Source organism: Anguilla rostrata, chromosome 5 (genome assembly GCF_018555375.3).
Source record: "Anguilla rostrata isolate EN2019 chromosome 5, ASM1855537v3, whole genome shotgun sequence".
NCBI classification, from domain to species: domain Eukaryota; kingdom Metazoa; phylum Chordata; class Actinopteri; order Anguilliformes; family Anguillidae; genus Anguilla; species Anguilla rostrata.
In genome coordinates this window covers 32,523,027-32,595,115 of record NC_057937.1, presented here as the reverse complement: position 1 = coordinate 32,595,115, position 72,089 = coordinate 32,523,027, and the positions used below count along the sequence as shown (strand labels likewise).

The following is a 72,089-nucleotide window of genomic DNA, read 5'->3' as shown; positions in this document are numbered from 1 at the left end:
GTTAAATATTACACATTTAGGTACTGTACCGCATTGTGTGACAATATTTTTGCATTATTTTTTAAATTTGATAGCAATATTCCATCTTAAACCTTCATAAGGGGCTCGATATGCTTTATAATGGACAAAAAGCACTTTATTCAATTTTGGAGAGATTTTGGATATGTTTCTGGACCCCTAGATATTTTCGACCACTGTACTGACTGAAAGCTTGTAATTCCCACTTGGAAATGACGCAACAGTGAGTTTCTTGAGTCAAAACAGTTGATTTGTAGTGAAATATGTGAATATGTTGTGATTTACAGCAATGCATAATTTGGACATTTTGGATAGATTTGGAGACACTGGGTTACACTGCTTAGTTTTGGCTTGATACATCTATAGTAGTTCTACATATCCACCCTTAAATTTTATAAACTTGTGGTCAAGTTTTTGATCCAGCACATGTATAGTTTAACCTGCTGTATATATGCAATATCTCATTATTTCATTGCAGACTGAAAAAGTGCAGATTCATTTTTGTTTTTTTGTCTAGACAATTGCATTTGTGGCACTTTATTTCTTCCAAAATTATGAATATAAACTAATCTGCATTAGTATTGTAAATTGTACAAATGTCTTGCTTCATTTAAGCCATTTTTCAATTCTCTGTGGTGTTCACATCTGGAGTTATAAAGCTTTAAATAGGGTACCCCCTAAATGGGCAAGGATTGGCAAGATTTGGCTTGTGCCTTAAGAGGTTAAGTGAAATGATGAAAACCCTTAAAATTTCACTTAAGTATTGCGTTTTCCCTTAAGTAATCCCTTAAAATCTGTGAAGTGTTGCATAAAACACCTTAACAACGATTTCCCCTCAGTTTAATTTAAGGTTAGCAACACATTGCCTTAAGTCGAATAAAACTGAACAAATGGCAGCGTTTTTTGAGCCATTGGAGGATGTGCCTCGACAAATTTTTAGAGACAGGGACGACCCACTTAACCATATGAACGACGAAAAGTTGATGATGGAATATATATTTTCCCGTAATCAATTTATGAAATAGTAAGCCACCTAGAAGGATCATCCCACCCTTACCGTGTGTGCTACAGCTTTTAATTGCGCTACGTTTTTTCACAACTGGGAGCTTCCAATCCATGGTTGGCGACGTTTTTCATGTCCACAAGTCCACAGTGTGCAGGGTGGTCTACCGAGTGGCAAGAGCCCTTTGTCTGCGCCGCTTAAACAGAACCGTGCAATTTCCATCTCACGCCAAACAAGAAGTCATCAAGAGGGAAATTTTTAGGCAGCATGGCTTTCCACGGATCTGTGGCGTTATTGACGGCGCGCACATCAGGATTCAGGCACCCTGGGAACATGAAGACCTGTATGTAAACCGTAAAAACTACCATTCAATCAATGTGCAACTGGTGTGTGACCATCTGTGCCGTGTAACGAATTTGGTAGCATCATGGCCTGGAAGTACCCATGACCCCCGCATCCTGGCGGAGAGCAGGCTTGGACAAGAATTTGATGCCGATGTGCACAGTGGTGTGCTGCTTGGAGACAGTGGGTACCCCTGCCGACTGTGGCTCATGACGCCCTTTTTGAACTCCTCTACCCCTGCACAGGTAGGCCCATATTTTTGGCTAACAGGAAGCATTGCATGCATTATGTCTTCTTGATTTTTGATTGGTTACTTATTTTTGTCCGTGTTTTCTTTTTTTCTAGGAACGGTACAATAATGCCCAGACACACACATGATGCATCGTTGAGCGCACCATCGGGCAGCTTAAACGGAGGTTTCACTGTCTCCACAGTGAGCTACAGGTGGAACCAGCAAGGGCCTGCCAAATCATTGTTGCATGTGTCATCCTCTTCAACAAAAAATGTCAAAAAATTATCCTGACACCGAGGAAGAGCATGAGTTGGAGGCCGAAGATGACCTCGAAGAACAGCATGGCGATGGACATGGGCATGCCGTCAGAGATGCTTAGAGTTAATGCATTTTTCAATTAGGCTTGTTCACAAAGTTTTACCGCTTTGCTTTAAGAATAAAATAATCATAACCCAGTCAGACATATGATATAATTTCTTTTATCTCATCTCAAATAAATACAATTTCAATAAGTAAGTCAATTATACATTAATATGGCTTTTCTTCAGCAATTTGAGTTGGAGTAAGCTTCCCCTCATTTTGTAGTTCCAGCAACTTGTTGAGAATAATGTTGTATAGCTCCTGATTTTCATTTTTTCTATTTCCAGCAGCAGCTTCTGTTTCTGGAGCGGTAAAACTTCTTTTTGCAACTCCAACACGTCCTCCCAAATATTGGGCCTAACCTGAGATGGTCTGTGCTGTTTTCTGAAACACACTTCTGATAAATGTTATGCATCATTTGAGTAACCACAGACTTATCCTATTAGGCTAAGTATGCTAAATATTGGGTGTCGTAGCAGTTCAGACGAAACTTACGTTGTTGTTCCTAACTGTTTGTCAGTGTCTTCCCATGCGCTGCTCTCTTCCACATATTGCGTATGCCTACAGAGGAGAGTGCAGAGGCAACTTATTTTCAACATGCAGTGAATGGTTTCCTACGGCTCTAATCATGTAAGAAGTTAGTAACCTCTTCCACTAGATGGCAGTACCGCCTTAAGTTTAGAGCTATAAACTTTGTACTAGGCTACTACCGAAGGTCTCCAACGTAGTATCATCGTAGTAGACACCACAATTTTGCAATGTGTTTGCAGAGTTTACTAGACTATAGTAGTAAACTAACTAATCATCAAATAATCTTTTAAAGAATAGCCTACACTTTATTTAAATTAGAAACACTACATATTAGGCTACAAAAGCACTGCGCCATGGGCACAATTAAACCGTATCCTAGCCTATGACACTTACTCTCAGCTACACTTAAGCATCAGCTCAAATGGGCCACCACCTCCACTTTCCAGACCACCTGGGATACCAGCCAGAACCGGTGAGTCCTTGCCTATGATTGTGTCTATCATTTTAGCTGACGCTGATTGGTCAGCTGGGGGCGGTCCACCTCCTATACAAACAATGTAACTTGCAAAAGAGTGGGAGGTTACAAGGCATAGGCAACCGTGGAGCATTGCAATTCAGTTGCTAGCTAGTTAACGCTAGTTATGCTAGCATAGTTAGCTAAACTAACTCACTGGTTTTGCTGGACTCCCTCCTGTAGGCGCTTAGTTCTTTTTTGGCCGAAACGGAAATGTTTTCATATTTTTTCATGACCTCCTGAATGGTTCGTTTTACGGCAAGATTTCGTGAATTTATTGTGTTTGTTATTTTCTCCCACATCTGCATTTTCTTTGTCGCCGTTACTGCCGGATTGAATTTGCTTTTCAATATATTTTTTCTTTTCCCATACTCCTCTAACAATATACATTTTTTCGTCTTCTGTCCAATTTGGTTTCCTATTTCTATTTTCCCTGTTGTCCATTTTATTGTTGTTGTCAATTTCCATTATGATAATAAGGTATAGCTAGCGACAGTTAACTAAATTAACCTAATGTTTACAAGTAGCGATAACAAGATACCACAACCATGGTTACGATCAAATTTACAACCGTTTAACCGTGGGTACACTGCTGTAAAATACTTAACAGTTTCCCTTACCTAAGGAAAATGTTTAAGGGGTTTTGTGCAACTCCCTTATGTGTTTCCCTTAGCTAAGGAGAAATGAACCCTTAAGTGTTAAGGGAAAAACCTAAGGTGTTTTATGCAACCGGGCACAGATCCGAGATCAATAACACTACAATCAAACAATAGTTAGGAGTAGGATCAGATCCTTTATCAGCAACATTACAATCAACTAATGGTAAAGAGTACATGGATCAGATCCTAGATCAGTGGAAGGAGGAAGTGACAGATGCCCTACGGATGACATCACTGTGAGGTCACAAGTACCAGATTATGTGCAGAATAAATCAACTGTGTTTTTTGTGTCATGTCCCTTTTTTTAACAAGCAGCAGTCATATGGACTCTGCTGTTCTGGGGTCTGTTACAAACAAACAGTTTTTACTGGTTGCAAAAACAACAATAACAGTAAGAATTTAACATGTATCTATCTTATTTATCTTTTCTCTCTGGTCTTCTCCCACCATCTCTGTCCCTTGAATTTCTGATCCATTTCTTGATTGCTATCTCCACCTCAGTTTGTGTGGCTCGGGTGTTTTTTGCCACAGCATCTATGTGAGAACAAAAATATTAAATCATGCAATAATAATGGCGGAGATACATAAAGACAGTTTGATGTCATTTGGTTTGCCCTGAGTCCTCCAATCCCATCCCACAGTACAGCGCGCCCAGAGCTGTAACTAACGGTAGCTAATATTAGCTCGCTAACTTGTATTTTGCATACAAAATACCTGCCTTTGGACAAGCTCTGGTTTGGTACCAAGAGTCTTGGCCTTTTGACAACACAGCCACTTCTTTAATTGAGCTTGGAATTTTAAGGTTCTATCTGACTTTTTTTTCCGAAATTGAGTAAGGCACATATATTTGATCATTGGATGTTTATTTACATTTGTGTGGTGGTGTTTGTTCCAAAAAAAATGTTTTTTGGGTTTGATATTTTAAAATATAGAAAGTTCTATCTCCAAAAGCTCATAAGAACTTGGCGTTATAAGGTTCTATCTGCAATCCAATCACACACTTGAATCAATACAGACGGACCAATCAAAAGCCACCTCTTAGCCATATTCTGTAACAGCATGTTATGCTCCCTAGCAAACAGCATAATAGCATGCAAGCCATAACATAAGGAAAACTTTAAAACTAGTGATGTTTTAACTTCATTTTTTAATGCTGAGAATAGTATTGAAAGGTGAGTATGGATTAGGCAACACTACGAAGTTAGGATAATCGCTAATGATCGCTAATGTTAATGCTAGCTAGCTAGCTAACGTTAGCTAACGCTAGTTGGCTAGTGCTAAATAGTTAACGCTAGCTAGCTAACACAAGGAATGCCTACGGTCCATGTCCTCTTTGTTACTACCCTACCACTGGTATTACTTGCTAGCTAAGCAAATTAGCTAGCACTAATATGGTATTAGGCTATGATAATCACTAATGCTAGCAGGCTAATGGTGTACTCTTTTGGTACTTTACTTGCTAGCTAAGCACATTAGCTAGCTAACATTAGCTAGCTAGCATTGGTCCAGACCAGAGACTGTAAAAAATATGGACAAAGCTACTGTGACGTCACCCATTGCCTCTCCGTGGGTCTGTAAAACACGTTTTGAAGCTCAATGGCGGGCGCGGCCATGTTCTTGATTTGGAGCCAAAACCATAGAGTTAAGCGCTCTTGTGATTTTTACAATGTGATTGACAGTCCGGTGCGGAAAAGCCCATCAACCTGAACGAACGATTGCAGAACGAACTTGAGACTAGCTGACTGTCTGCCGTTATGTTTTAAAATATATGATCAAATGTTTACGGAGTTTAATTTCCATCCGTGACTGTAGGGCCTACTGTGTCATGTAATCACGTTATATGTATGACATTAATAATACAATTATGTTCAGTTATCTTCAATTTATGTTTCTCGGCAAAACGAATATGCTTAGCTAGCATATCAGCTTGCCAGTGAGCTAGGTAAGCTATCCGTGGTTAGCTCATGCATTAGCAATATGAACTACAGGGGAAGAACATCGACTGCACTGATGGTCAATCAATCAGAGATGTGTAGACTACTGGTGATTTGACCAGGCTAATTTTTATATCACTGTCTGGTAGACCTGCTGTTAACCAAGCAAGTTATCGTCGTAGGTTTTCGCCACAGTCAGCCATTAACTGCTACTACTCCATCGCCGTTTGTGGTGTTTACTTGCGAACGATCGGTCAGCTAGCGTCACCCAGCAAGTCACTTTTTACCAAATAAAAATTAACACTGACAGCGGTGATTAACAAATCTACCAAGTATTTTAATAACTGATTTACAGGTGTGTAAATATGACAACGCACTTTGAAGAGCAAGATTTCCACCTGTTGCATAAAGACAAAAATAATGTACATTGAATTTCTAATTATTATTATTTTCTTGCTAGCTTCTAGCTTTGTCACATTCGTGCAGCATAGCCCAGGTAGACATTTACGGAATGTACACGACTGACAAGCCGTCAAACACGTTTGACAGATGGAATATTTGCCGGTTAGGGTTAGCTAGCTAGTCAAATGGCTTGGTAGCCGAAGTTGCGAACTGTTTTAGCATAGGCTACTGGACTACCACATATAGCAAATAAGCGTTAGCTGATTACGCTTTCTGCCAACTAATTATTTGGTTAAGTGGGCTAAAGGAAATAGTAAAAATGACTCGGCTACCGCAAAACTTCAGAGGAGGATTATTTTATGGTCGTCTAGTGCAGCTGTAAATAGCACACGCTATAATGAAACCACTACAAAATGGGATGCCTGCATTTTCTGACTTCGCACAGGTGGACCGTGGTCGGAGCCGCAATGTCAAGGCCAAGAGACGCCACCTCCCACCCAGTGACCACAGATTGTACCCCTACTGTAGCTCAGTCCTCCGCAGTAATCCGGAAGTGATGCAAGCTGTACCTCATTGGTCCAGAACAAATATTGGCACTGTGCCCAAATGACGCAATAAATCATGAAATCGACCCATGGACAGTCATAAGACCAATAAAATACACCTATTATGAGTATTTGTTCTTGTGAGAAAAAATTATTGACTTTGTATTTTGATCGCATTTGTACCGTAGACTTACATGGAAACCGGATATGAAAACACCTATACTGGAGCCATCCGTAGTGGCGCTAGTGAGCAACCAGGAACTACAACACCAGGAAATGAGCTTCAAAAACGAAGTCTGGTTTTGGCCGCTTGGTCCAGACTGGCTAATTGTTGTGGTTAGTCGGCAAATATTTCTCCACAGCTAGCTACAATAATGTTAATAGTCAGCTAACTAATAATCAATCTAACCAAGGAACTAGTTTCAGTAAGGTGATTAGCTGGACTGCCAGCTAACTAATGCCATCAGATTCAGTGCTAATGCAGCTTGGCTTTTGTCATGTGTACATGCTGGTGCTAATAAAGAAAAATTAACTGTTAAAAATAAATGTACAAAATCGCTATTCAGCTCAGCTTTTAAGTATAAACTATACATAAGCACACTAGCAGGGTTGGGGTCAATTCCCATTAATTCTGGAATGAAGTCATGGAATGGAGAATTCATTCTGTATGGTTTCAATTACACTTTACTTCCTCCAAATATGTCCAACAGTGGTTAGCACATTTTCTTAATAAAAAAATGCATTATGTACATGAACTGAATATACAGTTGACTCCAAAAGTATTTGGACAGCGACATGTTTGTTTTGACTTTTTTTGGCTGGACCGCAACAGTGGGGCCAGCCCTACAAACGCAAATGTCTGTGACTGAGTGATGAAGTTACACCATTGGTCGGCCGAGTTATGAAGTTACACCATTGGTCGGCCGGATCACGTGTGTTAGGTCCAGCCATATACTAGGTTTTAACCTGGTCTTGTTTATGGTAAAGTAAGTCTTTGCCTATGAGCTGGAGTTGAGTGATTAAAGGGAATTGAATTATGGAAATTAACTGGATTGAATTTTGTGGAATTAACCCCAACCGTGTACACTAGGCTACAAGATATTGTATAAAATGTGCTATAAATAAAGTTGTTATTATTATAAACCAAATTGATTCAATGGGCTTAATTAAGATGGCCTTGTTCAATTTGAATCTAGGCTTATTCAATTTGTATTTTGTTACAGCAGCAAAAGTGATGGCGTGGCAGGAACAAGCAGGAATGAGACAGACTATCAGTGGCAAGACAGAGGGGAGCATCAGGGGTGTGGCAGATACAAGCAGAAGTGAGACAGAGGGGAGCATCAGGGGTGTGGCAGATACAAGCAGGGATGAGACAGAGCCAAAAAAGACGAGGAAGAAAGTGTCAAACCCATCTTCATGGGTAAATGTGAAATGCAAAAAACACCACCAGGCGGGGAAAGCCTACACCAGTGCGAAGAACATTGATGTACCAACCAAACACATACAAACTCTAAAGAACTGTACCACCTCGTGTAAGTTCAAATGCAACCAGAAAGTATCAGTCACAGAAAGAGAGACTTGTTTCGCTGAATATTATAATCTCGAACAGATCAGAAAGTATGATTATATTCCAATGATCACTGAATGTCAGGTTATAGAAAAAGGCCCAGAACATGCCTCATGCCACACCCATTCATTCAGATATTTCTTAAACATAAACAAGAAAGTACGAGTATGCAAGATGTTTTACTTAGGAACATTTTGTATAAGCCAGAAACCTGTGTACAACGTACACTTGAAAAAAAACATGTCCACTGGCATACCAAAAGCAGATGGTAGAGGAAACCTTACAAAAAAAGCATAGCTGAGGAACAAAAGGTCCAGGTCCGGGAACATATCAAATAGTTTCCAGTGGTAAAATCACATTACTGCCGTGCCAGTACCCAAAAGCAGTACTTGGATCCTGCTCTCAATGTAGGGTAAACGTCCCTATTAAGCCCACCAAATCCGCTTTTCAGACATTTTTAATTTATACTGCCCGAATTTAAGTGAGAACATTTTAGTTAAAATGAAAGTCTAATCTCTCATTTGAAGTGTCAACAATTCATTTATACCAATTTCTAATGTTTTTATTGTATAATTTGTCAAAATATGTCAAAAGTCTGGCATGGGCTTAATGGGTACCTAACGTACCCTTTAAGCCCATGGGTGTTCCAAATAAGCCCACTTCATGATTTGTTGATAAATAAAATATATATTTAAAAAATATTAACAATACAAACTTGTTCTATTCAAATCTGTAATCTCTTAGCTCTCAATAGCTATTTTCATTTTGTCTCCACTCCTATCCCATGGCCTGTAAATGTCATTTGAAATAGGTGTGACCAGCCTTTTCGCTGTGTTGTCAACGCAGAAAAAGCTAAACTTACAACATGTCTTCTGTGGAATGTAGCCAAAAAACTATTTACGAACAAAATCAAAACTATAGTGGAAATTATTCTTCAGTAGTTCATCTTTCAATATGTGTTATCATTTTGTCTGTATCTCTATCATATGGTGTGCTGTTGGCATTTGAAATTGGCCAAAATTTCTGGTCCAGTCAGCTGGTTGAAAGTGCAGGTGTTTTTATGAAGATTTCTGAAGACTGACTGACTGAAAGAAAAACAGTTTGCATGTTCAATACTAATGTTTTAAGGATAGTAAATGAGTCAATTTCAGGATTTACAATTGAACAATAACTTTAATTGATTTTCAAATGTTAATCACATTTAGGCTAGCAGATTGAAAACATTGTATGAACACATTTTAAAAACATTCAGTTCATTGTGGAGTACGTTGTGGTCGTCTTTGCTTGCTAGTCTAAGGCTAACAAGTCTTTTATGGCTTTCATTTTGTTTTTGCGCAAATTTTCAATGACCGCATGATTGCGCAAATAGAATGGTCCAGGTCCCTCCAGTTCTGCTTTGCAGAGGATGAACTTGCGCTCTACATCCTCAATCTTGTCCCTGGATGGGAGGAAGAATGTGTTGTTTGGCCCTCTGTCTAGGAACTTCATCACATACCGTTCACCCTCTGGTGGTACTGACTCGTTGAGTGATCGTGCGATGTAATATGCCGCCGGTTTTGTGAACATGACAGCATAGTACACGTCTCTCTCCACTGTGAAGGTTGTGGTACAGATTTCTGTATTGTCATTTGCATCTTTGCTCACTGCCTCATTTCCCACTGCCTCCAATGCATTTTCCTTCTCCAGAGGAGCCTTCTTGCTCTTGGTCTTGCCGTCCTTTGGTTGTTTATTTTTTGCTGCCTTCTTCTTTTCACTTTCCTCTAGACGCAACAAGGCTTGTTCAGATGTTAGAGACTCTCCATATTTTAGAGTGTTGATTATCTGTCTTTTGGCTGGATTGCTCTTCTTGGTTGGCATGCTGCGTTGCAGGAAGAAATCTTTGATGCCAATGCCTGATGAGGGTGAAGGGCTTGAAGTTGCAGAATATGCAGACGTTGATGGCTGGGGTTGTGAGATTTCATCATTTGCAGGCATTGCAACCTCAATATTGGTGATGTTGAGAATGTTGGACCCAGCAAGAGTTTCTACACTGAGGATAATCTGGGACATGGATTCTTCGCCCACAGATGTTGAGCATGGGCGTAGTTGTGCAGTTGGAGATACAACGGTGGCACGGGGTCCCACTGGAAAGTTTAGTGCTGTTTTCCTTGCTGGGTGAGGTTGTACAGGTGGGGACAGAGCGACCACATGGGGTCCCAGAGGAGTATCGTTACTTGTCATAGCTTCTTCCAGAGGCTGTGGTTGTGCTTGGCCATCTTTCATGGTGAATGGTGTGTAATCTTCTGTGATCACCCTGTATGGACAGTAAGGATAAATGCCAGTGCTTTTAAACCCACTCTTCAGATTCTCACCCTTTAGACCTATCTCCAACACCGCCTTCAGTTTGGATGGGAAGTCCTCTTTTCGGATCTTGTCCCTGGTCACACGGGAGTGCCACCGCAGCTTTGTTCTCCACTGCCTCTTCACCTCCCCGAAAACAGCTCTATCGAGTGGCTGAAGAATGTGGGTTAGGTGAGAGGGCAGTCTCAGCAGCACCACATTGTTCTGTTTCGCCTTTAAGGCAAGGCTGAGGGAGATGTGGGAAGTGTGTCCGTCAAATATTAGCATTCGTGGGAATGCTAAGTTAGACCACCTCTCAGAATCCCTGAGGAAGAGGTGTGAGAAGTAGTCCTCGAATACGACCCTCTCCATCCATCCATGGTCCGTCATGGCGTAGCGGGCACCCTCTGGGCCACCGTCACACCAAGATCCATAGAGGTGTTTCCCCTTGTATACCACATAGGGTGGGAGGGTCTGTCCTGCTGCATTCCCTGTTATGCAGACAGTGATCTGTTCCCTCCCGCTCCCGCCCGTGTTTTGGTACACATTCTTGCTGCCTCTCCTTGACAGGACTTTGCCTGCTGTCGGATCTGTGATGAAGCCCGTCTCATCTACATTATAGATATTTTCAGGCTTATCCATGATATCGGCTTTAACCATCTCCTTTTCGAGGAGTGCAAACCAGCCTCTGAGAATGGCTGGGTCAGATGTGGCTTTTGCCCTTGCCTCTGGGAACTGTTCCGACTTCCTTACAGTCAGTTCTGGATGGTCCCGCATGAAGCGTTCAAACCATTTTCGGCCGGGTCTTTGGTCCTTGAAGGGAGTTTGAAGTTCCTTTGCTATCACAAACTCTTTAACGAGATCGAGAAGATCCATCCGGGTAAAGCCCCAACCCCACTGGCTAAGGACCTGAAGGGGTGGAGAATGACAAGGCATTAGTCCTGGACGTGTGTGCACACACACGTATGCATGCACACACGCACGCACACACTTCGAATTCGAATTGTTCCCTCCCTGTACAGACGGCATGCTTCTACCATGCGTGGGCATGAACTGTAGTTTTTCCGTGTTTTTGTCATCTCAAACAAAACTCATCTGAAAAGTAAAGATTAAAAAATTATTACTAATGTTAGGATAGAATACAGGCCTATCCAGAATGAATTGACCTATGCAATATCACAGATATTTAAATATGGGTATTAATTATCTGAATTATGGAGCTGATTCATCAGGTGAGGTCAAAATTAAGGAGGAAAATGGTTCAAAGGTCAAAAGGGAGAAAATCCCCATTGAAACACAGTCAAGTGGGCTTAATGGGAGCAGGTGGGCTTAAAGGGAACATCAGTGAATTTATGGTTAAAAGACTAATATTTTATTCTACACACATGACATTAAAAAAACAACTATATGAAATAAATCTATATATGGTGCACTAACATAACATGCAATGTATAAATTGATCATGTAGAGAAGTCATTAGCTATACTCATTTACATCCACCTCAGTCAGTGTGATTTTTTTGCCAGCGTCCCCTTTAAGCCCACCAGGTATAAAATGTTAATTAAAAAATAAATAAAGATAAACATACACATGTATTGTATATTTAACACTACAATAATATAAACTGCATACAAAAATGTAAACTATACATGCTTATCATTCTTTATGTCATTGCAATGAACCATACTATGCAGCTACTGTATTGATGCAGCATGTGGTCTGTTTGCTAGCATGCTAAAACTCATATTTTGATTTCAAAATAAACAATATTTATAATTCAAGTAATATTCTAACATATGTCTTATTCAAAACACTAATCACTTAAATTTTGATAACAAATGAGTACTTACCAAAAACAGGAGTAGAAATATGGAAAAAATGTGATCTTCTGAGGGTCCCAAAATCACCTAAGTTTTTTTCCAACTTGTTCTGGGATCAGCAGGCACATGTCACACATGTGCTTTGATAACTCAATATCGACAAATCCGATTGGCTTACAATAAAAAGTGTCATTTATGTAACAAACAGCTTCATTGGAAGAACCATCACACAGACAAAAATGATTATGTAGTTTTTTTTTATTTGACTCAGAAGTTGCAAGTGGGCTTATATGGTACGTGGGCTTAATAGGGATGTTTACCCTAATGAAGATGTATGAGCTCTATAAACTTAGATGCACTGAGCATTGGGACACACCAGTCAAGCAGACGTACATATTTAATACAGAGTTTAATCTCTGCTTCCATGTCCGCAAATCAGATAGGTGCGATCAATGTAAAGCGTACGATGCGGCTACAAAACAGGGTTTGGTGGACTTCCGGTGTGAGCCTGCAATGGAGTAGACCGAAGTCTCGCAGCTCAGAAATATTTTCCTTTAATATCAACACATAACAGCCTTTTAATCGTGATTTGATTACCTACTTTGAAACCATACTCGGTATTGAATGAGACAGCACAACGTAGAGCCGGATTCCATGCGAGAGTGAACATTGAAATGTGAGGAAAAAACTCAACGGCAAAAAGTCACAAGATGGCGAAGGGGACACCACTTACTCTACAAACATTAAGATGTGAGCTACAGCTTTCTCGCCAAGCTTCCCTGGAAGATTTTAAAGCCGAAATTGCCATCCTCCGTCAAGATTTGAGCAGAGACATAGAAGCTCTTCGGACGGAAACAATATCCAACACTCAAAAGCTACGCCATGATTTGGAGAACAAAATAAGAAAACTTTGCCAAGATCACAGAGAAGTGACTGTGGAGCAGGCTACCATAGCACAGAGCCTCAACGACGCACTTGAGCAGATTGCACGTCTGGTCCGCCAGAATGAATCACAGTCACGCGAATTGAAGCGACTACAAGAGAAGTGTACAGACCTCGAATCCAGGAGTCGACGGCAAAATTTAAGAATCATCTGTGTCCCAGAGGGAGCTGAGGGAGCCAACCCCACTCGCTTTATGTCACAGTTCTTTCCGGAGGTTTTGGGTCCTGAGAACTTTAAATCTCCTGTGATCATTGATCCTGCCCATAGATCTCTGGCTCCCAAACCGAAGAAAGGTGAGCGCCCTCATCCCATCCCGGTACAGCTACACTACTATGCTGAAAAGGAGCAAATTTTGGGCATATTCAAGGGCAAAGGACGGCTCCTATCAAGACTCGCCCGTTCATATTTTTCCGGACCTCCCTCCCAAGGTTGGAAAACTTCGAGCTGCCTTCAATTCAGTGAAAGCCAAGTTGCGTGAGGCCAAGATCGAGTAAAGTCTATTCTACCCTGCTGTCCTCTCTGTGAACTTCAATGGTGTCAGGCACAAATTCAACACTCCAGAATCAGCTACTGAATTTTACCGCACAAAGATTGCCCCGCATCCATAGTTTGATAGTCGTGTGAGTAACATAATTTTATTTTGGTCTAATTTGAGATGGCTAGTTTAATGGTCGGACTACATGATAGCATTGCACATAACTAATATGGCTAACATTGGCTAAGCTAACGTCTTTATCCATCCCCGTTGACGTTCTCTCTGACGGACCATTTTAAGTTAAGACCAGACTTTTTTTTATCCATTTTTGGAAGCATTATATTACAAGACAAAGACTTTTTGTGTCAAGGTTTTATTTCAAACTCAGGGAACTGCCTTGTTTCTCATGATAAATGTTAACACGATGACTTCAGATAATCCCCGTTCCTGTGGACCATGGTGGCCTTAAGAGTGAAAAAATACGAGCCGTCTTCTTCTTTTACTTTTCGGTGGGCTCGGCGCCTGTTAGCGTGTTGTTGCCTCTCGCTGCTGGTTTTGAGTACTGCACAATGCTCTAGCTCAGGCCTCAAATATAAACCTTTATTACAGAACCTTTTGATATAGATAGGGGAACTAACATTGTGGGTCATTGAACACTGTGAACACAGGTCCTGAACTAGATAATGTTGTCCCTAGTTGTAAATATTTATAATTTTGGGCAACTTCGAGTCCCCTTGCCTGATATATAACACTAGATATAGTATTTACTTAGCTAAGTTTCTGGAATTTTTTTTCCATTTATTTATTTTTTATTTATTTATTTATTTTTTATTATTTTCTTATTATTATTATATTACTATTTTTTTTCTGATCTAAGGAAGCCCTCTATGTTACCTAGGGACAACGAGATAAACCTAAGCTTTTGCATTCCAGTCAAATTCCTTCCACTGTTATGATATATTATGGTTGAAAGGTTATGTTTATGCAGACATGTATACATGCACTTTAAATGTGTTTGATTCTTTTAGTGTTAAAAGGGAGCTTCAGCTAAACAGAAGTTCAGAAGTAGTTTAGCTGGTATAGTGACTACACAATGTTTGGATTTGTGCTAATGTGGGATTTTCTCACCTTTCAGTTGGGGAAAGGTAGTGGAGGGTGGGGGGGTATTGTTTTTGTTTTTCTTCTGTTTTGCTATCTGTACGTTATTCATCTCCTTACAAAGCTGCTTGTTAAAATTATATTTGATGGAAATACAATGAATAGGATAGTCACTGGACTAGGTAGCTATGACATCTTCCTATGCTAAAAGGGAAAGCCTAGTGCAATATATTAGCTGGAATACGAAGGGCCTTAATAACGCAGTGAAGCGGGGAAGAGTCTTGACTCATCTGAAAAAGCTCAATGCTGAAATTGCGTTTCTACAGGAGACTCACTTGATAAACCAAGATCACTTCCGGTTGCGAAAAGGTTGGGTTGGCTAAGTGTACCATTCAAATTTCCATTTAAAATCTCGGGAACTGCAATTTTAATAAATAGGAACACTCCTTTCATCCCATCCCATGTTGCTGTGATCCACATGGTAGATTTGTGGTAGTTACGGGGCATCAGTATAACACTCTGATTTAACTGTAATGATGAGCATTTCTTTTCAACATTTTTTGCATCCCTTCCTGATTTGAATACTCATAACCTAATTATGGGTGGGGACTTTAACTGTGTCCTTGACCCCAAACTAGATAGGTCATCTAAAAAATCCAATCATGGACAAAATCTGCTAAACTAATTAGATCTTTTCTTAATACCTATAAAATCACTGACTCCTGGCGATTCAAGTATCCATCATCCTGTAGTTATCATTTTTCTCCCTTATTCACCATTTATATAGTCAAATTGATTATTTTCTGATTGACTGTAAACTTCTCCCTTCAGTTAGGCGGTGCAACTACGAGGCCATAGTCATTTCAGACCATGCCCCACACTTAATGCAGCTGGCATTTTTAAACAAAAATATGCCCAGAACATGGTGCTTTAATAATTTGTTGTTGGCAAACAGATTCTTCACACATTTCATATCATCCCAGATTGAATTCTTTCTGACAACAAATAATACAGGAGAAGTATCAAAGAGCACTTTGTGGGAAGCTCTAAAAGCCTACCTACGTGGGCAAATAATTTCCTACAGTGCTGCTGCTAATAGATGGTGAGTAGAACGCATCTCTAGCATTACTGATCAGATCTTAGATTTAGACCGCCGTTATTTTGTAACTCCATCTCCTGATCTATACAAAGAAAGACTTGCACTTCAAACAGAATTCAACCTTCTATCGATAAATGAAACGGCACGGCCGTTATTACAAGCCCGTCACAGGTCCTATGAACATGGTGAGAAAGCTGGAAGGCTTTTGGCTTTACAAATCAGACAATCAGCTGCCTCAAGAATGATAACAGAAATTTGAACTGATTCTGGACAGACAACTATTGACCAACAGGATATAAATAAGCAATTTGAACAATTCTACACTCGTTTATATACCTCAGAGTCAGAGGGTGACACCATTTTAATTGATGACTTTTTCAGTGAATTGAATATCCCAATGATATCTGCAGAAGATAAAGCACAACTTGAAGAACCCCTGTCTCTTGAGGAATTGAATCATTCTATTAAAAGCATGCAAAGTTCTAAAGCTCCAGGACCCAACGGTTTTAGTTTGGAGTTTTATAAAGATTTTTCAGGGTTGATTTCCCCTCTACTGCTTGATGTTTTTAATGAATCATTTAATGCCAATACACTCCCCCCTACTTTTTACCAGGCCTGCATCTCTCTTCTACTTAAGCGGGATAAGGACCCACTCGACCCAGGCTCCTTTAGACTCCTCAGCCTTTTGAATGTAGACACAAAATTATTAGCTAAGATACTGGCTACCCGTCTAGAAAATGTCCTTCCCGCAATTATTTTGCAAGATCAAACTGGCTTCATTAAAGGAGTACCATGGTGATTTTCACACTTTCTCGGTTTTATGTGCTATTTGCACAAGAGGCATTGAAGAAACACAATGAGCAAAGTATTAAATATGTCCGTTCTGTATTTTTGGAAAAATATGCGTTTTAAATTCATCGTCCTATTTTCAACCGGTTGAGAAAGTTGTAATTTTGCTACGTCACTAATACAGTAACTACTCCCATTTCCACGCCCCGTAAAGAAATCTGACAGCACACACCTTCCTGCTGTTCAGACAATGCAAATATTTGACTAACGTTAGGTTCACTTAAATTAGAGTACCTTTAGATTATTTCTGGTTATATTCATTTAGCTAGCTAGCTAACGTTAGCTAGCTAGGAGGTTTGCTTTCATAAGACAATGTTATCGATAACGTTAGCTTGCTAGTTTGCTTTTATGAGGACGTTATAGTTGTGCTTTTATCTTAACTTGGCTAGCTAGATATCAAAAATTATAATTGGATATAAGTCAACGTCCTTACCTTAGCTATCTACCGATACTTGATATACTAGCCCTACTAAGCTAGCTAGCTTGTGAAAATTCAGTCTCCCAAAGAGGGGGTAGCTATGGAAACGGGACACGGTCTGTCAATCATAGCTAACGGACAGTTCTCATTACCACGCCCAGACGGTTCGGGTGAATTTTTATCGTGGGAAATTTAGGCTTAGAAAAATACGTTTTAAAGTGCATTGAAATGACTGAATAATTAAAAAATTATGCACATTTGTTTTGTTGTTGCCTGAAGACAACTGGGAAGTGTCACGTTCAACCACCATGGTACTCCTTTAAGAATAGACTTTTATTTTCAAACCATCGTAGACTTTTCAATATTATTTACTCTCCTAGTCCAAACCCCCGATGCCCAGAGGTGCTCATTTCATTAGATGCGGAGAAAGCATTCGACCAGGTCGAGTGGAATTTTCTTTTTTCTGCCTTGAGGAGGTTTGGGTTTGGCAGGAACTTCATTTCTTGGGTCAGTCTCCTTTATGTCTCGCCCTTGGCTTTCGTTCAGACCAATGCCTTTAGGTCAAAATATTTCCCTCTACAGCGGGGCACAAGACAAAGGTGTACCCTCTCTCCTCTACTATTTGCACTTCACATCAAGCCCCTGGCCATTGCCCTACACTCACTCGGCGACTATCAGGGGGGTATTTAGAGGAGAGAGGGAACACAAGGTCTCTTTATATGCGGACAACCTACTTTTGTATGTCAGGAACCCAACTGAATCAATTCCAAGTATCATGTCTGTGCTGAGGATGTTTGGTGGGATTTCTGGGTACAAGCTTAACTTATCTAATAGTGAACTGTTCCCCATCAATGAAGTTGCCCAGAGTCTACCATACTCCCAATTTCCATTCAAGCTGGCTGATAAGTCCTTCAGATACCTGGGCGTGGTCGTGACTAGGTCTATCCTTGACTTGTTTAAATTGAACTTCAAACCTGTATTCGAACATACCATCAATGATTTTGGTCGGGGGGTCCCATCTCCCTTTATCCCTGGAAGGGAGAGTTGATGCTATAAAAATGAACATTCTCCCCAAATTTTTATTTCTTTTTCAATGCATCCCCATTGTTTTTAATAAGTTGTTTTTTGGACAACTAGATAGTGAAATCACCTGCTTTATTTGGAATAAGAAACCCCCTAGAATTAGAAAGGACTTTCTACAAAGACCAAAACAGATCAGAAGCATGGGACTGCCTATTTTTCAGTATTATTATTGGGCCTGTAATATGCGAGCTCTTTCCTTCTGGAGTCAGACCTTTGAATCAAATGATCAACCTGCCTGGTTGCAAATTGAGCAGACCTCATGTCATCCTACCTCTCTTGGAGCACTGCTATTCTCATCCCTTCCTATACCATTGGAATTTGCTAAAGCTAATCCTGTTGTAAAACAGTCCCTTAAAATCTGGACTAAAATAAGACTGCATTTTGGATGGCATGGGAATTCTCTCCTCGCCCCTCTGTGTGCAAACCACCATTTCCATCCCTCTCTGTTAGATAGCTCCTTTCAACTATGGACTCGTAATGGCATTATAAAAATTAAAGATCTTTCCTTCTTTTGAATTACTACACAGTAAATTCAATCTGCCTCAAACCCATTTCTTTCAATTTCTACAAATTCGCAACTATATTAGATCTAATAAAACTACTCTTCCTAATGCACCTAATAGCACCCAGATGGAATCCTTGTCTTCTGCTGATCCTTCGTCTAGGGGGATAATATCTTATATCTATAACCATATGCCTGAACAATTAGATATATCCCCAGATTTTCTGAAATCTGCTTGGGAGGAGGACTTAGGCATTGGCTTAACACTAGAACCGCCAGGATTCGTTGTATACCTAAAACCGCCAACGGGTAAAATTTACCCGCACATCTATTTTGCATTGATATTGCTATCTATTCTATCATTGTCATAATGCATTTGTTTCACAAGGGGATGTCTAAAATCACAAAATAACTATATTTAAATGACCAAATAAACAACCACGCTAACGAATGATTTCACCTTGCAACATTAGATGCTTTGATATTATACTCAAAAATCTTGACCTAATCAAGCATTAAAACGTGTATATGAACAAAGTGGTGTGTGAATAAACAAAAATCACAAAGAAATACGAGTTAATCCATTCAACAAAGTTGTCTTTATTCATAAATGCCATTGATCTCAACAATACAACACTATCGATACAACATTCATGTAGGCCAGCAAACTGAATGAAATAGCTGAACATGGGCAAAACATAGGCATTAGGAAAATTAGGCTAAATAGCCTACAATACACTTTCCACATACTGGTTTCTGGCATTTCAGGCACTTGGTGAACGTTTTGTTCTGTTTGCACTGCGCTTTCACCATGCACGTCATTCTCTTCCACTCCTCCGACTGCAATGGGAATGGGTTATACGCCGAAAATAAATGCTTTCTATAGTGGGTAAATTTTACCCGCTGGCGCTTATAGGTATAAATGCCTCCAACTTTTTTCTGTTTTTATCTATAACCTTCTTACGTTAGGAGGTGCTTAATACCTCAATTTTAGGAAAAGTCAAGGACTGGGAGACATGAGTTTTTTATTGAGTTACATACACTTAAATAACAGAAACGGGTAAATTTTACCCCGTGGCGGTTCTAGTGTTAACGGAGGAGCAATGGATAGAGGTACAGGAGGGTGTGCACAAAGCATCTATATATACCAGGCATGGTCTTGTTCAGTTCAGGGTGTTGCATCGTCTTCATCTTTCAAAGGTCAAGCTTTCTAAAATGTATCCTAATATAGATCCGTTGTGTGACCGCTGCGGTGTATTTCCTGCCTCGTTGGGGCACCTTCTGGCTATGTCCAAAACTATCTGATTTTTGTAATTCTATTTTTTCAAACTCTGTCTGATATCCTAGGGCACATGATAGAACTTGACCCAGTATTGGCAGTATTTGGGGTGCCAGGAGAGGATAGACCTCTTAGAGGACTCAATTCCACTGTGGCAAGGTTCATAACCTTTCTGGCACGCAGATTAATTTTATTGAACTGGAAACAGGCACAGCCTCCCACTCACACTACGTTGATCAAAGATGTAATGCAACACCCTAACCCCTTTTTGCAAGCCCCCTAGTGGTCGGCACGCCGGTGTGCCCAGAATACTGAACTCAGACATTCAGTGTTACTGCAACCAAAGCACGAGTTAAAAACAGAAACGCGTTGTTTTAGTTTCATAAGTAGACGATACACTACAACTATGCCGAATACGGAGTTTCGCAGTGCCACCATTGTTGCTCTGGTTGTTCATTTAACCCCTTAATGCACAGGCCAAATCTGGCCAATCCTTGCCCATTTAGGGGGTACTCCAGATGTGAAGACCAGAGAAACTTGAAAAATGGCTTAAACGAAGCAAGACATTTGTACCATTTACAATACTAGCTTAGATTACTTTATATTCATAATTTTGGAAGAAATAAAGTGCCACAAATGCAATTGTCTAGGCAAAAAAATCTAAAATGATTTTTTTAGTTTGCAATGAAATACTGAGAGATTGCATATATACAGCAAGTTAAACTATACATGTCCTGGATCAAAAACTTCCTGACAAGTTCATAAAATCTAAGGGTGGATATGTAGAACTACTAAAGATTTATGAAGCAAAAACTAAGCGGTGTACCCAGCGTCTCCAAATCAACTGTTTTTACTCAAGAAACTCAATGTTGCATCATTTTCAAGTGGGAATTACAAGCTTTCCATCAGTTTTGGTCTAAAATAGCTAGGGGTCCAGAAACATATCCAAAATCTCTCCAAAAAGGAATATAATACTTTTTGTCCATTGTAAAGCATATAAATGAACCCCTTATGAAGGTTCAAGAGGAAACATTGATATCAGATTTAAAAATAATGCAAAAATATTGTCACAAAATGCTGCACAGTACCTAAATGTGTAATAATTAACTCTTGTATGTATTTATATACTCTGTACTTTCGTATGTTTTCTTGTATGGGGATGGGACGACATGAAAACAATTTTCAACCGTCCACCATGTTTTGGCAATGTCCAAACACTCTCGTCATCAGTGTTGCAGGCATCACAAAAACTACTAGACTACCAACGAACGCTTATATTTCAGTTATATACGTTATTTTTTAAATTGAGTGTCTTTAAATAGGTTAGTGGTATTTTATAATGAGAATATTTCACACTGTAATGTAAGCATTTGTTTTTGTCAAGTAGTTTTTGTGAAGCTTGCAACAGTGATGACGTGAGAGTTGGAACATTGCCAAAATGTGGTGAACCATTGAAAATTGTTTTCATGTAGTCCCATTCCCCATTGAGAGTACAGAGTATAGAAATACATACAAGAGTGAATTATTACACATTTAGGTACTGTGCAGCATTGTGTGACAATATTTTTGCATTTTTAAATCTGATATCAATGTTTCCTCTTAAACCTTCATAAGGGGCTCATTTATATGCTTTACAATGGACAAAAAGCGTTATATTCCTTTTTGGAGAGATGTTGGATATGTTTCTGGACCCCTAGCTATTTTAGACCACTGTATTGATTGAAAGCTTGTAATTCACACTTGAAAATGATGCAACAGTGAGTTTCTTGAGTCAAAACAGTTGATTTGTAGTGAAATACGTGAATATTTTGTGATTTACAGCAATGCATAATTTAGACTTTTTGGGTAGATTTGTAGATGCTGGGTACACCGCTTAGTTTTTGCATCATAGATCTTTAGTAGTTCTACATATCCACCCTTAGATTTTATGAACTTGTGGTCAAGAAGTTTTTGATCCAGGACATACTTTAACTGTATACTTTAACCTGCTGCATATATGCATTCCCTCAGTATTTAATTGCGAATAAAAAAAGAGCAAATTCATTTTAGATTTTTTGCCTAGACAATTTAATTTGTGGCACTTTATTTCTTCCAAATTTATGAATATAGGACTGGCCAGTGCACTAAGGGGTTAATTCATCCATGCCAACCGAGTGTGAGGTTCATTCCTGATGCATTTGTATCTCTTAGGTTCAAGTATACAACTCAAAACATCAACATTGCATAAGTTGGGAACCATATTGCAGAACTGATTTACTGCTAACTGTAATAAAGGACAACTGTGTCATCCTGTTTTCTGGTTGCAATCTTCTCTTAATAAATTGACTCCATGTGTCATATGTGGTTATCTTCATTGAAATGGTAACCTGTGTTACATGTCTGGGTGGCGGTAAAGCAAAACACATCTTGCTATCACACAGATGGTAATCTGAGATGATGAATCCATTCCGGCTTTCACAGACTGCTGGCCCATTTGTTTGCAGGGTTGGCGAGGAGTCAATACTTTAATTTTGTAGAGTGTAGTTTTCAGTGATTTCCCTTTGGACTAAACACAGGAGGATGTGAAACTTCTGCTGCCACTCAAATAGATGCACAGAAGAGCCATAATTTTTATCTACGCAACAGCAAGATTCAAGAATTCTTTTCCCCTAAAATCCAACTGTTACACTGAGGCTATTTTTTCAATTAGGTTGTTTCTTTTTGTTGCCTGCAATACTCCTGAGGATTAGCAGTCTCAAACCTGTTAAATTTGTCACTGTTAGCCATTGGGAGGAGGAATCTGAAGCTTGTGTTAGATACAGATTGCTACCTGTTGCACTCCAGTCTTGGGACCAGAAAGAGGTAAGCCGTCAACAGGCTGAAGGATTTCTCAAGCGTTTCTATTCTCCACAGAAATGAGATTTTAGTGAAAGTCTGGCTAGTTCTGCAATCCAATATGTGGTACCCATAAAGCATAAGGTGGGTGTCGGAGTAAACCATGCTGCTTTATGGTAGAAGCATTAAAAACCAGCAGAGTGGGCAGTAGGTCCTCCTTTCATATTTTTTTTATTTATGCAGGGAGAAAGCAGAGAGCGTAACAGACAGAAAAGGGATAAGAGCTCAGAAGGTGCACTGATGGCAGAATAAACCCCTGACTGCAGGTGGAATCACATATGGCATGAAAGTCAGCCAGCTCATCTGGGCAACAGCACAGAGGGTCTTTTTCAAAGAATGTTTTTAATAGATTTTACCTTTTGGTTCTCAATATTTGCCTCCTTCGCTCTTTCTCTGATTTGGAATTGCCAGTTGTGCTGCATTGGTAGTAAGCCACGCTCTGACACACAGGGAGCACTGCTGCGAAAGCATGTGCACTCCACTAAAATGTGCCTACAAAAGCCACCAAGCATGCTACAGTACAGTACCTACATATACGTACATCTATCTATAGCAGAACTGCTCAATCCTAAATTTCAACATCAGTAAAATTATAAACTTCACAATTTTCCCTATCCATTTTTTTAAACTTTATTTTATAACAGGCACACTTCAGCTCGAACAATGGTCTTGTACTTTTTACAGCTTGTTTCCGGCAAGTCCCTTGTTTAGTAGATAGCAATGATTATACTGTTGTTCATACCCTTATTTTAAACAGAAGCTATTTAGTCCAATAGACCAGCTCTCATTTCTTTTGGATACAGTGGAGTCATAAAATGAGAATGAGGTGACAGACCATAAAATGTGATGAGAATGGGGTTAAGACAATGGCAAAAGACAATTTTGTTAGAAAATGGAGCGAAGCGTACTGCACACCCCAGGACCAATCTGTTCTATGAGCTCCATACTTGGAGAAGGAAGGCCCCTGTCACTCACACGTCTCTAAGGCACTCTGGCTCTTTGCAGCTCAGTGTTTGACTGTATAGGGCAAGAATACACACAGTCAGTGGTGTGGGTCACACCAATAGGACATAGAGAATGCTTACCATTTGAGGGGAAGAAGCTCCCACTGAGTCATCTGTGAGCAACAGGAGGCTGGACCAGGTGTGCATTTGAGGCTTTGACTGCCAGTGTGAAAATAAAGAAAAGGAGGGAAAATGTCAGAGGACTGAGAAGGTATGATTATGTTTTGTTGAAGTCTAATCGTGTAATTGGTTTGAGATAAACAAGTCAATTATTTTCGGAAGATTCTCTAATCTAATCAGAGTTGCCCATAACTGCCTTGTAATCTTATTTTACTGTGGGTTTGGGAATCACAATGCTGATACTTGCCAACTTAGTTCTGCATAATTTTCTAGCATAGAAATCTAATTGGTATAAAATTATAGCCCCCGGTTTTCTCCAGTGTGGGAAATCTTGGAAGTAACAAGAGGCTGAATAAATTTAGACTGACAATAATATTTTTATTGAGCTAAAACAGAAGCATATTTTATGAATTGTTTTATTATTAGCTGGTGATCCAAAATTAATTGCAATTGTAATTCTTGGAATCAGTTTAGCAATAAAAATACCCAGTTCCAGTTTTCTTGAGTGTGACTGATTGTCTTAGCATTGTCATTGACCTTCATGTATTTTGCACCCTCTTCAATGCAACATACTATCCACACAAGGAAAAATAATGTATTGCTAAAACACATCTTTGTTGTATCAGATGACCCATAACTAGGGCCACCAGTTTCTCCCCTTGTTTTCACAGATTGTACTTCAGTCCTCCCCCAGCTACAGGTCACAATAGCTTCTTTGTCAAGCCCCTTCTCAGACAATTTTTCCATTAGCATCACCTCAATAGTCTAAAATAATTGCCACTAATTAAGCAAAGATTGACAGTGATTTTGTCAAGCGACACTCACGTAAAGTAGAAGATGAAAGACTCATGCCAAGATGAATGCAGTTATATAGCATTTAACTTACACAAAAACATTAAATAAAAAATTAATTAATGAGTCAATTAATTAACAAATCGTGGTCGTCAATCAAGATTTAAAGGTCCAGGAAAATGAATTCAAATTGTGGTTATATTCCCCAGAAGTGACAATTGATTGCCTTAATTTTTCTTTCAGGTTTTCAACCCAGAAAATACCTATTAAATTATAATAAAAACTATTAGATTATCATGACCTGTTCAGCAGACAACGGCAGGGTGGGCATGTACCCTGCTATCATTAACATTCATTTCCATCTTATATAAACCATTTCTTGTTGCTAGATTACAGCCAGTTAGAGCAGATTGTCCCATGCAGTAACATTACACTACTGGACAAAACGAAAGAGAGCAACATAAACTAGGCTTTACCATTGTATAGTTAAACTTGAAGATCATTCAATGTGTAATAATGTTGTAACACTGAGCTTGTGCACACTAACCCATGATTCCACATGTCTAAGCTTGAAAGCTATTTAATTATTGCTAGCTAACGGTAGGCCTACTTACTGATCCCCCACGTGTCTGTTCTGTTATAAGTTCTGGGTAGAAATGGGTGCTGCAAATACCGTAAGGGTTGTTGTAATATTGCAGTACCTGTGAGCTCCAGAAATTAAACCCATTTCTTCTGGGTCTCTTAATTTTTGGGAAAATAAAACAGCATTTTTTTTCCCCTGTATCCAGAGAACAGGCAATGCTATGGCATTTTCAAGTTAACTTGCCTTGCCTGCACAAAACACTGGCAAGAGTCAAAAATACGTGAAATTCCTTCCTGACTCTCCCAATATTACATCAATGAATTTTTTTTTTTTAAATAAAATAAATAAATCTCTCAATTATATAATCTATTGTACAATTAGTCACTTTACTGTGTTCCTGGACAGCCTATGGAGACCCCTGGCATATATCCATTGAAATACAAGTTTAAATCCCTGCAGGTCATATGGTGGAGATAAACTGGTTGCTCCAACCATATCGAATGTCCTACACAGAATAAATGATAAAACACTCTAAAATTAATTAGCAAAATATTTTCATGTCGTACTTGTACTTCCTTTTTGGATATGCTTTCAAGAGACAACTGATTGTAATAGTTATAATTAACTTAATCTTTGGTAATCTGTTAGCTAGCTAGCTGGATTGTGAATTGAAAGTAGCTATCAATTAGCTAAACAGCTACCAAAGCAATTATAGAAAGGCAAGCAGGAGACAGAAAGAACACTTACACTGCTGTAGTTAAACACCAAGTACAGCCACCTGGCCATGCCCTTTGATGACTTGACTGTTGTCATTCTTGGATAATTGGTCACTCGTATCAAAGGTTTACAAGTTTGTGATTTCAATTGGTATGTGAAGTGTTATCACTCACCCACCTCTGCAGCGTTTACCTGTGTCCCTGGAGAGTCCAGCCCTTACAGCTGTGGGTGCTGTATTATCGTCATGGTGACAGTGAGAGTAGGATATGAATGTAAGTGTGCACATGTTTGTGTGTCTGTGTTCTGCATTTCTGTGCTAGAGGATGAAATGAGCAAAAAATAAATAAATCTCATACACAGTAAATTGCGGAGTAAAATTAACCACATGAAGGTCATCGCCAAACATTAGCAAAACATTAAAGCCGTTAACTTTAACATTGAATTAGACATGTAGTAAACTGCAAATAAAGCCCTGAGGAGAGCAGACATTATGAATATACACATGTATCTTCATGCCATTTCATGGTTTGATAGGCGTACTGCAGGTGTAAACATACTCTGAGACACTTCCACACTGGATGTGTGGTGTTTTTTCTGGCTCAGCTGTTTGACATGAAGAAACCAGAGTAATAATTTTAACCTGGTCTATTTCAAGCAGTTTACAAGCAACATTTGTAACAGATTTGTTACTTAAAAGTGAAATATGCCCTACCACTGGTACTAATACAAATGCACAACCGTGTCCCATTAGGTTCTTATAGACCACTAATTACAAGATTATGGAGGTTTTAGTTTGCTGTATGAGGCCATGTGAGAACAAAATGGTTCAGAATAACAAAGGGGGTTCAGCAGGGATGTGTTCCGAGTTGTTTATTAAAGTCTTTAATAGCGTTCATTAACAGCTGAACCTTAAAGGAAGCAACATAGATTAGAATACCTCACCCCTGGAAATTTTCCAATAGACTATTTTATTCCTCTTCTAACAGCCTATAAAGCCACCAGCCTGATGGCAACCAATGGTATAATGAAAATGTTATTAATTTGAGGTGCAAAATCTGTATTTTTTCTGCACTTGAGCATTTCAGGGAGCATTTTAGCATCTAAAAGTATGAATGTTGCAAATGTATTCTGTCCATGCATAACCCTGTCAAACTATTTCAGTTAAAAAATGATTGCATTTGCAGTCCATTATTTGCTGCCCACCACATATCCATATTTAAATTTATATGCTTCAACAACCAAATGAATGAGTACTGATGAATTTTCACCAGTGCTCCAATAAAATGAGTTATACCAGACTACCAATTCAGTTAAATATTATTGGGGCATATGCTATTTTATATTCTGACAGTGTCTCCAATATTATGATCTTTCTCACTGAGTTCATAATAAGGATTTATGCATTCATTATATTTTTTACTTGTTTATTTTAAAAAAGGAGAACCAACAGTGCCCTCCTTTTTTCCGTATTTATTCAGACAGGGGGGAAATAGAGAGGTTATAGATGGAGATGGGATCACAGTACGGAGAGTGTTATGGCTGGGAATCAAAGCCATGACTGCACAAAGGGGTATGGGGGGGGTCAATGTCTGAGTTGAGAGTCTGCCATCTTTTTGGCAGACATTCAACATTACTTAAATGGCGCTAATATTTAACCTACCTTCTTCTAAATTATGACACTGACAACACTCCAGTTAATGCCTGTTTCCACAGCTTTTCTTGATTAAATGCTGTGCCTTAGCTGCCACTTGCTAAGAGCACTTGACAAGGCACTGTATAACGTAAGCCTTTTGCATATATATTAAGAGGCAGTTTTAATCAGTGGAAATGTGTTATTACTACGCAATTATTTTCAAATCCAGTGTTAATGCTGACTGTTCATAATTTGAAAAGATTGCACACCGACTTTGACCCATCTCTTGAGAAGCTGAAAGATAGCCAAAGGCTTAGTAATTTGTCAGTAAATCGTCAGTTTCTCTTGACAGCAGGGAGGGAAATAGAGTTACACAGTAAATGCTAGGCTACCTGTTTCATAACCATTCTCATTCATTAAATCCTTAAATCCTCGGCTCCAATGTTAGGGCAAAGTTACTTTTAGTATCTTATACCTGCTGCAGTAGAAGGGTTAGTACCTATATATTGGGGTGGATTTTGTGCAGATGTGTGGAAAAGGGTTTTTATTTTTTAAGAAAAATACGCCATTATATTATAATTCTATAAAGTATAGGCCTATATTGCATTATTAAGCAGTAGTGCATTGTGTCACGGTACAGGGGTTAGGACCCAGGTGCAGAATGAAAAACACACGAAACTCAAAAGGATTGTTTCAAATAAGGACTTTACTACAAAACAAACAGAGAACAAACAAAACCACGAGGGGCAATTCCAAAAGAAAACTCAAATTCTTAAAACAGAAAAAAAACTAGACAAGGGAACTCAAAAGTCCTCAAAAAGAAAATACTAAAGACACAAGGAACAAACAGCTAGGGCAGAATACAGGCAGGCGGCACACAGGCAGGAAACATACACACGAAACGGAAGCAGGACAAAAGCGGGCAGGTACATATAGTCAGAAACAAACACATTCAGAAACACAAGGAACCAGCACCCGAGTCAGGGAGACAAAGGACTTAAATAGACTGAAAACCAACAAGACACAAGAGGGCACAATTAACAATCAAACCAGAACAGGGTGGGAACAACGAGACACAAGCAGAAACAATAATAAAATAAGTGAAAGCAATAATACAATTAACCAACAGGGGAACGAGCAGGACACAAAACAGAAGTGCCACCATCTGGCGGCCCAACAGGGAAAAACAGAGACAGAAACACAGAACCATGACACATTGTTTTAGTTCACAGCATGAGCCTGACATTAATGTGTTTAAGAGTCTATAAAATTAAGGAAAGCAACATTTTTTTTCAACTTCCATGGCTTGTCTCTCAGATCCTATGTGATTTTTTTCCTATGGAACAACAGTGGTCAGCTCTTTCAGCCAAATAAGCAATGAGCTCCATAAAGTTTGGGACATGAGGCACAAGACCATAGTCTTCCAAAGGCTAGCTGAGTTGACTCAAGGTCAGGGGCGTAGCTATGGGTGGGCCTGGCTGGGCCAAAGCCCATCCTAGGCTGCAACTTGCATCTCGTCTTTTAGCGATAACAGCAAAAAAAAAAAAAAAGACACGCAGACTTGTCACCGTCGTTACTTTGAGAGCGTAATTTCCCTGCTGATATGAATAATACCCCTCCCCCTACTTAGCCTAGTGAAAGCATTTCCATCTATTCAACATCTATTCAATCCAGCTCATCCAAATTCAGTGCGCGGAATCCACAAATACAGGACTAGGGAATTAAACCGAATAACTGAGTGGGAGGTAGGGACGGAGTGTAGCACAGTGGGTAAGGAACTGGGCTTGTAACCGAAAGGTCGTAGGTTCGATTCCCGGGTAGGACACTTGCGTTGTACCCTTGAGCAAGGTACTTAACTGAAATTGCTTCAGTATATATCCAGCTGTATAAATGGATACAAGGTAAGAATGCTATGTAAAAAGTTGTGTAAGTCGCTCTGGATAAGAGTGTCTGCTAAATGCCTGTAATGTAATGTAATGTGAAGTGAAAGGGATGAAATTGCCAACGAGCCCTGATTGATTCTCGAGGCTTTAAATGTTCTTTTATCTGATCCAAGAAAAAACAAACTTTCAGGTAACAATTTCCTAACAAAAGCATATATAGCCTATCAAATAGCAACATGTACTTTTATATATCGATTCAAATTTTCATTCATTTTCAGCAGCTGATTTATCAGACTAAATAGATAAACAACAGCAATGTAACACAGCAGGCCAACGCATAGCAGAACACTTTCACGCTTGTAATGTACTGTAAATGCTATTGAGCTATTTATGGAATGAATTGTGTGGCCCACCCACTTTTATTCAGGCCCACCTGTACTTTCATTTCTGGCTACGCCACTGTTCAAGGTGTTAACACTCAGGCTGTGTAAGTAATGTAGATCTTTCTTTTGGATACAAAACAGAAACCAGTTTAGCCTATAAGAGACTGATTGTGTAGCTATACGGTGCAGCCAACCATCATAAAAATCAACCATAAATTTACAAACATTTTTCCCAATCCATTCCATCATTTAGCCTACATTCTGATCAAGCTTGCGGTCGGCTGTCCGGTTGACATGGAAATGATGCAAAATTACCTGCGCTTCAGCTTTAGCACTTAGGTTTTTTTTAGTAGGCCGATTAAAAATGGCAAACAGCAACAAGGACAACGCAGGTCACAAGACAATCAAACGACAAGTCCTATACACACGTAAATCTTCGGAGCCAGAAAGAAGTTACGCCAGGCTCCACTGGAAAACACTGCCGACAGAAATGACAGAATGACTTTAGCCAGCAAATCACTAGCATTAGCCAAGACCCGTCACTTTGATCTGTTTCAGAAAGCGGCGCAAAAACAAAACAACGCTACATCATGTCGCACTGCCAAATGAAGTGAGGCGTCACCCCCAGAAAAATAAGAAAAGACTAATTTAGGGCTGTACAAGGAGGGAGACAGATAGATAGAGGACTAACTAGTACCAACATCTAACAAAATTTAGCATGTTAACGCAAGGATTCGAATTTATACATTTAGGAAGTGTGATCTTCCGGAATGTGATCCTGTCATCAGCTACATTTCTAGCAAATAATGATTTAGCGACATTTCTCGCCTCTCCTGTGAAAAGTTGGAGTGCGAGACATGTCTCTCAAGCCCACGTGCGTCGCTTCCTCGTCTCCGCTAGCATTCGATGGACCAGCTGGTAAAGGGGAAGACTGTGTTAATAATCATAGCCAACCTTAGGTGACCGGTTCAAAGGCGATTCCACGACTTGCATGTTTTCTTTCCGCTCTCTCTGCACCTTTCTGGAATGCTGCAGGCCGTAGGACGGTCTTTGTAGGACTCTCACAGTGAAAGCCAAGATTTGAGATTTCCCCAAGCCTGGAATACTCACGGTAAAGATCGCCACGGCAACGTCCGTGATCTTATGATCCTGACGTCACGTCAGTCTGAGCTGTGGACCCGAAATGGCGCCCGGTCCTTACACTGGAGATATGACTCCTTGAATAGCGTGTCTTTGCCATACACAGTTTTCAGAAAACTTGCTTTTATGATTTTCTCGGCTCATGGTAAAGTACTCAATCAGAGCTACAACATGAGATATGCTTTGATGAGATTTAGTACATCTCTCTGGAGGCTTTATTGCTTGAATATTGTGTTTTTGCAAAACGCACTTTTCTGAAAACTAGCTTTTCAGATTTTGTTGGGAAATTTGGAGTCTTGCTTGATTTCCCTATAGTACTGGCACCTTACTGCATGTGTCCCATTGTTCTTTTCATAAAGTGACAAGCTTGAAAACCGCTTGAAGGCATCTAAATTTTGATAGCCCTCGCCAACAAGTACTTCCTTCTGGCCAGGTAGCTATAACGCAATGCCTTCCCTGAGAATGTGTGGAGGCAAATGTCTGCCCTTTCTCTATTGTCTGCCCCCAAACTAGTTTGCATCTGAATCACGAAGGACGATTGGACCCGCTCTCTATCTTCAGGTTTCGGATAACGCTTGTTTTTCCGCTCAAGTTTGTCAAGTGGGACATGAGGATCAAGACCACGCTATTCCAAACGCTGGCTGAGCTGATTCGAGGTGTTACCACTCAGGCCGTGTAAGTAACGTAGACCTTTCTTTTGGATACGAAACAGAAACGAGTTTAGCCTATAAGAGACTGATTGTGTAGCTATACGGTGCAGCCAACCATCATAAAAATCAACCATAAATTTACAAACATTTTTCCCAATCCATTCCATCATTTAGCCTACATTCTGATCAAGCTTGCGGTCAGCTGTCCGGTTGACATGGAAATGATGAAAAATTACCTGCGCTTCAGCTTTAGCGCTTAGGTTTTTTTAGTAGGCCGATTAAAAATGGCAAACAGCAACAAGGACAACGCAGGTCACAAGACAATCAAACGACAAGTCCTATACACACGTAAATCTTCGGAGCCAGAAAGAAGTTACGCCAGGCTCCACTGGAAAACACTGTCGACAGAAATGACAGAATGACTTTAGCCAGCAAATCACTAGCATTAGCCAAGACCCGTCACTTTTATCTGTTTCAGAAAGCGGCGCAAAAACAAAACAACGCTACATCATGTCGCACTGCCAAATGAAGTGAGGCGTCAACCCCAGAAAAATAAGAAAAGACTAATTTAGGGCAGTACAAGGAGGGAGACAGATAGATAGAGGACTAACTAGTACCAACATCTAACAAATTTAGCATGTTAACGCAAGGATTCGAATTTATAAATCTAGGAAGTTTGATCTTCCGGAATGTGATCCTGTCATCAGCTACATTTCTAGCAAATAATGATTTAGCGACATTTCTCGCCTCTCCTGTGAAAAGGTGGAGTGCGAGACATGTCTCTCAAGCCCACGTGCGCCGCTTCCTCGTCTCCGCTAGCATTCGATGGACCAGCTGGTAAAGGGGAAGACTGTGTTAATAATCATAGCCAACCTTAGGTGACCGGTTCAAAGGCGATTCCACGACTTGCGTGTTTTCTTTCCGCTCTCTCTGCACCTTTCTGGAATGCTGCAGGCCGTAGGACGGTCTTTGTAGGACTCTCACAGTGAAAGCCAAGATTTGAGATTTCCCCAAGCCTGGAATACTCACGGTAAAGATCGCCACGGCAACGTTTGCAGAGTATAAGGAAAACATTCCCTGACCGGGAATCGAACCCGGGCCGCGGCGGTGAGAGCGCCGAATCCTAGCCACTAGACCACCAGGGACACGCGCCTGCTCTTGCCCATGCCACCGTGTCGGTGTGCAAAATATTGTGTCTGGAACTGACATAACAATTTCATGACAGCCGACGCTACGGCACTTTTGAAGAAGTAAAGCCAAACTCATCAGCGCACGTTATAGAAGGAGGACAGAGCCGCTGCGCCAGCCGGGAATCGAACCCGGGTCGCAAGAATGGGAATCTTGCATGATACCCCTACAACACTGGCGCCACCATGGTGGCGTCGCCCTGTTCTCTTCATGCGTACATGTTTCCGGTGTGCCTCACGCACGTCTCTCCTGTTGAGCAGCAAAGAGAAGGCATGGTAAAGAGGATGTACCAGAACTCGGATTGTACAAACGACTACAGGAAGTACCCTGTCCGTGTCATCAGTCTGTCCGTGATCTTATGATCCTGACGTCACGTCAGTCTGAGCTGTGGACCCGAAATGGCGCCCGGTCCTTACACTGGAGATATGACTCCTTGAATAGCGTGTCTTTGCCATACACAGTTTTCAGAAAACTTGCTTTTATGATTTTCTCGGCTCATGGTAAAGTACTCAATCAGAGCTACAAAATGAGATATGCTTTGATGAGATTTAGTACATCTCTCTGGAGGCTTTATTGCTTGAATATTGTGTTTTTGCAAAACGCACTTTTCTGAAAACTAGCTTTTCAGATTTTGTTGGGAAATTTGGAGTCTTGCTTGATTTCCCTATAGTACTGGCACCTTACTGCATGTGCCCCATTGTTCTTTTCATAAAGTGACAAGCTTGAAAACCGCTTGAAGGCATCTAAATTTTGGTAGCCCTCGCCAACAAGTACTTACTTCTGGCCAGGTAGCTATAACGCAATACCTTCCCTGAGAATGTGTGGAGGCAAATGTCTGCCCTTTCTCTATTGTCTGCCCCCAAACTAGTTTGCACCTGAATCATGAAGGACGATTGGACCCGCTCTCTATCCTCAGGTTTCGGATAACGCTTGTTTTTCCGCTCAAGTTTGTCAAGTGGGACACGAGGATCGAGACCACGCTATCCCAAACGCTGGCTGAGTTGATTCAAGGTGTTAACACTCAGGCTGTGTAAGTAATGTAGATCTTTCTTTTGGATACAAAACAGAAACCAGTTTAGCCTATAAGAGACTGATTGTGTAGCTATACGGTGCAGCCAACCATCATAAAAATCAACCATAAATTTACAAACATTTTTCCCAATCCATTCCATCATTTAGCCTACATTCTGATCAAGCTTGCGGTCAGCTGTCCGGTTGACATGGAAATGATGAAAAATTACCTGCGCTTCAGCTTTAGCGCTTAGGTTTTTTTTAGTAGGCCGATTAAAAATGGCAAACAGCAACAAGGACAACGCAGGTCACAAGACAATCAAACGACAAGTCCTATACACACGTAAATCTTCGGAGCCAGAAAGAAGTTACGCCAGGCTCCACTGGAAAACACTGTCGACAGAAATGACAGAATGACTTTAGCCAGCAAATCACTAGCATTAGCCAAGACCCGTCACTTTTATCTGTTTCAGAAAGCGGCGCAAAAACAAAACAACGCTACATCATGTCGCACTGCCAAATGAAGTGAGGCGTCAACCCCAGAAAAATAAGAAAAGACTAATTTAGGGCAGTACAAGGAGGGAGACAGATAGATAGAGGACTAACTAGTACCAACATCTAACAAAATTTAGCATGTTAACGCAAGGATTCGAATTTATAAATCTAGGAAGTTTGATCTTCCGGAATGTGATCCTGTCATCAGCTACATTTCTAGCAAATAATGATTTAGCGACATTTCTCGCCTCTCCTGTGAAAAGGTGGAGTGCGAGACATGTCTCTCAAGCCCACGTGCGCCGCTTCCTCGTCTCCGCTAGCATTCGATGGACCAGCTGGTAAAGGGGAAGACTGTGTTAATAATCATAGCCAACCTTAGGTGACCGGTTCAAAGGCGATTCCACGACTTGCGTGTTTTCTTTCCGCTCTCTCTGCACCTTTCTGGAATGCTGCAGGCCGTAGGACGAAAAAAGTCAGAAGCTACATAAAGTCAGACGCCGCTAGCAGCCGAGAACAACCGAAGACATAGGCTGTATACGCCAACCTGGCGCTGGACGCCCGTCGCAGAGCGAATCTCATCTCACAACTGGGCACAAGGAGGCTGATGTTCTATCCGTACTTTCGGAGCTCAGAAGTCCTGGACAAACTGACGTCAAAGGGATGACCTGATCGGATGTCGCCAGCCACATCCGTTTATCGACTAGAAGTAGCTTGATACACATTCGAACTTGTTAATTCAGTGCTAGTAGATTTTGCATTGAAGTGTTAATAAGTTTTAAGATTTGCTATGTTAGCTAATGGCTTATAAATTCTAAAATTTATCTTAGTTTTGTTGAAATTTGAGCGTTTATTCTAATTTGGACTTGCACCTTTTCTGAACTAATCAGTTTAAAACCTTGAAGGCTTAATATTTGCCACCATCAACTTACTTTGGCAGTGCCTAACAATCAACCTTGAAAGTGCAGCTGCCCTTTCTTGGAAACCTCTACCCAAACTCTTCCCGAATAGAAGGCAACGCCTCCATATCTGTCAATAGCTCGTTTTCTATTTCAAACTAGGCGATGAACGCTTGTTCCCAACGGGCATGTAGCTAGAACGGCGTAGTATCGTCAGTTGTAAGGGAAGAGTCAAAGAAACTATTATAATATGCAACATTCGGGTTTAAACCAAATACAAATTAAACATTTTTCACAAAACAGCTTCCATCTATCAATAGCTGCTTGTTCGAAGCTGCTCATGAAATCAACATAATTCGACAGGCTTCAATCATTCATAATAGCAAAAAAGCAAAGCAACAAGGACAATCAGCACAAAAATACACAAACTCTAGCAGAATAGGCCAGCCAAAAAGAGCCAGACACGAAAAGCAAGCAAACAAGCAAATCATGCACAAAGTCATGCATTAGTCAAACGTCAAAATATAAACGCGCAAAATAACAACATGCGACTAATAGCGACAATCGAAAAAAATAGGGTCAACCCAGCAATAAGATAGATAAAGGGCAATACAACACAAAAATTATACAAAGGAATTAAAAATTGCATTTAAATTAAGAATGAATCTTAGCGAATTTACTAGCGAATTACAACTTCGCTCTTCAAAAGTGGTAGGACAGTCGCCTCTTGTAACCTGCGTCGCTCTTCAGCCCAGCGGCTACGGTCCGTTACATTGCAACCTTGGTAGACAAAGCTCCAGCCTTAGTGGACTTTTTCCGATTCGCCCTTGCGATTTCTCGTTCCTCTTGGACCCGAAGTGAAGCCAGTTTAGAGATTTCCAACCTAGCACGGAAACGAACTTGCGGAACTTTCCGTAAAGAACCATCGACCTAGCGGTAGAACTCCCTGACCGAGCGAACCCGGCCACGGAGCCAAGCCGGAGACCACTAAAATGCCACCGACATTTCCAGAAACTTCGTGCAAAAACGTGCTGGAACAGACAATGAATCACGCCGAGTACGTCCAAGAAACAAACACCCTCCGCACGTTATGGAGGAGACAGGCTGCCACAGCAGTCAGCCGCGGCAAGAATGGGACTTCATGTACAGCCAACTGGCCCCACGTCGTGGCCGCAGTGTAGGCATGGTTACAGGTGTCTCAGAATTCATTGTGAGCACTAAGAAGAAACGGGCAATCAGTCCGGACTTGTCAACGTCACGCAGTGTCCAGTGTCGACTGTCATTCTGAGGAAAGGCCTGGACCAAATGACAATCTAAAGGATATTGCTCTGTATAGATGTTCTCGATCATAGTATTAGAAACTTTGTTTGATTTATGGTGTCTTAATGTGTAAATAATTGCTTTGTTGAATTTTGGATGTTTATATTTTTCTTTGAAAATACTTTCAAATTTTTTAATTAGTTGAAATTTGGAGGCTTTTTTTCCATAACAGCACTTCTTTTGGCCAAGTTTTAACAACTCCCTGAATTGGGGAAATAGCATTCTTGTTCCCCAATAGTTTCCCTTACCTGAGCCTACCTTCATCCTCAGGATTTGGAGAACTCCTTCCTTTTACTACCTGTCAGGACTAGATCAAGCTGGACTACTTGTTCAGGAACTAGCTGTATCCCTAGTTTTGGGAACAAACCATCTTCTAAGAGGGACGTTGTTTACCACAGAGCCAATCAATAATAACCTAGTTTGGCAATTACCAAACATAACCAAATTCAACGTTTAGCTGTTGTTCGGTTACACAAACTGAAACAACTGACTAAATTTAATTACCATCACAGTTAAATAGAAACAATAGAGCAGCTTACAGGCACCAAAATGAAACAAACGAAAACCTTTCCAAGTATTTATGGCCATAAAACAATGAAGCCGGTTACAGAAATACGAAAAATGCCTCAATTACGCAGAATGTAGCCATAAAAGAACATGCAAAGAGAGGCAAACAAAAACAACATACGCCATCAAGTAAGAAAAAGCAATCATAAAGCTAATACGAATGAAGAAGATTAAGCCACCAAATTAATAAGCTAATTTACGTCAAAATGATAAACAAACAACTAATCCGATCCATAGTAGCCAACCATAAAATTAGAAGATTAATTTGAGACAAGGGACAGATTAAGACTTATACAATTACAACATTTACATGTAAAGCAGTCGTAGTTAATCAGAGTTGACTTCGAGTCCTGCTGCATTCTGAAAGAAATGAATTTCCCACCCTTGGAAGAGCGGATTCAAGCAGTATACGCTCTCCGACCCAATAGCCGTGGCACTTAGGAACTCACACAGCACCAATTAGTCCAACGGTCGACGCATGCTTCGGCATTGCACAAAAATCTAGCGGACCGGCTTGAGACCCGACCAGATGAACCACTGGAACTCCGCAAATTCCAGTGCAACGTGCTGAAGAAAATGACCGCTCACGGCCGGTTGAAGAAAAAAACTCCAGCGACGCAGAAGCGGCGTCTGCAGACTGTGGAAATACGGGAACCTGCCAACTGGTCGCTGCCACTCGGTGAGCTAGCCAACCTCGTCCGTTCAAGAGAGCCAGAGAGCGCACGGAGTAGAAGATCAGAAGGATCTTCATGATTTCCTACAATGACCTCCGTGCGTCGCTATCTTATGACTGTCCGGCTCGGTTCTGTTGGCGTAAAAGGCATTAGTTAAATCGTTTTTTCATTCGGAAACTCTTCATAGTTCTGATGGATCTTTGATCATAACCATAGCTTCTTGACGAAATTTCGACCTTTGAATATCTTTGCAAAGTTTTTGAAAAAGCTTTCAGAATTGTTGGAATGTCTGCTTCATGTAAGTCTTGCACCTAAATGTCATTGATATAGTGACCTCTACTAGCTTCGGAAAATTTTTCAGCACATTTGAATAGTTCAGCTTCCGAAATTGAGGAATGTTCCCATGTCCTATTGTGCCCCCATTTTTCATAAATACAAGAACCTAAGTCTAATTTGAAGTCGCCACAATACTCATTGGCAAGATAACAATCTTCCCTCAATTGGCGAATGTCCTTTCAACTGCCCGGAATATGTAGATCCTTCCTTGACAATGAACGTTTCTAAGCGATTAAAGCTGATTCGCCAATGTCAAGGACAAAATAAACATTTCAACATGCCAATTTGCCAATGTACTCAGCTGATGTAACTATTGAAAACAGAATATTTAGCCTAAGTATTGAGTTAAAGGAGCAAATAAAAGCGACCAAAATCAAACAAGTCCAATCCACAAATTTACCATGAAAGAGTGCAGTAGATAGACGAATATGAAAAACTCACAATTTACTAGTTTAAGCAATAAAAATGACAGAAAGAAATGAAGTCACGCACACCAATCTAAAACGATCTTCCAAAGAAAGGCAGGCGCATGGAAGACAGAAATAGCTTGCAGCAAAACATGAAGAAGACTTTTATCTACAATAGCTGTAACAAAGATCGTTCATCATTGCTCAATATTGGTCACCTAAATGAAAATTTAGAGCGTAAGAGACATCGGAAACTGCCAACATTACAATGCATGTAAGCAAGTTCAATTTAAAATCTAGGACTACTCGGAAGGGACGCTCCTACATCTAGCCATATGATACACATTCGCTCCTGGAGTGGGTGCAGACGTCTCTAACCACTTGCGCTCCCGCCTGAAAAGACCAGCTGAGCGAAACTGGTAAATCTGCCAACTGGCCGTCAAGCGCCGATTGACTTTCCGCTCGCCCTTCGGATGCTCAGCCGTGGTCATGTGCTCCATAAAGCAAGACTGTTCCACCAGCGGAAAACAGTAAAATCAGAACGTTTCAAGTAAGAACTTCCCTGACGAATCGAACCCGCGCAGCGTGGAGCGAATCCTCACTGCACCGGAACGCGCTGCTCTTGCCATCACGTTGGCAAACTGCTGCTGTTACATTTACAGCCGCTAATGACTAGACAAACCAAACTCAGGATTTGTAAGAGGAAGACTGCTGTAACGACGAGTCGAGATGGGATCTTGCGTACCCTACTGCGCACCATGGTCTCCCTGTTCACTAAATTGCTTGCTCCTCGTCTCTGTACACAAGTGCATGGTAGTTACAGAACTTCGATGTAAAGCTACAATGACTCCTGTCTGTAATTTCTGTATATCTGGCGATGCAGTCTGAGTTGCTAAGCGCCCTTTCCTACACTGTTGACCCTTGAGCTTCTTCAATTTCGAAACTTGCTTATATCCTGCCATGTATCTATCAGTAAAAGAGATCTTTGAATTTAGTACTCTCCAGACTATTTTAATGTTTTTAAACGCATTAACACTTTCATTTTTGAAATTTGCTCTTGTTTCCAAGTGGACCTATCGTTCCTGTTTATAGTCAGTTAAACGTAAGCCAAGTTTTGAAGCCTCGCAACAAGTACTTCCTCATGCAAAGCATGCTTCCAGAAATGGAGCAAATTACCCTTTCTTACCCCCCAAACAGTTTCCTGATCGAAGATGCCGTCCTATCTCGTTCGATAACCTGTTTGCAAGTTTGCAGAATAGACACGCTAATCTAGCGCGGCGAGATGATGGTAACAATCAGCGCGTAAATGTAGATTTCTTGTACAACAAAAGATAGCCTAAAAGGATTGACAACGTCAACAAAAAATACCAAATTTCAACTTTTCCACCAAAAGTTCCCCTGGAAAACTGCGCAGATGCCTGAGGAAGTGAAAAATTACCTACCTCACTTTACGTTTGTGAAGAGGCAAAACAACACACAGTCACGCCAAAGAAGCTACGTAACCGACAAAGAAGTACAGGCCCACTGAATGCAAGATGAAGATGATTTACACAACTGACAACCACCATTTATCGTTCAGATCGAAAAAAACAGAGTTTCCGATGCCATGTAAGCCACCAGAAAATAAAAGCATTTGCCTCCGGAGAAAAGTGAGCAACATCCTAAGACATGCTTCGCAGATTCGAATAAATAGGAATGTAAGAAGACTGGAACTATTTTACAATAGGTCACTTTCCGCTTCCTGAGGGTGCGGATTCTTCGCCTCGCCTTCGCTGCATCTGGCCGTGGTATGGACTTATAATAGCCACCTAGTGAGTTCCCAGCCGATACTCGGTATCGCCGCTGCTTTGAATTAGACATCTCTGTAACCTCAGGAATCAGTGGATCCAACTGGATACAGGAACGTGCCCCACCTTGGATTGAAAATCTGTCCGAACACAGGCCGTGAGCATCGCCTTGCACAGACAGCCATCCATGCCGTATGAGGGAAAACGCTGGCTATACAATCACCGGTCAGTGATTGAAACCATCACAGCGCCTATGGGCGCCTTCGCAGCGTGACCGGCAAGATCTTCTTACTCAACATGGAGCAGGTAGGTTCATGAAGCACGCTCAGCAGTCCTTGAGGAAAGCTGTAATGATTAGAATCCGGTTACTGCAATGGAGCCCGTCCTTACAGCGATGACTTATCCTGCTGCAGTTAGTGCCTTATGGTCCGCTTATGGAGATATACTTGAATACGCTTTGACAGTTAGAATTCTTTTAGGATTTACTGTAATATATTGCAAAAATTTCTAATAATTTAATTTTGGAATTTGTGATTTTGACGCCTTCGAATGCCTTGTTTTGTTAGAAATTCATTGAACTAGACGAACTAGCTCCCATCTTCTAGGCAGTAAACGCATAGCTAAATTTGGCGCAACGCTTCTTTCGCCACATTTGAATTCCGAATGTAGTTGCCCTCCTTCGTTCGAAACTTTTGCTAATTTGCAATGGCAGATCACCATTCCAAACGCGCATTGTCATGTCAGAGGACGAATGTAGACTCTGGAACAGAAGTTTACCTAGAATGATTGGACTTCGTGCACCAACCAATATCGCCATAAACATGTGCCAATCTCACATTAACACCTACAGTTGACATCCACATGAACTAAATTACCCGCGTGCTTATTTAGAGCCTACTGCTAACAGAACCGAAAGCAGGTCACAGACAATCAAGACAAGTCCTATACACACGTAAATCTTCGGAGCCGAAAGAAGTTACGCCAGGCTCCACTGGAAAACACTGCGACAGAAATGACAGAATGACTTTAGCCAGCAAATCACTAGCATTAGCCAAGACCCGTCACTTTTATCTGTTTCAGAAAGCGGCGCAAAAACAAAACAACGCTACATCATGTCGCACTGCCAAATGAAGTGAGGCGTCAACCCCAGAAAAATAAGAAAAGACTAATTTAGGGCAGTACAAGGAGGGAGACAGATAGATAGAGGACTAACTAGTACCAACATCTAACAAAATTTAGCATGTTAACGCAAGGATTCGAATTTATAAATCTAGGAAGTTTGATCTTCCGGAATGTGATCCTGTCATCAGCTACATTTCTAGCAAATAATGATTTAGCGACATTTCTCGCCTCTCCTGTGAAAAGGTGGAGTGCGAGACATGTCTCTCAAGCCCACGTGCGCCGCTTCCTCGTCTCCGCTAGCATTCGATGGACCAGCTGGTAAAGGGGAAGACTGTGTTAATAATCATAGCCAACCTTAGGTGACCGGTTCAAAGGCGATTCCACGACTTGCGTGTTTTCTTTCCGCTCTCTCTGCACCTTTCTGGAATGCTGCAGGCCGTAGGACGGTCTTTGTAGGACTCTCACAGTGAAAGCCAAGATTTGAGATTTCCCCAAGCCTGGAATACTCACGGTAAAGATCGCCACGGCAACGTTTGCAGAGTATAAGGAAAACATTCCCTGACCGGGAATCGAACCCGGGCCGCGGCGGTGAGAGCGCCGAATCCTAGCCACTAGACCACCAGGGACACGCGCCTGCTCTTGCCCATGCCACCGTGTCGGTGTGCAAAATACTGTGTCTGGAACTGACATAACAATTTCATGACAGCCGACGCTACGGCACGTTTGAAGAAACAAAGCCAAACTCATCAGCGCACGTTATAGAAGGAGGACAGAGCCGCTGCGCCAGCCGGGAATCGAACCCGGGTCGCAAGAATGGGAATCTTGCATGATACCCCTACAACACTGGCGCCACCATGGTGGCGTCGCCCTGTTCTCTTCATGCGTACATGTTTCCGGTGTGCCTCACGCACGTCTCTCCTGTTGAGCAGCAAAGAGAAGGCATGGTAAAGAGGATGTACCAGAACTCGGATTGTACAAACGACTACAGGAAGTACCCTGTCCATGTGATCAGTCTGTCCGTGATCTTATGATCCTGACGTCACGTCAGTCTGAGCTGTGGACCCGAAATGGCGCCCAGTCCTTACACTGGAGATATGACTCCTTGAATAGCGTGTCTTTGCCATACACAGTTTTCAGAAAACTTGCTTTTATGATTTTCTCAGCTCATGGTAAAGTACTCAATCGGAGCTACAAAATGAGATATACTTTGATGAGATTTAGTACGTGTCTCTGGAGGCTTTATTGCTTGAATATTGTGTTTTTGCAAAACGCACTTTTCTGAAAACTAGCTTTTCAGATTTTGTTGGGAAATTTGGAGTCTTGCTTGATTTCCCTATAGTACTGGCACCTTACTGCATGTGTCCCATTGTTCTTTTCATAAAGTGACAAGCTTGAAAACCGCTTGAAGGCATCTAAATTTTGATAGCCCTCGCCAACAAGTACTTCCTTCTGGCCAGGTAGCTATAACGCAATGCCTTCCCTGAGAATGTGTGGAGGCAAATGTCTGCCCTTTCTCTATTGTCTGCCCCCAAACTAGTTTGCATCTGAATCACGAAGGACGATTGGACCCGCTCTCTATCTTCAGGTTTCGGATAACGCTTGTTTTTCCGCTCAAGTTTGTCAAGTGGGACATGAGGATCAAGACCACGCTATTCCAAACGCTGGCTGAGCTGATTCGAGGTGTTAACACTCAGGCCGTGTAAGTAATGTAGACCTTTCTTTTGGATACAAAACAGAAACGAGTTTAGCCTATAAGAGACTGATTGTGTAGCTATACGGTGCAGCCAACCATCATAAAAATCAACCATAAATTTACAAACATTTTTCCCAATCCATTCCATCATTTAGCCTACATTCTGATCAAGCTTGCGGTCAGCTGTCCGGTTGACATGGAAATGATGAAAAATTACCTGCGCTTCAGCTTTAGCGCTTAGGTTTTTTTTAGTAGGCCGATTAAAAATGGCAAACAGCAACAAGGACAACGCAGGTCACAAGACAATCAAACGACAAGTCCTATACACACGTAAATCTTCGGAGCCAGAAAGAAGTTACGCCAGGCTCCACTGGAAAACACTGTCGACAGAAATGACAGAATGACTTTAGCCAGCAAATCACTAGCATTAGCCAAGACCCGTCACTTTGATCTGTTTCAGAAAGCGGCGCAAAAACAAAACAACGCTACATCATGTCGCACTGCCAAATGAAGTGAGGCGTCACCCCCAGAAAAATAAGAAAAGACTAATTTAGGGCTGTACAAGGAGGGAGACAGATAGATAGAGGACTAACTAGTACCAACATCTAACAAAATTTAGCATGTTAACGCAAGGATTCGAATTTATACATTTAGGAAGTGTGATCTTCCGGAATGTGATCCTGTCATCAGCTACATTTCTACCAAATAAGATTTAGCAACATTTCTCGCCTCTCCTGTGAAAAGGTGGAGTGCGAGACATGTCTCTCAAGCCCACGTGCGTCACTTCCCCGTCTCCGCTAGCATTCGATGGACCAGCTGGTAAAGGGGAAGACTGTGTTAATTATCATAGCCAACCTTAGGTGACCGGTTCAAAGGCGATTCCACGACTTGCGGGTTTTCTTCCCGCTCTCTCTGCACCTTTCTGGAATGCTACAGGCCGTAGGACGGTCTTTGTAGGACTCTCACAGTGAAAGCCAAGATTTGAGATTTCCCCAAGCCTGGAGTACTCACGGTAAAGATAGCCACGGCAACGTTTGCAGAGTATAAGGAAAACATTCCCTGACCGGGAATCGAACCCGGGCCGCGGCGGTGAGAGCGCCGAATCCTAGCCACTAGACCACCAGGGACACGCGCCTGCTCTTGCCCATGCCACCGTGTCGGTGTGCAAAATATTGTGTCTGGAACTGACATAACAATTTCATGACAGCCGACGCTACGGCACTTTTGAAGAAGTAAAGCCAAACTCATCAGCGCACGTTATAGAAGGAGGACAGAGCCGCTGCGCCAGCCGGGAATCGAACCCGGGTCGCAAGAATGGGAATCTTGCATGATACCCCTACAACACTGGCGCCACCATGGTGGCGTCGCCCTCTTCTCTTCATGCGTACATGTTTCCGCTGTGCCTCACGCACGTCTCTCCTGTTGAGCAGCAAAGAGAAGGCATGGTAAAGAGGATGTACCAGAACTCGGATTGTACAAACGACTACAGGAAGTACCCTGTCCATGTGATCAGTCTGTCCGTGATCTTATGATCCTGACGTCACGTCAGTCTGAGCTGTGGACCCGAAATGGCGCCCAGTCCTTACACTGGAGATATGACTCCTTGAATAGCGTGTCTTTGCCATACACAGTTTTCAGAAAACTTGCTTTTATGATTTTCTCAGCTCATGGTAAAGTACTCAATCGGAGCTACAAAATGAGATATACTTTGATGAGATTTAGTACGTGTCTCTGGAGGCTTTATTGCTTGAATATTGTGTTTTTGCAAAACGCACTTTTCTGAAAACTAGCTTTTCAGATTTTGTTGGGAAATTTGGAGTCTTGCTTGATTTCCCTATAGTACTGGCACCTTACTGCATGTGTCCCATTGTTCTTTTCATAAAGTGACAAGCTTGAAAACCGCTTGAAGGCATCTAAATTTTGATAGCCCTCGCCAACAAGTACTTCCTTCTGGCCAGGTAGCTATAACGCAATGCCTTCCCTGAGAATGTGTGGAGGCAAATGTCTGCCCTTTCTCTATTGTCTGCCCCCAAACTAGTTTGCATCTGAATCACGAAGGACGATTGGACCCGCTCTCTATCTTCAGGTTTCGGATAACGCTTGTTTTTCCGCTCAAGTTTGTCAAGTGGGACATGAGGATCAAGACCACGCTATTCCAAACGCTGGCTGAGCTGATTCGAGGTGTTAACACTCAGGCCGTGTAAGTAATGTAGACCTTTCTTTTGGATACGAAACAGAAACGAGTTTAGCCTATAAGAGACTGATTGTGTAGCTATACGGTGCAGCCAACCATCATAAAAATCAACCATAAATTTACAAACATTTTTCCCAATCCATTCCATCATTTAGCCTACATTCTGATCAAGCTTGCGGTCAGCTGTCCGGTTGACATGGAAATGATGCAAAATTACCTGCGCTTCAGCTTTAGCACTTAGGTTTTTTTTAGTAGGCCGATTAAAAATGGCAAACAGCAACAAGGACAACGCAGGTCACAAGACAATCAAACGACAAGTCCTATACACACGTAAATCTTCGGAGCCAGAAAGAAGTTACGCCAGGCTCCACTGGAAAACACTGCCGACAGAAATGACAGAATGACTTTAGCCAGCAAATCACTAGCATTAGCCAAGACCCGTCACTTTGATCTGTTTCAGAAAGCGGCGCAAAAACAAAACAACGCTACATCATGTCGCACTGCCAAATGAAGTGAGGCGTCACCCCCAGAAAAATAAGAAAAGACTCATTTAGGGCTGTACAAGGAGGGAGACAGATAGATAGAGGACTAACTAGTACCAACATCTAACAAAATTTAGCATGTTAACGCAAGGATTCGAATTTATACATTTAGGAAGTGTGATCTTCCGGAATGTGATCCTGTCATCAGCTACATTTCTACCAAATAGCGATTTAGCAACATTTCTCGCCTCTCCTGTGAAAAGGTGGAGTGCGAGACATGTCTCTCAAGCCCACGTGCGTCACTTCCCCGTCTCCGCTAGCATTCGATGGACCAGCTGGTAAAGGGGAAGACTGTGTTAATTATCATAGCCAACCTTAGGTGACCGGTTCAAAGGCGATTCCACGACTTGCGTGTTTTCTTTCCGCTCTCTCTGCACCTTTCTGGAATGCTGCAGGCCGTAGGACGGTCTTTGTAGGACTCTCACAGTGAAAGCCAAGATTTGAGATTTCCCCAAGCCTGGAATACTCACGGTAAAGATCGCCACGGCAACGTTTGCAGAGTATAAGGAAAACATTCCCTGACCGGGAATCGAACCCGGGCCGCGGCGGTGAGAGCGCCGAATCCTAGCCACTAGACCACCAGGGACACGCGCCTGCTCTTGCCCATGCCACCGTGTCGGTGTGCAAAATATTGTGTCTGGAACTGACATAACAATTTCATGACAGCCGACGCTACGGCACTTTTGAAGAAGTAAAGCCAAACTCATCAGCGCACGTTATAGAAGGAGGACAGAGCCGCTGCGCCAGCCGGGAATCGAACCCGGGTCGCAAGAATGGGAATCTTGCATGATACCCCTACAACACTGGCGCCACCATGGTGGCGTCGCCCTGTTCTCTTCATGCGTACATGTTTCCGGTGTGCCTCACGCACGTCTCTCCTGTTGAGCAGCAAAGAGAAGGCATGGTAAAGAGGATGTACCAGAACTCGGATTGTACAAACGACTACAGGAAGTACCCTGTCCGTGTCATCAGTCTGTCCGTGATCTTATGATCCTGACGTCACGTCAGTCTGAGCTGTGGACCCGAAATGGCGCCCGGTCCTTACACTGGAGATATGACTCCTTGAATAGCGTGTCTTTGCCATACACAGTTTTCAGAAAACTTGCTTTTATGATTTTCTCGCTCATGGTAAAGTACTCAATCAGAGCTACAAATGAGATATGCTTTGATGAGATTTAGTACATCTCTCTGGAGGCTTTATTGCTTGAATATTGTGTTTTTGCAAAACGCACTTTTCTGAAAACTAGCTTTTCAGATTTTGTTGGGAAATTTGGAGTCTTGCTTGATTTCCCTATAGTACTGGCACCTTACTGCATGTGTCCCATTGTTCTTTTCATAAAGTGACAAGCTTGAAAACCGCTTGAAGGCATCTAAATTTTGATAGCCCTCGCCAACAAGTACTTCCTTCTGGCCAGGTAGCTATAACGCAATGCCTTCCCTGAGAATGTGTGGAGGCAAATGTCTGCCCTTTCTCTATTGTCTGCCCCCAAACTAGTTTGCATCTGAATCACGAAGGACGATTGGACCCGCTCTCTATCTTCAGGTTTCGGATAACGCTTGTTTTTCCGCTCAAGTTTGTCAAGTGGGACATGAGGATCAAGACCACGCTATTCCAAACGCTGGCTGAGCTGATTCGAGGTGTTAACACTCAGGCCGTGTAAGTAATGTAGACCTTTCTTTTGGATACAAAACAGAAACGAGTTTAGCCTATAAGAGACTGATTGTGTAGCTATACGGTGCAGCCAACCATCATAAAAATCAACCATAAATTTACAAACATTTTTCCCAATCCATTCCATCATTTAGCCTACATTCTGATCAAGCTTGCGGTCAGCTGTCCGGTTGACATGGAAATGATGCAAAATTACCTGCGCTTCAGCTTTAGCACTTAGGTTTTTTTTAGTAGGCCGATTAAAAATGGCAAACAGCAACAAGGACAACGCAGGTCACAAGACAATCAAACGACAAGTCCTATACACACGTAAATCTTCGGAGCCAGAAAGAAGTTACGCCAGGCTCCACTGGAAAACACTGCCGACAGAAATGACAGAATGACTTTAGCCAGCAAATCACTAGCATTAGCCAAGACCCGTCACTTTGATCTGTTTCAGAAAGCGGCGCAAAAACAAAACAACGCTACATCATGTCGCACTGCCAAATGAAGTGAGGCGTCACCCCCAGAAAAATAAGAAAAGACTAATTTAGGGCTGTACAAGGAGGGAGACAGATAGATAGAGGACTAACTAGTACCAACATCTAACAAAATTTAGCATGTTAACGCAAGGATTCGAATTTATACATTTAGGAAGTGTGATCTTCCGGAATGTGATCCTGTCATCAGCTACATTTCTACCAAATAGCGATTTAGCAACATTTCTCGCCTCTCCTGTGAAAAGGTGGAGTGCGAGACATGTCTCTCAAGCCCACGTGCGTCACTTCCCCGTCTCCGCTAGCATTCGATGGACCAGCTGGTAAAGGGGAAGACTGTGTTAATTATCATAGCCAACCTTAGGTGACCGGTTCAAAGGCGATTCCACGACTTGCGGGTTTTCTTCCCGCTCTCTCTGCACCTTTCTGGAATGCTACAGGCCGTAGGACGGTCTTTGTAGGACTCTCACAGTGAAAGCCAAGATTTGAGATTTCCCCAAGCCTGGAGTACTCACGGTAAAGATAGCCACGGCAACGTTTGCAGAGTATAAGGAAAACATTCCCTGACCGGGAATCGAACCCGGGCCGCGGCGGTGAGAGCGCCGAATCCTAGCCACTAGACCACCAGGGACACGCGCCTGCTCTTGCCCATGCCACCGTGTCGGTGTGCAAAATACTGTGTCTGGAACTGACATAACAATTTCATGACAGCCGACGCTACGGCACGTTTGAAGAAACAAAGCCAAACTCATCAGCGCACGTTATAGAAGGAGGACAGAGCCGCTGCGCCAGCCGGGAATCGAACCCGGGTCGCAAGAATGGGAATCTTGCATGATACCCCTACAACACTGGCGCCACCACGGTGGCGTCGCCCTGTTCTCTTCATGCGTACATGTTTCCGGTGTGCCTCACGCACGTCTCTCCTGTTGAGCAGCAAAGAGAAGGCATGGTAAAGAGGATGTACCAGAACTCGGATTGTACAAACGACTACAGGAAGTACCCTGTCCGTGTCATCAGTCTGTCCGTGATCTTATGATCCTGACGTCACGTCAGTCTGAGCTGTGGACCCGAAATGGCGCCCGGTCCTTACACTGGAGATATGACTCCTTGAATAGCGTGTCTTTGCCATACACAGTTTTCAGAAAACTTGCTTTTATGATTTTCTCGGCTCATGGTAAAGTACTCAATCAGAGCTACAAAATGAGATATGCTTTGATGAGATTTAGTACATCTCTCTGGAGGCTTTATTGCTTGAATATTGTGTTTTTGCAAAACGCACTTTTCTGAAAACTAGCTTTTCAGATTTTGTTGGGAAATTTGGAGTCTTGCTTGATTTCCCTATAGTACTGGCACCTTACTGCATGTGTCCCATTGTTCTTTTCATAAAGTGACAAGCTTGAAAACCGCTTGAAGGCATCTAAATTTTGATAGCCCTCGCCAACAAGTACTTCCTTCTGGCCAGGTAGCTATAACGCAATGCCTTCCCTGAGAATGTGTGGAGGCAAATGTCTGCCCTTTCTCTATTGTCTGCCCCCAAACTAGTTTGCATCTGAATCACGAAGGACGATTGGACCCGCTCTCTATCTTCAGGTTTCGGATAACGCTTGTTTTTCCGCTCAAGTTTGTCAAGTGGGACATGAGGATCAAGACCACGCTATTCCAAACGCTGGCTGAGCTGATTCGAGGTGTTAACACTCAGGCCGTGTAAGTAATGTAGACCTTTCTTTTGGATACGAAACAGAAACGAGTTTAGCCTATAAGAGACTGATTGTGTAGCTATACGGTGCAGCCAACCATCATAAAAATCAACCATAAATTTACAAACATTTTCCCAATCCATTCCATCATTTAGCCTACATTCTGATCAAGCTTGCGGTCAGCTGTCCGGTTGACATGGAAATGATGAAAAATTACCTGCGCTTCAGCTTTAGCGCTTAGGTTTTTTTTAGTAGGCCGATTAAAAATGGCAAACAGCAACAAGGACAACGCAGGTCACAAGACAATCAAACGACAAGTCCTATACACACGTAAATCTTCGGAGCCAGAAAGAAGTTACGCCAGGCTCCACTGGAAAACACTGTCGACAGAAATGACAGAATGACTTTAGCCAGCAAATCACTAGCATTAGCCAAGACCCGTCACTTTTATCTGTTTCAGAAAGCGGCGCAAAAACAAAACAACGCTACATCATGTCGCACTGCCAAATGAAGTGAGGCGTCAACCCCAGAAAAATAAGAAAAGACTAATTTAGGGCAGTACAAGGAGGGAGACAGATAGATAGAGGACTAACTAGTACCAACATCTAACAAAATTTAGCATGTTAACGCAAGGATTCGAATTTATAATCTAGGAAGTTTGATCTTCCGGAATGTGATCCTGTCATCAGCTACATTTCTAGCAAATAATGATTTAGCGACATTTCTCGCCTCTCCTGTGAAAAGGTGGAGTGCGAGACATGTCTCTCAAGCCCACGTGCGCCGCTTCCTCGTCTCCGCTAGCATTCGATGGACCAGCTGGTAAAGGGGAAGACTGTGTTATAATCATAGCCAACCTTAGGTGACCGGTTCAAAGGCGATTCCACGACTTGCGTGTTTTCTTTCCGCTCTCTCTGCACCTTTCTGGAATGCTGCAGGCCGTAGGACGGTCTTTGTAGGACTCTCACAGTGAAAGCCAAGATTTGAGATTTCCCCAAGCCTGGAATACTCACGGTAAAGATCGCCACGGCAACGTTTGCAGAGTATAAGGAAAACATTCCTGACCGGGAATCGAACCCGGGCCGCGGCGGTGAGAGCGCCGAATCCTAGCCACTAGACCACCAGGGACACGCGCCTGCTCTTGCCCATGCCACCGTGTCGGTGTGCAAAATATTGTGTCTGGAACTGACATAACAATTTCATGACAGCCGACGCTACGGCACTTTTGAAGAAGTAAAGCCAAACTCATCAGCGCACGTTATAGAAGGAGGACAGAGCCGCTGCGCCAGCCGGGAATCGAACCCGGGTCGCAAGAATGGGAATCTTGCATGATACCCCTACAACACTGGCGCCACCATGGTGGCGTCGCCCTCTTCTCTTCATGCGTACATGTTTCCGCTGTGCCTCACGCACGTCTCTCCTGTTGAGCAGCAAAGAGAAGGCATGGTAAAGAGGATGTACCAGAACTCGGATTGTACAAACGACTACAGGAAGTACCCTGTCCGTGTCATCAGTCTGTCCGTGATCTTATGATCCTGACGTCACGTCAGTCTGAGCTGTGGACCCGAAATGGCGCCCGGTCCTTACACTGGAGATATGACTCCTTGAATAGCGTGTCTTTGCCATACACAGTTTTCAGAAAACTTGCTTTTATGATTTTCTCGGCTCATGGTAAAGTACTCAATCAGAGCTACAAAATGAGATATGCTTTGATGAGATTTAGTACATCTCTCTGGAGGCTTTATTGCTTGAATATTGTGTTTTTGCAAAACGCACTTTTCTGAAAACTAGCTTTTCAGATTTTGTTGGGAAATTTGGAGTCTTGCTTGATTTCCCTATAGTACTGGCACCTTACTGCATGTGTCCCATTGTTCTTTTCATAAAGTGACAAGCTTGAAAACCGCTTGAAGGCATCTAAATTTTGATAGCCCTCGCCAACAAGTACTTCCTTCTGGCCAGGTAGCTATAACGCAATGCCTTCCCTGAGAATGTGTGGAGGCAAATGTCTGCCCTTTCTCTATTGTCTGCCCCCAAACTAGTTTGCATCTGAATCACGAAGGACGATTGGACCCGCTCTCTATCTTCAGGTTTCGGATAACGCTTGTTTTTCCGCTCAAGTTTGTCAAGTGGGACATGAGGATCAAGACCACGCTATTCCAAACGCTGGCTGAGCTGATTCGAGGTGTTAACACTCAGGCCGTGTAAGTAATGTAGACCTTTCTTTTGGATACGAAACAGAAACGAGTTTAGCCTATAAGAGACTGATTGTGTAGCTATACGGTGCAGCCAACCATCATAAAAATCAACCATAAATTTACAAACATTTTTCCCAATCCATTCCATCATTTAGCCTACATTCTGATCAAGCTTGCGGTCAGCTGTCCGGTTGACATGGAAATGATGAAAAATTACCTGCGCTTCAGCTTTAGCGCTTAGGTTTTTTTTAGTAGGCCGATTAAAAATGGCAAACAGCAACAAGGACAACGCAGGTCACAAGACAATCAAACGACAAGTCCTATACACACGTAAATCTTCGGAGCCAGAAAGAAGTTACGCCAGGCTCCACTGGAAAACACTGTCGACAGAAATGACAGAATGACTTTAGCCAGCAAATCACTAGCATTAGCCAAGACCCGTCACTTTTATCTGTTTCAGAAAGCGGCGCAAAAACAAAACAACGCTACATCATGTCGCACTGCCAAATGAAGTGAGGCGTCAACCCCAGAAAAATAAGAAAAGACTAATTTAGGGCAGTACAAGGAGGGAGACAGATAGATAGAGGACTAACTAGTACCAACATCTAACAAAATTTAGCATGTTAACGCAAGGATTCGAATTTATAAATCTAGGAAGTTTGATCTTCCGGAATGTGATCCTGTCATCAGCTACATTTCTAGCAAATAATGATTTAGCGACATTTCTCGCCTCTCCTGTGAAAAGGTGGAGTGCGAGACATGTCTCTCAAGCCCACGTGCGCCGCTTCCTCGTCTCCGCTAGCATTCGATGGACCAGCTGGTAAAGGGGAAGACTGTGTTAATAATCATAGCCAACCTTAGGTGACCGGTTCAAAGGCGATTCCACGACTTGCGTGTTTTCTTTCCGCTCTCTCTGCACCTTTCTGGAATGCTGCAGGCCGTAGGACGGTCTTTGTAGGACTCTCACAGTGAAAGCCAAGATTTGAGATTTCCCCAAGCCTGGAATACTCACGGTAAAGATCGCCACGGCAACGTTTGCAGAGTATAAGGAAAACATTCCCTGACTGGGAATCGAACCCGGGTCGCGGCGGTGAGAGCGCCGAATGCTAGCCACTAGACCACCAGGGACACGCGCCTGCTCTTGCCCATGCCACTGTGTCGGTGTGCAAAATACTGTGTCTGGAACTGACATAACAATTTCATGACAGCCGACGCTACGGCACGTTTGAAGAAACAAAGCCAAACTCATCAGCGCACGTTATAGAAGGAGGACAGAGCCGCTGCGCCAGCCGGGAATCGAACCCGGGTCGCAAGAATGGGAATCTTGCATGATACCCCTACAACACTGGCGCCACCATGGTGGCGTCGCCCTGTTCTCTTCATGCGTACATGTTTCCGGTGTGCCTCACGCATGTCTCTCCTGTTGAGCAGCAAAGAGAAGGCATGGTAAAGAGGATGTACCAGAACTCGGATTGTACTAACGACTACAGGAAGTACCCTGTCCGTGTCATCAGTCTGTCCGTGATCTTATGATCCTGACGTCACGTCAGTCTGAGCTGTGGACCCGAAATGGCGCCCGGTCCTTACACTGGAGATATGACTCCTTGAATAGCGTGTCTTTGCCATACACAGTTTTCAGAAAACTTGCTTTTATGATTTTCTCGGCTCATGGTAAAGTACTCAATCAGAGCTACAACATGAGATATGCTTTGATGAGATTTAGTACATCTCTCTGGAGGCTTTATTGCTTGAATATTGTGTTTTTGCAAAACGCACTTTTCTGAAAACATGCCAACGTTTACAGAGTATAACGAAAACATTCCCTTACCGGGAATCTAATTTACAGTCCGTTTTGTACATAATCCCCCATTTCAGTGCACCATAATGCTTGGGACATTAATGCTACACAAAAAAAGTAGTCATGTTAAGTACTTTGTTGCATATCCTTTGCATGCAATGACTACTTGAAGTCTGTGATCCATGGACATCACCGGGTGCTGAGTGTCTTCTCTGGCGATATTCTGCTAGGCCTTTTCTCTGGCAATCTTCGGCTCCTGCGCATTTCGATGGCTAGTTGCCTTAAGTTTTCTCTGCAGTACATGAAACACACGTTCAGTTGTATTCAGATCGTGTGACTGACTTAGCCAGTCAGGAATTTTCCAGTTTTGGGCTTTGAAAAAACACACAGCAGTGTGTTTGAGATCATTATCTTGCTATAGAATGAAGTAAAATCCAATGAGTTTGGAGACATTTACTTAATGTTGAGTAGATGAGATTCTTCTGTACACATCAGAATTCATTCTGCTGCTGCTCTCAGAAGTTACATCATCAATGCTCTCAGAAGTTACATCATCAATGAAGACAAGTGAGCCAGTACCTGAGGCAGCCATACATGCCCAAATCATAATACCCTTACCACCATGTTTCACAGATGCTTTTGATCTTGGGCAGTTTGTTTTGGTCTCCACACTTTGCTATTGCCATCACTCTGATATAAGTGAATCTTGGTCTCATCTTTCTACAAGACTCTTTTCCAGAACTCTGCAGGGTCTTTTAGAGACTTAGAAAACTGTAATCTGGCCGTACTGTTTTTGGTGCTAACTAGTGGCTTATTTCTCAGCCTCATAATGGCTTTCATGACTTTCTTTGGCACAACCCTTGTCCTCATGTTGACAAGCAACAATGACAGACTCCAAAGGCAAATAACAGACATCAAAAGACTCAAGACTAAACATTGAAAGCTCTCTTATACCTGCTCTAAGGAGGAAATTGAACACATCTGACTAATCACAAAAACCTGTTTGTCCCCAACCTTATGGCACCCTGAAATGGGGGACTATCTATAAAAATGGTGCTTCATTGTGAAACCAAAATATTTAAAAAAATATCCTTTGGAAAAAAGCTGAGAATCTGCACTTTAACCATATGTGCACTATTTTGATTATAATTCTAAAATTCTGGAGTACAGAGTCAAATCAAGAGAAGAAGTATGTCTTTGTCCCAAAAGTTATGGAGCTCACAATACATGCAAGAAGAAGTGTCTTTTGTTTCGGCACCAGCTAGTTTTAGATTAGGCTGTCAGCTGGTAATTTTTATTTAATTTCAACACAAGCTTGTTTAAAATTGGGCTGTCAGGCCTCTTACTAAAAATTAACAAGTGGTAACATTGACCCTGTTCAGACCTGTACTTTGTATCCAGATATATCCAGATTGTGTCTAGATTTAGTCGAGACAGATATGCGTCTCCACATGCGAGGCATCAGAATGTGTCTCCACATGCGTCTCGAGTGACCACTTGTGATCGGATCTCACTTCCCCGCTCAATATGCAAATAAACACGTACATCATTTCCGTTTGCAAAGACCAAATGTGTTGTTGTTGTTTTTAACCGGCGGGAGGCAGCAATGCACCACCTGCACCTAGTCTGCCGGAAATTAAAAGAATAAGTTTGCAAAGACTTTGGCGCGTGGGCAAAATCGAAACAAAAACAGACTGGGTCTATTCCTTGGCGTGTTCCAGGCAAACCAAATCTCCCAAGATGTTTGACGCACTCGTAATATGTCTCTATGCGCTTTTCAAAATTTTCAAATATTGTGGACAAAGCCAGCTTGTGCGATTTGAGAACCAACCAAAATGATAGTTATATCTGTTTCTGTTTTGCTCCAGAAAACGATATTTCACAAATGGATTGTCCAAGACAATATATGACCGCTCAGTTTCAAAAGGGACATCTCTATGCGTAAAACCAATGGTAAGTTTGTATATTTTTTCAATATTTAGTCCCAGATATTGACTGTAGAATGACATGGTATCATTTTTTAAAACTTTGTTGTTTCGCAACCTCTTGTTGTTTCGCACTTTAATGACACCATTGGCGCGCGAATGAGTACATACTTTAGTTGTATGGTACAGTACAGGGTACTGTACCATACAGGACGTTAGTTGACTAGGCGGTCCTTTAATGTGGCCCAGGATGCATTTGTGTACACACTGCTAAAAGAATGTGGTCATATGCGACTCAGACCACCTTCGAATGTGGTCATATGCGACTCAGACCACCTTCGAATGTGGTCTGAGTGATCGGACCTCAATGCGTCCTCAATGCATCTTGGGTGCATTCACACCTGCAGTTAGAGCTGTCCACTTGTGATCGGATCACCCAAGATGCATTTTAATGCCAGGTCTGAACAGGGCCATTGACCTCTCACCCAAGTCCCAGCCTCATTCGAATAGATACTAATCACTTAGCACTTTATGGTATACCCCTGATTACACAGAGGAACTGCTGATAATCCAAACAGAGCTCTTGAGCTTCTTTCTCCCACAACTTGGCTAAAATAATATGGTGATCTGAGATTTTCATTGAAGGCTCCTTGTCTGTGGAATGCACTGCTTGAAGTCAGTTGCTATTTTAAGTATCTGTTAAAATGACACTTTTTAGACTTGCTTCAGATGTACATCATTTTTATTGCTGTCTATTTTTATTACTTACACAGTTATTACTGTCTGAAACCTTTTATAGCCTGGATTGTTATTCATCATGTTCTACATGGTCTTATCTTTTTATTATTTAGCCTTGTGCTTTAATTGCTTTATTATTCTTTTTTTAACCCTTTGTTTGCAGCAGGTAGGAAAATTGCTTTAGATTTTCTGTCATAATGATCATAATGATTTATTTTCTGATTAATATTCTTAATGTAACTCACACAATATGACAGGAAATTGATTGGCCCTCAAGGTGGTGAATGATTTTTATTTGAATATTGTGGTGGAGTGGGCGTGGTTTGAGCGTCGGCTGCAGAGAGAGAGAGAGTGAGAGGAGCGGCTCTCGGACCCTTCGTCACAACTGTCAGCTGGAGGTAATCAGCGCCGATAATTGTTAATTGTTTAATTGCGCTGATTGCCTCTGATTGCTTTCAACAGTGAGCCTGGGGTTTTTAAAAGCACGACCGGAAGCCGGAGGGAGCGAGAGGAGCGCCGGCGAAAAGACGGCGAGAAAAAGCTCGGCGATTATTGAATGTACAAAGAAAAAGCCAAGAGCTTAAATAAAATAGCACGGAAGTGCTAAGAACCGAAAACAGTGTCTCCCGTGAGTTTGGTTTAGGAGGGGTGGCACTCTTTTGCCACAAATATTTTTAGCTTTTAAAAACTATACTGTAAATTGTAGACACATGAAAATCAGTACACAATTACAACATATCATAACATAATGAGGAGAACAGGTCATCAACAGGTCAGCCCAACAATCTTGCTATTTTTTACAGCTAAAGTGTAGCTAGTGCTTGGTTTACTTACAAACTAGATAGTATCTTGCAAAGTATCAAGCCTGGTCTTGAAAATCCCCAGAGTTTCTGCCTCTGCTACTTGCCAGGTTAAGTTATTCCACGTAGTTACTACTCTTTGTGTGAAAAAAATACTTCCTAATATCTGTACAGAATTTACCTTTTGCTAATTGCCATTTATGCCCTCTCGTTCTACTAACAGAACTCAACCTGAAGAATCTCTTGTAGTTCACTTTGTTAATCCTTTTATGCCTGCGAGACGGCACAGCCGTGGCCGGAGGCATTATGTTTTCGAGTTGTCTGTCCGTCCGTCCCATTCTCGCGAACGCAATATCTCAGGAACGCCTTGAGGAAATTTCTTCAAATTTGGCACAAACGTCGGTGGTCGGTGGTCAAAGGTCAAGGTCACTGTGCCCTCAAAGATAACTGCACAGAGAAGTGGATTGGAAAGTGTGAAATTCTGCTACAACTTCCATTGCATTTCTTGTGTATAAAACATTCTGAAACCCCAAAAAAAAAAATGATTCCGCTCTGTTCATAATTTAATAATGAATACGTATATACACACTCGTCCTCTTCTCCGCCACTGCCTCCACACTGTCCAGTTCCAACCTGATCACCTAGCTGGCCCTTCCTTAACAGCTTGTTGAGACTGCTGACCTCCAAGCCTTGATACCACCACCCCAGGACATCACTGTGAAAAACAGAGCACTGGCTACTGGTTGGTGGAGGCATACAACCGCAAGGCAGTATTTCTAGTTTTTGAATTTCAAGGACTCAGTCTCATTGCTCCTAAGTCTCCATTTACGAGGAGGATCTGAACAGCTAGCAGCAGAAACCAGAGAGGAAAAACAAGGCACTTTTATCTAACATTAAGCATTTAATTAATAACTTGAAAGAGAATGACCAGGTGTGGAATCATTTGGGTTATAATCAACTAACGTCAACATAGCTAGCCTTTACTGGCAATAACTGAAAGAAAATTATTTATATCTCAGGACAATATACAATGAAAATTTATCCAGAATTGGAATATAATAAACTACAGTTAACGTTAGCAACTTAGCAATGGAGGCCATCTATCTACCGACAATTAGAATTGCTCCTGAAAAACCATCTGTTAAACTGATTGGACTGATTGAAATGTTTTTTAAACATCTTCTTGAACCCTTAAGTCGCACAAAAATTTGTGACGAAGTGGATTTATTTTCATTCATTTTTTATGGTGAAATTTTTAATCAATCCAATCACAGGATACACCATTTGAAAGTGTTCAAACTATATCTCTCTAAACTAATTTATGATGCCAAGTTTTTAAGGACAATGATTCCTTATTTTTAACATGTCGGGTGGCAAAACAAACTTCAGGGTTCCTCAGCTTCTATGCTTTGGAAATCCATAGACATCACAAATTACAGTAAAGCTAGTATCCTTATCATGGCAATAAATCAATTATGATGTGTGTTTTGTAATAAAAATGAGTGGTGTAGACTGAATAAATACAGTCTCTCTGGACTGTGAAGTAGGAAAACAGTTCTTCTCCCAATTTATTGGTGAGTGACAGGTTGTTTCTACGTGAAAGATATTGATTTAAGGTTTAAAATTCAATGAAGTGACTTTATCACAGGGGGTTCGGCAAGGGTGGGTCATTTTTGACCCTGTGGACATGGGGTGCATGCATAATATGAAGACAACATGAGGAGTTAATTATAATAGGGTGATTACATCTAAATACCTTTAAACTGTCTATAAAACTAGATACAGTGCCATCAAACACCTACACGAACGCTTCATAAAAATAAGTAAAGAAGTGCAAAATAAACAATGCAGATAATGGGCCATATTGTATGCTCAAAAATGGAAAACATGCTGTATTATTTACAGCAATACTAACACTGCTCAAAATGAAATATTTTATTTAACAAATAATAAATTGAACAAAAATAAATCTGCAAGCTACTAAGTTCATCTTAGGGAACTGTATTGTGGCCTGTCAATGTTCCAATTTCACTGGGGTATAAAAATGTAGTAACACACATGGAAAATCCTGATGTCATCCATCACCATGGGGAAAGGCAAAAAAAACTCAAATGAAGGAAGACAAATTGTTGTTGAACTTCACAAGACAGTAAAGATGGTTACAAACAAAAAAAACCTAAAGATACTGCCTTCTGTTATTAGGTCAATAAAAAAACCACAGGAACAGTTATAAATTTCCCTGGTAGAGGACAAAAGTGCACCTTGGATGCAATGCACACTAAGTAAGATGGTTTGGGAGGCCAAGAAAAAAAGTGTCTTTATACACTTTTGTTTCACCATGTAGAAATTACAGCATTTTTTTAAACATAGACCCCATTTTAGGGCACCATAATGTTGGGGATCAATGGCTTCATAGGTGTTTCTGATTAGTCAGGTATAGTCAATTGCTTCCTTAGTGCAGGTATAAGGAAGCTTTTGGATTCTCACGATAATGAAGAAAAACCCCCAAACACCTGTCCAATAGATCCAAACACTCCTCAGGAGTGTGGTGTGGCATGGATGTGTCAGTGACTGCTGTCCATCGAAGACTTCACAAGTAACTGGAGAGGCTGTACTGCGAAATGCAAACCACTAGTTAACCACAAAAACAGGATGGTAGGAAGATTACAATTTGCTAAGAACTTCCTAAAAGTACCTTTAGCGTTCTGGAAAAAAAGTCTTGAGGATAGATGAGACAAGATTCAAGAGTGATGGCAAGAGCAAAGTGTGGAGGCCAAAATCAACTGCCCAAGATCCCAAGCACCCCCCCCCCCCATCAGTGAAACATGGTTGCGGGGTTTTGGCATGTATGGCTGCCCTGTTTTCAGTGATGATGTAAGCAGAATGAATTATGATGCATACAGAAGTACCTTATCTGCTCACTGGATGGCACAAACTCATTGGATGGCACTTAATCCGACAGCGAGACAATGATCTCAAACATACTACTAAAGCAACAAAAGAGTTTTTCAATGCAAAAAAATTTCTAAACTGGCCAAGTCATTCACCATATCTGAATCCGATTGAACATGGGTTTCATATACTGGAGATAAAACTTAAAGTGATTGTAAAGGTAAATCCGTGAATAGCCTCAGGTTTAGTATGGCATGTATTGAGCATCAGAAACAGGATGCATCCTTGATTCTGAGCAAAACACTCCTTTGCCATAGTGAATCATTGTCTGTGTTTTCAATATGGATTATTTGGTTATTTAGCTATTTTTCAACTGTTAATCTCTAATCCGTTACCAAGCCTCCATTTGCATTGTAAGCATGCCAAATTTACCCTGTGCATGTGCCCTCCCATAGAGAATGAGGTTGAAGGTAGCATTGTCAGTCATTTTTTCAGTTCCTTAAGAATGATGTCATTCAGAAGAAGTGGGTGATGTATTTGAAAAGATATGGCTACACTGGCACATTCTGTGCAAACACTTATTTTTGCAGTGACCATTCCACAAAACCGGACAGATTTCCAAATTATAACCACAGACCTCTTGGCCTAGCCAAATTCCTTAAAATTGTTGCTGGGGCTGTTCCTGGTTGAGCCGGTTGAGGTTCCTCTTCTGGCTCATACATATATAGCTGTATTTACCAGATTGCACTCAGCCGTGAAGCCTTCTGCCATTCTCGATAGATAGTTGTAGTCACGTTAGCCACGTGTGTTTGCTTACTTGTGGGTGGTACATTTTGTGAAGAGTTAAGGTGACGGTGGGTTGGTGGGGCTGCCCTGACCACGTCCATACAATCCTGAGGTTTTTTCAAATTCCCACCTGGAATTTTTACATACCGCTGATTCTAGGATTTACAGAGATGGGTGCGTTAAACAAAAGACATCCAGTCAACAGCAGTTCTGTGGCCAAAAACACCTTGTTAATGAGAGAGGTGAGAGGAGAATGGGCAGACTTGTTCTAGCTAACAGAAAGGCAACATATGCTCAAGTAAGAGCTTTTTTTACAACAGTGGTGTGCAGAAGGGCATCTCTGAATGCACAACACGTTGTACCTTGAAGCAGAAGGGCTACAACAGCAGAACAACATGGCAGGTTCTACTCCTGTCAGTGAAGAACAGAAAGATGAGGCTACAGTGGGCATGTGATCACCAAAACTGAATGATTGATGAATGGAGAAACATCACCTGGTCTAATGAATCATGATTTCTGCAGCAACAAGCATATGGTAGGGTCAGAATTTGGTTTAAACACCATGATAGCTTGGATCCATCCTGTCTTGTGTCAACAGGGCTGGTGGTGGTGGTGTAATGGTGTGGGGAATGTTTTTTGGCACACATTAGGCTCCATAATACCGCTTCAGCATCATATGAATGCCACATCATACCTAAGCATTGTTGCTGATCATGTGAATCCTTATATAGCCAGTCTTCCTTTTTTCAAATGTCACAAAGCACACATCATCTCAAGCTGGTTCCACAAACATGGCAGTGACTTCAGTTTAACATTTTTTTTTTACATTTTTGTTTCTTTTTGTTGAACACTTTTAATTGCTTTTAGTGGACTTTCTCTGTTTTTAGTCCAGTTTTAGTTTGTTGTATTTTAGCTGGGTGTTGGCAGAGTGGAATCATGCAATCACTGCCCATTGTAGGGAGCCCTGTACTTCTGTATGTTTTTTTTTCTTTTCCGATGTTTGTTAGTCCACTTCTGTGAGTATTCCTTTTTGGGTATTCATTTGTCAATAAAATCTGTTGATTTTACTTTTCACATTTGTCTTTGGACCGGTTCTCAGTTTTTAAAAATCTTTCCCAGTGATATTATTTATGTTGTGATTGCTGCTGCCTGCGGTGGTTTTGGAATGCGTGTCCTCCCAATGTGAAAGCATGCAGGTTAGCTTGATGGTATCTGAATAAATTATCCTTTTGGATTTGGGATAAAGATGTAATAAAATAAGCTTAAGCAGGATATTTCAGATGGCTTGCTGAGCATTGAGCAGCTACTCTCTCACCTTGCTCCCATAAACAGAAGCTTCTCAGTAGGGTTGTCCAGAGTGTTACTCAGTCGCTCGCCTAAGTGGATGTAACTGATTTGCCAAGGCTCTGTATTAAATGGCTGATGGTATCATACACACTTCTCCCCCTTTACTCTAATCTGTCCACCTCAACTGTACCCTTATGTGCAAAACTATTTGATGTACTTTGATGCCAATAAGGGGCTAGTGACACCTCACTTCTCAATTATCTTCTTGGGCTGCTGTCAGACTGCAGCTAAAAGAGGCCCAATTAAAATTAAAAAAGTATCATTACCCCCTTTACAGTTTTTCGAAGTGTGAATAGTGAAAAACCACATGGAAATTCATCTCTTCAATTTCAATTTGTGTCATATCTGTATGTGGAAATAAATCCAATTCACAGCCAGGCAACTGTCATGCGACTTGTATGTGGACGCACAGATCAGAATTGTCTGGTCCATGCATGCACTTTGTAAATCAATGTAAGCCAAGACCAGATTGGTGCAAAAGGGCATTCCCACCCAATTTCCCAGTGATAAAGAATATAAAATATAATGATTGTACCAGGCCCAGAGAGAGGCTTAGTCTGTATCCTTTTTTACTAGCATAGCCAGACACATTAGTTCTGCTGGGGTGCACACATGGACACATCACAACATTATATTTCATTAAATTAAACCTTATTCTGTATGTTCATATTTGTGTTTCTGTGACTACAGTTGGCTGGAAGAAGCTAATATTAGTGGTAGTGTGTTGACTGCTCAGTAATTTCTTTTAGTTAGTAGCAATGACTGAGGAGAAGCTGCAGGAAAAGTAATACATTTAGCAAATAAAGGTAGACTGACATCTCCATCAGCTCAATGTGTGTCATGTGATGAGCAAACATTTCTCTTTACCAGTCACTCAATAAATCTCCCCTGCTGGAATCCAACTGGTCTATAGACTGGCTGTTCTAACATTCTCTCATATCAGCCTTAAAGCAAAGGTTGATGCTTGTTTGTAGGAAGGCTGTCACCTTGTCAGCAGACAGCCCAAAAACCAATGTTGGGTTTAAAATATAGTTTACAAGCTCTTATTTATTTGCAGACTGCAGCAAACAGTCCTTTTCTATTCATCTGAGGTTTCAATGAAAGCTTGATTATCACACTGGATACTACGCGGGTGGGTAGAATACAAATGTGAGCCAACAGGAACGTAGCTTGCAAGGGGCTGTAGCACCCTCGGTGTAAACCAGTGGCTCCCATGCTCGGTCCTGCGGCCCCCCTGTGTATGATGGTTTTCTGATCTGCAATCCCAGAAATTTTTCTTAATTAGCTTTTCATGTTTGGGGATATTGTCCAATGTTGCAAACAGCTGCATTAAAAGAGGTGCATTATTTTTCATTGATCAAATTAAAGATTGAGGTTAATCAATAGACTCCTAATTGGTGAAAGTGTGGACACCAGGACACCTGGCCAGTGAAACTAAACTAAATCTGGAAGATAATGAAGAATTCAAAGACAAAGAAAATGATAACAAACCAAACCTGCATTGTGTTAATAAAACACATGTTGAACAACCTGAATATGAACATATTGATTAATCTTCATCTTTCATTTGATAAAAAGTTACCTCTTTTTATGTAATTGTTTTATTTTTCATGACATGCAAAGCTATTTCTGGCATACTATGTATTAAGAGGGTGTATGATCTCTCTAAACATGAAAAGCACCTAATTAATAAAATTAATTAAATTATAATTAATAAAAGCTGAGAAGTATTACCACATTACACTGCTACACCTCTAGTAGTACGTAATTTGCCTGAAAAAAAAAAAAACTTATCAGAGTATTTTGTGTAAGATGGATGATGTTGTGCATGATTGAATAGTGCAAGCTCACAACTCATGACTGTGTTCATCATGGCATTTGAAGATTAGGAAAAAAAATGCTTTTAGTGCACTTTAATCTTGCACTATTGCAATCTGAAACACATCATGGGATCTCACCTAATTTCTATAGCTCCCTCAGCCATTATGATGGGATAACATTTTATCAAAAGATAGTCATTTGCATAAGGCAGCATCTCAAACCACCATAAAAAGGGATTATTGGAGAGTATCCTGCATCTCCCATTAGCTGCTAACATCTTGCTTTCATGGTATGAATGTATTACTTTTCTCAGCAGAATTCTTTTCAATTCGGGTACAAAACCGAAAAAGAAAGGAGGAAAAAAAAAGATTTTAGTGTACACTCTGTTCTTTGCTGTAATGAATGCTTTGTCAGGAAGAATCCATCAACGGCCACTGGGGGGGAGGAAATGTCAAGGAAAGTTATGGTTTGTTGGCTTTCAACCCACGTGGCCCGGCCCTGCAAAGTAATTGAAGTACAGAAAATGTCATGTTGTTGTATCTCATCTATTTGTATAGCTGTCTGATGGGATAGATAGAAATATTGCCACGGTAACACGCTGCACAACAAGTAGGATGCCTTGCCTTGCTCAGGAAAAGCAGTTTTCTTCAAACGGGGCGGGGGACATAAATACAGATCCATCTTTTATTGCACCCCCTTCAACTTAAGCATAAACAGAGAGGGGATGTGGAGAAGAATACTGATTTCCTCTTCATCTCCCCACATCTGACCCTCTCTGATGTTTAGTCACAGCGCCCGTTTTGTTTTTAGTGGCAGGCCCCAGCAGGTGAAATAAAGTACAGGACCAAGCAGATTGAAGAAATGACCCTGCATTCCAGGGAGGGCATTTCAAGGAAGAGACCACAGAAAATGGAAAGAAAGGAAAACTGTGCAGCACAACCATTTATCATGTTGGATGCATATTGACTAGCAATAATGGAGGATTTAAAAAAACATCTTTAAAGAGTCATTTAATCCTGTGTGTCTTAAAATGATGTCCTGGAGGGTAAAGGGCCCTACATCACAGTCGCTCCTGCTATAGACCAGATTCTTGGTGATGTGCCATGAATAAGCAGCTCTTTATGGCAATTAATTCAATTAATTCAAGTCATGTATTAAGGATGATGATGATGATGATGACTTCTAGGAGGAAACTAAGCTCAAATAATGAGCAAGGTCCAGTCGCGTAACCAATTAGAGTATTTTCTTCTTCTTCTTCTTCTTCTTCTTCTTCTTCTTCTTCTTCTTATTATTATTATATTAGGAAAATTCACAAAATTAATTTTCAACCAGATGGATTTTCATCGTTGGAGTCAAGTAGTTAACAATCCCATAATGCATTGCATTTATCAACAAAGGACACATTTTAAAATAGGAATAACATAAAGTAAGCAATTACAGCAACCAATGATAGACATGATAGATTCCTAACTGACCATGTTCTGCATTATTTGTTTATATGTTTTTCCAGTGGACATTCCCTTAAAGGTGCAAAGTATTGTCATCTCTATGTCTAATTAGCTGAGCAACACTGGCTAGCAGAATAGGTGTTCCCAACCATGCTTCTAATAAGCTACAGGGTTTGCTGCTTTTCACCTTAAAATCAGCACCCAATTTAGGAATGCAGGCAAGGTGAATTAGCTGGTTAATCAACTGCTTTACTTGATCAATTATGTACTGAGCAACAATTAAAATCAGCAGACCTTGTACCTCTCAAGAGCAGGGTTAGTGACCTCTGATTCAGAATATAAGAATGAGATTGTGGGTTTTTATTGTGATACACCAGTAAAGCCATTATTACATTTTCTGTTAAAGTCACAGAACATGAGAATATAAAAATGATTAATATTACTGAAAGCTTCTACCAAGACAGGTGCCACCCATTAAAATAAAGTACAGTAGAATTCCTTCCAGAAACATTAAAGGTGCTATATCTAACCTTTTAACATAGGCAATTTATTTAAATAATTAAAAAAATAACATCCACAAAGCTTTCTTTCAAATATATTTCATGGTCCATAAGCTGTGTTGTGTTTATGTCTGTTGGTGACATCATATATTAGGGTTACCATCTCCAGTAACTGTCCTGAGTCAATAGCATGCCCATTTTTTTCTCTCGAATAAAAAGTTCAGCCGGTTGCCAGTTATGGGGCAGACATATTCACATAAAAGTGTGTGAAACTTTGCTTTCTCTACCATCCATCCATCCATTGATTATCTATGAACACTTATCCTGGGGTACCAATCAGTTCCAATCAAAGTGGTGCAAAGGGCAAATAGAGTGTACATGGGAACTTGAGAGGGTAGGAGGGGACAGGTGGTGAAGCCTAGGAAGTAGCAAGAAACAGCCTCTACTTCGCATGATGAGTACAAAAGCGTTTGCTGCCCATTGAATTCAATTGAATTCAGTAGAAAACCAAAATGATTTAGCTACTGAAAAAAAATCCTCATTGGTCAGTTTTTTGTGATCAAAAATGTCATTATGTGTAGTAGTTTGTGAAACAATGGTTGGTTTGGTCCAGAAGTAAATATTTATTAAAATATAGATATTTTATGACATATTTTACATTTTTACAATCTGCTTTTCATATGAAATGTAACGATCAATTATAAAATTAATCAGAATACCATCAGGGAAGTTTTATTTTGCCTTCAAAACCCTGATATTCCCCATTATTGTTAGCCTCGCAAGCCAGTTTCTTTTTTCACTTCGTTCAACAGAGCCTGGCCGATGCCTTGATGTTCTAGGCATAAACGAAGAAGGCACCTTCCCGGGATAGCTGTATTTTCCCAACCAATCAGAGTGTTTTGGCCAGGCGTGGTCTGAAATGTGCACCGGAAAACATTACCGGAGGCAAACTTTTCCACAGACCCACATCAGTTCGCTACTATTTGGGCAAAATTATAGTATTGATTGTAACGGACAAACAATCAAAATCATTGCTTCTTCTGGGCATTTTTCTGGGTATTTATTTGATAGCAGACTGCATACCGTAGGCCACGCTTGAAAAAATGGAGCATTGCGTAGTTCTGGCAGGCCACGAGAGTCAAGCGCTCCGGCTGAATCAGCTGATGGCTCAGCTGAGTGATGTTCACCTATCACAGTACATTCACTAACAGGGTGGTCTACTTAAACAGCCTCCCTCTATTCATTCGGCTGCTCCTCCTGCATGCAAGCTGCTGCACGTTGCTTCGTAAATCGGCGCTTCTTCCTGCAATCCAGCTACTGCATGCTGCCAGTCTAAACCATGTCTGCTTGCTACATGTTAGCTGCTAGTCTAAGCTCACGACCTAGGCACTATGAGGAAGTCTTGCTATTTATTTGCATTGCTCCTTACCTCTAAGCTCTATTGCTGCAGCAGGCAGGCCATCCATTTGGGGCCAGCCACGAAAAGCGTTGTCTAAGCGGCATATTCCAGATATTGAGGATACCGGTGCACTGTCTTCACTGCTAACTGGCCAGGGAGCTTCATTCAAGGAGCGCTGCTTTGCGGTGGCCGCCGCCCCTCCATGGAGGACGCCATGTTCAAGACTGGAAGCTGCTGCCACGTCCATATCTGCTAGCTGCAGATTCTAGCCGGGTAATGTCATCAACCTTGTTTAAATTCTGCTGAGCTCTGAGTCTAGCGGTAAATGCATAATACACACAGTGTTGCCGACTATTTTTTATGGAAAGTAGCTATGGCCTCCTCTAAAAGTCGCTAAATTGACAACACCGAATATACATATTCGATTGCGGGGACGTCTCACAGAGGGGCTGGTTTCACGAATATCGCAAGTCTTTCGCTAAAAGCGGAAACGTTCCAACATATGCGGGCACAAGTTAATGGCATGCTTATTGTTGAGTTTCTCACCATCAGAGTCAATGCTAGATGCTCTCACTACTAAAGAATCCCTGGCGTGAATGCTTTCGGCTACCTTTCGGAACGCAGTAGAATTGAGTCGTAGGCTACATCCCCTAGTTGATCAGAGCGGGGCCTTCCAATCAATTGTTTTTACGCGAATTTGGGATTCGTGCACGTAAATCTAAGCCGAAATGTCTGAATTGGGAAACACCAAAGTTCTCACGCTTGGCTGAGATGGAAAAGTAGACGTATCGATAAAGAATCTTTGTTCATTGTTGTACGGCTAATGGATAATGGGCAGTCGCTACTACGCAGCTACTAGATAGCCCTCACACAGGCCTAGGCTATAATTTGTGTATTTGTAGGCTAATGGTCTACTTCCTGGTGTAAACAGTTATTCCGGGAGGATTGGGCTGCGAGATGGCCAGTTAAGCTTTGGCTGTTATAGGTTCGGCAGATTGAACATGGGCGGCAGGGCGTGTTGCAAAGAGCAGAGATGCAGAGTCGTCTAACTTGTTCAAAGCTGCATTCTACCCTTCGCTGAATCGCTACACTACAAGGAGTGTTAAACTGTTACCGGCAAGTAGGCTACAGCCAATGTTGTAAAATGCAAACCAGCTTTCGGCTTTCAACTCCAGAACCAGATGTTTTCTCCACCGATTCACGATGAAATCTCCTTTTTTTCTGTTTTATTTTTCTTGTTCTGATTCCTAATTTAACACCCAGCTCCGCTTTATTCTCGAACAGTTTGTTAGCAAAACCAGAAACACAAGCGGTAACATTTTGCAAGGCTGTTGTTTCAAAAATATCACAACAATCATTCACGAGAGACTGTTTAGTGTGCACGAGATACATAATTGTACGAGCCGCAGCGAATCCCGCAAATTCTTCTCTGCAGTGTAAAGATGTTCATACCGGGCAAAAGGTGGATAAAGAACGTCTGTGGAAATTGATCATCACTAATTCTACCCCAGGTCTGCTACAGCATTTTAACCCAGCTCGGCAGTGTAAAGGCAGCTTAAGTTAGCCTAATGTTAGACAATGAATGAGTGTGTACATAACGTTACTTTTATAACAACCATTTGTTATGCAGTAAATAGTGTTATAATTGGCGTGGCCCAGGTGCCAACTGACTGACGTCACACAGGCGACACTGGGAAGTGAGGTCCAAAAACACACCTGCAATTACTGCTTTTCGCCATTGGTACCGCCAAAGAGAACGAAACAAATCTTCGAGATTGTAACTTTAAATCTGCAAGGATACAATTTGGTTGGCTATCTAATTTAGCTGTCAGATCACGATGCTGGATGTTTAGGGATTGCTAATGTCCATTTTAATGAGACAAATTAGGCTTAATGTTGACTCGTCCAACTGGTTCTCTCAATATCGTGCTGTTGCAAGACGCAAATGCGTACGTTCCGCATTCATGAGTGAATCGTTGTAATCCATGACAAACGGGCGTTTAGGCTTATCACAGCGGAGAAGGGATTTTATGTAGCCTTCTTCACGTCACTGCGCTGACTTCTTCACCTTGCATGTGATCAGGCATGTGACCACACGACTGAGCACATATGTTGAGGAAAAATAATACCTCCTGGTACGGACATGCTCCGCATAGCCTAGGTATTGGCCTCACTGTCTCTACAATTGCATGCTCACGCGAATGGTGTTGCGCGTCATCCATTGCATTGCTCCCCGTTATGGCTGGTTCCAGGCAACTTTGTAGCATGTGCTTGCGCAACTTTGTCATAGTTTTCTTTAATCGTACATTGCACTTTCGTCTTAAAGAGTGCAATACGATGGTTAAAAATAAATAAGTAAATAAATAAATAAATAAAATAAAAAAATAAAATAAAAATAATTTAAAATTTTTTTTAAAAAGACTGGTTCCAATTCCTCTCCTAATATACTCATTCGGTAAGCATACTAGTAATGCAATGTGGCGCTTTAAAGCAGCCCACTGTGCCCAACTGTTAAATAATATTTAAATAGTGACGTATCGAGAAATAATTCTTCAAACCTTATTGCTTTGATGCCTGCCCTTGCCCGGAGTGGCCCTTATGTCAGCGAATTAAGCGAAACTCAAAACGCGATCACCAATTGTCTCGGCTTTCGGGACCGGGCTATGCATCTTTTCCAGCGTATCCATTTGGCAGGAGTCGCTTCCGATAGCGCAACGCAAGATTAGCCTCGTCGTGATGCCTGATGGGCAGAAGCAGTAATATGTTCATCCAATCTCTGCAGAATGCATTTCCCCCCAATTTTAAAAGATGCATAGACTCTTCAGCCTCATATAACGTCGTTCACAAACTGGTCTCTCTTAAGGCAAGAGTTTCAAGCCCGAAGTACCCACCGTTGGAAACTGCATTTCCTTATGTTTCGTGGTTCTTTGTGATCTCACAATGGCAAATATGCTTAAATTAGCTATATTTTGTATACACCTCTGAGAAAATGAAGGAACTCGTGTCATTATTGCATACTAGCACTGTTTTCCATCCTCTCCTCCATGACCCGGTACCTGTGGTGGCGCCCCCATGCGAGCCCTGAGGAGCCTCTACTGGGAAATGCCATGACGAAATCTGGTTGCCGTCCGCCTCCATCTTATTGGCAACGTGGTCCCAATTCCGGAGTTCTACACCACCACTCCTGCTCCAGTGCGGCAATGACAGCAGTGATGGGTCCCGGCATCCTCAGTGAAGCTACAGGGCTTTGGACATGTGCTTCTTTCATCCGTTGGCATTGACATAATTTCCGTTCAAAAGCTATGAGCTTTGCAGTATAGGAGCACGGCTGCTACTGTCTACTGGCAAGTACAGGTGTCGCAGCCGCCAATGTTTCCTCTATAATCAGTTCCTGCTACTGCTAGTTCTGCTGCTACTGCTACTGCTGCTGCTGTTACTGTTTCTGCTGCTGCTGCTGCTGTTACTGCTGCTGGGTGCTACTGCTGCTGCTGCGTTACTGCTGCCACTACTGCTGATGTTACTGCTACTGCTGTCGCTGCTGCTGATGCTACTGCTCCTACTGCTGCTGTTTATTGCTGCTGCTGCTGCTGCTGCTGCTACTACTACCGAACGAGGATTCATCATACTACTGGCTCTTCCGGTAGACTTATGCAACGAGTGAGGATTCATTTACACTGATGTAGTCGGTAGTATATTTCCCCTGGTTAGTTCAAATCTCGGCGCTCGAGGGGAAATACCGACAAGCTGTCGGTACACATAGCCTAATATCATATCACACATAGTATAAAAAAATGTAATTAATAATAATAATAGTATGTTCCTCTGGTTTATTAATTAATAATACATCTAAGTATTGGCCTCAGGGGAACGTCCAACATCCAACGGTGGGTACTTCGGGCTTGAAACTCTTGCCTTAAGAGAGACCAGTTTGTGAACGGCGTTATATGAGGCTGAAGAGTCTATGCATCAACATGCATGTTGGCATATGGTTGTTTTGGGGTTTGGCTGCTGGCCTCCCGGCCTTATCCACGTGGGCTGCGCAGTTGGCGGGATAGCTCCAGAACAGAGCCATACCGCCAAACATAACTGTATTGCCTTTATTGTCAATAAAGTTCTACTTTGATGACAGTGGTGTCATGGTTCTGTGTTCCCATCTGTCTTTCCTTGTTGGGCCGCCAGATGGCGGTACTTCTGTTTTGTGTCCTGCTCCCCCTGTTTGATTGTATTATTGTTTTCAATTGTTCAATTATTGTTTTTTGGTTGTCCCATTTTCCCTTCCCTCTCTGTGGCCTGATTGTACTAAGTTCCCTTCTCCCGGACTCAGGTGCTGGATCCTTGGTTGTGTTTGGTTGTGTGTGCCTCTGATCATGTTTCTGCCCCGTGTGTACCTGCCCATGTTCTGTTTTTCACGTGCTTTTGGATTTTTGGGATTTTCTTTGTTTCCTGTGTTTTTGAAGTTTTTCTTTGTTTTTGAGAGTTGCCCTGCGAGGCTTTTTGTTCCCTGCTTTCGTTCCTGTTCTGTTAAGTAAAGTCTTTGTTCTTACCATTTGGAGTTTGGAGTTTTTTCCCCTCACTCTGCGTTTGGGTCCTAACCC

General features: G+C 41.6%; 13 non-coding genes across 13 annotated transcripts; all 13 read right to left on the bottom strand.

The window, feature by feature from the left end:
* Positions 1-32,844: 32,844 nt before the first annotated feature.
* On the bottom strand, positions 32,845-32,916 carry trnae-cuc (transfer RNA glutamic acid (anticodon CUC)). Its single transcript has one exon. It is a non-coding gene; the product is annotated as a tRNA-Glu (tRNA).
* Positions 32,917-33,069: 153 nt separating this feature from the next.
* trnag-ccc (transfer RNA glycine (anticodon CCC)) lies at positions 33,070-33,140 on the bottom strand. The gene has a single exon. It is a non-coding gene; the product is annotated as a tRNA-Gly (tRNA).
* An 8,988-nt stretch (positions 33,141-42,128) lies between these two features.
* trnae-cuc (transfer RNA glutamic acid (anticodon CUC)) lies at positions 42,129-42,200 on the bottom strand. Its single transcript has one exon. It is a non-coding gene; the product is annotated as a tRNA-Glu (tRNA).
* A 153-nt stretch (positions 42,201-42,353) lies between these two features.
* Positions 42,354-42,424, bottom strand: trnag-ccc (transfer RNA glycine (anticodon CCC)). The gene has a single exon. It is a non-coding gene; the product is annotated as a tRNA-Gly (tRNA).
* Positions 42,425-44,322: 1,898 nt separating this feature from the next.
* On the bottom strand, positions 44,323-44,394 carry trnae-cuc (transfer RNA glutamic acid (anticodon CUC)). Its single transcript has one exon. It is a non-coding gene; the product is annotated as a tRNA-Glu (tRNA).
* Positions 44,395-44,547: 153 nt separating this feature from the next.
* On the bottom strand, positions 44,548-44,618 carry trnag-ccc (transfer RNA glycine (anticodon CCC)). Its single transcript has one exon. It is a non-coding gene; the product is annotated as a tRNA-Gly (tRNA).
* A 1,899-nt stretch (positions 44,619-46,517) lies between these two features.
* trnae-cuc (transfer RNA glutamic acid (anticodon CUC)) lies at positions 46,518-46,589 on the bottom strand. Its single transcript has one exon. It is a non-coding gene; the product is annotated as a tRNA-Glu (tRNA).
* A 153-nt stretch (positions 46,590-46,742) lies between these two features.
* On the bottom strand, positions 46,743-46,813 carry trnag-ccc (transfer RNA glycine (anticodon CCC)). Its single transcript has one exon. It is a non-coding gene; the product is annotated as a tRNA-Gly (tRNA).
* A 1,897-nt stretch (positions 46,814-48,710) lies between these two features.
* Positions 48,711-48,782, bottom strand: trnae-cuc (transfer RNA glutamic acid (anticodon CUC)). The gene has a single exon. It is a non-coding gene; the product is annotated as a tRNA-Glu (tRNA).
* A 153-nt stretch (positions 48,783-48,935) lies between these two features.
* Positions 48,936-49,006, bottom strand: trnag-ccc (transfer RNA glycine (anticodon CCC)). The gene has a single exon. It is a non-coding gene; the product is annotated as a tRNA-Gly (tRNA).
* Positions 49,007-50,901: 1,895 nt separating this feature from the next.
* trnae-cuc (transfer RNA glutamic acid (anticodon CUC)) lies at positions 50,902-50,973 on the bottom strand. Its single transcript has one exon. It is a non-coding gene; the product is annotated as a tRNA-Glu (tRNA).
* Positions 50,974-51,126: 153 nt separating this feature from the next.
* trnag-ccc (transfer RNA glycine (anticodon CCC)) lies at positions 51,127-51,197 on the bottom strand. Its single transcript has one exon. It is a non-coding gene; the product is annotated as a tRNA-Gly (tRNA).
* A 2,124-nt stretch (positions 51,198-53,321) lies between these two features.
* On the bottom strand, positions 53,322-53,392 carry trnag-ccc (transfer RNA glycine (anticodon CCC)). Its single transcript has one exon. It is a non-coding gene; the product is annotated as a tRNA-Gly (tRNA).
* Between the last annotated feature and the right edge of the window lie 18,697 nt (positions 53,393-72,089).